Here is a 60,948-nt window from a genome sequence, read left to right on the forward strand (position 1 = left end):
TAGAGAATGCTTTTAAAAAATCCTTGAGAGTGCCAAATTGGCTCATAACACTGTTTGTTTAATACATTATTGTAAACTACTGTCAACTATTTTGTTGTTGTTCATATCCTGGAGTGTTATATCAGATCAGTCAGACCACTATTCTAGAAGCTTTTTTAAAAATGCTCACCAGATAACTACGGCAAAATCTCACAATCCTGGCAGCCATAGAAGGAAAAGAAGCAAAACCATTCAATTTATAATCTTAAATCTTTCAGAAAGTGTTTCCACATTCTGAATCATAATTTTTTATATGAGATTGACACTAATGAATCTTACTAACAAAAACATATAATATATGGTATGAAATATACTTATTTTAAATATGTGACATAAGGAAGTCCAAAGTATTCACCAGTGAAAGAAGCTGCCTGATATGACTTCAGTTTTTCAACCTGAATAGGTCCCAGATAGAATGTTCAGACAACCTGATGATCTCATGCATTTTGGACTACAACTCCCATAAACATTTGGAGGACAACCATAGCTTTCATATGACTTAAGGCTTCTAAATTAGTTCTTTGACCTCTATAGTATCTGAAACCTTACATTTTCTGAAAGGGAGGAATTATAAACACAATGGAATAGGACTGGACTTTGTCAAGTAGCAGTGTGACAATTTGGTCAGTGGTTAAGAGCCAAGCCCAAACAGTGGAAGACATATAATTTTATGGAATGAAGATGTTCACTGCAGAGTCAGATCAGCCATACAACATACCTATCCCAATTAAACTTTGTCATATATTAATCTTCGTCATATCTTTGTCATCAGTGGTGGGATTCAAATAATTTAACAACAGGTTCTCTGCTCTAATGATTTCTTCCAACAAACAGTTCACCAAACTGCTCAGAAAGTTAACAACCGGTTCTCCTGGACTGGTGCGAACTGGTTGAATCCCACCATTATTTGTCATATACTAATCTTAATTCACTTCATCATTATGTGCAATTAGAACCTCCAGAATGAGGGACTGTAAGTCAAGCTCCAGCTTGTTCCTTCACAATTTCATTTTTAAAAAATATTCTATTTTAGGATTGAGAAACGTTTAGTGTCTGTTGGGATCTGCTCTATTATACTCCATGGATTTTGCAAATATCTAAGTAGCTAGAGGACTGCTAACATATGCTGTTGTGGCAGAAGATTCTGAGGCTCACATTTCTCTGCTTTTTTATGAACAAAGCCTGTTCTAACATCTGGAGATTGTGGCAACCATGGCAAATACTGTAAAATATATATGTACACGTAATAGTAGGTTGCTAATTCTGTATTTCTCAATTAGGCTTGCATTGTATAACTCTTGAAGAATTGTTTTTTGTATAAATGCTTCAGAAGTTTTTTCAGTTTAGTGTAATATCAATTTTTTGTCTTGTTTGCATGCTAAAATTAAATCTTTGCTGCAGTAGCAATGCATACAAGTTACCAGCTTTTCAAGACAAAGGCTATTTCCTCCATTTATAGCTTATGTGGGTTTTTTTTTCCCCTTTATCCATCTTGGATTAATGGGGTAAACTTTAATTGATAGGTTAATCAACCAAAGCTTTAAAAGAATGTTCAGCAAGAACAGCCATTAATTCAAGAATCTTTGGCAATAAGCTTTGAACCGTGAGTACAAACTTGTTTTCTTTGAACTTTTTAAAGTTACAGTGTGCTACTGCACTGAAAATATTAAATATGGACTCTTGAAATAGGTGATTTTTGTTTAATTTATTGGGAAAAAATCCCTTGTCATTCTTCCCAATATAGATATATGAGAATCAGTGTGGTGTTTTTTCCCCCACAATAACAACTTATAAAGCAGACTACATGGCCTGGTTGTCCGGAATGAACTGAACCTACTGGTTCTGGTGAGGTGGAAAATTTCCCTGAGTCTGTTGGAGTGATCATCTCTGTGTTAGATATATGCCGTTCTGCGTTGGTTAAAGTTTTCGAGGTGAAGTCATGAGAAGGCTCCAAATGGTAGTAAATGCATCCTTGAGAGAGAGAGAGGGAGATTCTTCCAACCTTTTTTTAAAAAATATTTTATTCTAGAATAAAAGAAATGTAAGAAATGTGTTGTTCAATATCTGGGGAAAGATTTAAAAAACCCACTACCCAAAGGTTCCACTGTGGCTATCTACATTGGAAGCAGTCATATATCCAAATCTGTTGGATTGTGAAAATATTGTCAGGCATAAAAATTTACTATATGATACTGGAGAGCTTAAAAATAGGAACCAAATACAAATTCAAGGAAAGGAGATAGCATGGTTGCCCTTTGCACAAATGCAAACCCATTATAAAACAATTTGGCTTTAATATGACCCCACAAGAATTAGATAAAATATGGCTAGGAGAGGAAAAGAAAACAATTAGTAAAACATATAAATATCTTTTGGATTACAAATTAAAAGAAGAAATAGTCACAGAATCTATGATAATTTGGGCTAAAAACATGGGTCATAGTATTGAATTAGATAAGTGGGAACACATCTGGCAAACAAATTACAAATTAACCATGTCAGTCTCGTGTAAAGAAAACTTATATAAAATGGTTCATCGCTGGCACCTACCTCCTGCGAGACTGGCTAAGATGTTCCCCAACCTACCATCCAACTGTTGGAAATGTAACTATGCACAAGGAACATATTTTCACATGTGGTGGACTTGCCCATGTGCTCAGAAGTTTTGGAGGAATATTAGAAATTGGATTTTAAATATAACAAAACAAAATTTAAAACTTGAACCCGAAACCTTTCTGCTAAGTATGATAGATTTAAACATGGAGAAAAAATATCAATATTTAATTTTGCACATTATAACTGCGGCCAGAATAACCTACACACAAAACTGGAAACTGTCTTTCATTCCTTCAGAGGATATGGTAATTTAAAAAATACATGAATGTGCTGAGATGGATAGCCTAACCAAATTGTTAAAAAATAAACAAGATAGTGACTATTATGAAATATGGAACATTTGGTATGATTGGTTAAAAAAAAGGTAATATTTGATATTTGGATAAGTTATGGAAATGACAGAAGATGTGCATTTAATTATAAACTATATAGAGAAATTAAAACATTAAAAGAACGAAGGAATTATTGTAACAAGGTAGATCACGTCAATGATAAAGATAAAGGAAAAAAAATTAACCATTGCTCAATATACACTGTAAAATGTATATATATATATATATATATATATATATATATATATATATATATATATATATATATATATATATATATATATATATATATATATATATATCAGAGACACCCATCAAGATATCAGAGATATCAGAGACACCCATCAAGCAGAACACAGCAAACTCCGAGACCAATAAACACAGACCAAGACTCCCAACCAATCAGGATGAAGAAAAAACCATTCTGGCACAGCAATAGGCTGCCCCAAATTTAAATCTGAAACCACTGTAAAAGTCTGACCCACAGAGCGGACACAATACAGAAGCCTGATGATGGCAGATGAGATTCTGCTGAAGCGTTGCTACAACTTTAAAGAACTACAATGGCGTGGGAAAATACCGAACCAAGCCGAACACCATACATGTAAGTACCCATGAAAACTTAAGAAAACAAATATATATATATATATATATATATATATATATATATATATATATATATATATATATATATATATATATATATATATATATTCTTAAGTATTCGCGGGTACTCCTTGTAAATTTCAGCTTTGTTGGGTATTTTCACGTCATTATGGTTGCTTTAAGTTGTGCATTGCTTCAGCAGTCCCATCTGCCATCATCAGGCTTCTGTGTTGTCTCGTCTGTGAGTCAGACACAGTGGTTTCATTATTGGGAGCATGCTGTGCCAGAATGGTTTCTTCATCCTGATTGGTGGAGCCTGTGTTTGATCTCCGGAGTTGCTGTTCTGTTGTGTCTCTAATATATGATGCACAGGGGACTTCGTATATGCCTTGGTTTTCTAGGTCAATTTTGTCTTTGGGGTTTCTGAGGATGGCTGCTATTTTTCTGTCTGTTTTGAAGGCAGTCTTGATGTGGTGTCTGTATAGTATCTTACTAATTTTGTCTGTAGTGCCTCTTATGTAGGGCAGGACAGCTGTTCCATAGGTCTGTTCATCTTCTGGGTCTCTATTATGTTTCAGTGTGTTTTTGTGGATCAAGCTGGTGATTTTGCTTTTGTGGAAGCCGTTGGCTGTCAATATTTTAGTCAGGGTGCATAGTTCAGTCTTAATGTGTCTTGTCTGCCAGGCGTTTGGTTCTAGTAATTAGTGTTTTAGCCACGGAGTTTATCTGTGCTGGGTGGTGGTGGGATTGGGCGTTGAGGTAGCGGTTGGTGTGTGTTTTCTTCTGGTATATGGTGTGTCCTAGTGTGCCATCTGTTTTTTTGTAGATTAGTACATCTAGGAATGGTAGTTGTTTGTTTGTTTCTGTTTCCATGGTGAACTTGATTTTGGGGTGTGCGCTGTTTAGGTGTGTTAGGAAATTGTTTAGGTTTTCTTGTCCATGGGGCCAAATCACAAATGTGTCATCGATGTATCTTAACCATAGTTTGGGTTTGAGGATGGCATTGGCCAGGGCTCTGGATTCGAATTCTTCCATGAACAGGTTTGCAATGACAGGTGACAGTGGTGATCCCACGGGGGCTCCTTCTATTTGTTTGTGTCTTTGTCCTTTGTATATGAAATATGTGTTGGTTAAGCAGTGTTCTGTTAGTTCCATGAGGTGTTTAGCTGGTTGGTATTTATTTTTGATGATTTCAAGGGTCTCTTTTATCGGGACTTGAGTGAATAGTGAAACCACGTCAAAACTTACAAGCAGATCTTCTTGCTCCACGTGTAGATCTTTGATCATTTCCAAGAAGTGGTATGAGTTTTTACATGAGAAGCTGCTGTTTCAGCATGGGGCTGTAGCTCTTTTGCTAGGTGTTTAGCTAGGTTTTGTAGTGGTGCTCCTCTGGAGCTGACTATGGGTCTGAGAGGTATGCCTTCTTTGTGTATTTTTGGGAGGCCATATAGTTTGGGGCATCTGGAAGATTTCTCTCTGGGTATGATCATGTGTTGGATCTCTTTGCTTATGTGGCTGGTTATAATTTTCTTCTTGGTTAATTTTTCCAGATATGTGGTTGGGTCTGTGTTTATGGGTTTGTATGTGGAGTCTTGAAGTAGGTCTGTCAATTTTGTTTCATAGTCTTTTCTGTCCATTACTACAGTGGCATTCCTTTATCTGCTGGGAGGATGATTATGCTGCTGTCTCTTTTCAGGGTTTGTAGCGCTTTAATTTCATTTTGTTGTAAGTTGCTTTTTGGTGGTTTGCTTGACATAGGATGTTGGTAACTTGGTGTCTTATTTTATCAGCTTCATCTGTATTTAATTTAGTTAGGCTGGATTCTACTGCACATATGATGGATTCTGTGGGGTTTTTGGGGTGCTATAGCATAGTTGAATCCTTTGGTTAGGACTTCTGTTTCTGTTTTGGTGAGTTCTCTGTTGGAAACATTGTACACTAATTGTTTCAGGTGTTGTTGTGAGTTGTTGGGGTTTTCTTGTCATGTTCTAATTTCTTTAATTTTTCAAGAGCTTTGCCTGTTTGTAAGTGCTTGAAGATTCAGATCTCCAAGTTGTGAGTTGTTTTATCTTGTCCCAAAGTAGAGGATGGATTTTGCTGCTCAATTCCAGGTGTAGTGCTAGCAAATCTTTGTTTAACTGATCTAATTGGAATCTCTTCCTGTGGAGCTCATTCCTTAGTAGAGCCATTTCAGTTCTTTTCAGGATACGTTTGGTGGCTGCTGTGCTTTGATGAAATTTTAATTTGAAGCAGGTTGGTGTAGTATTGTTATCTCTGCAGCTGCCAGCCAATCAAGATACAAAAAGAGCAAAAAAAACAGACAGAAGATATTAGAGACACCAATCAAGCAGAACACAGCAAACTCCGAGACCAATAAACACAGACCAAGACTCCCAACCAATCAGGATGAAGAAAAAACCATTCTGGCACAGCAATAGGCTGCCCCAAATTTAAATCTGAAACCACTGTAAAAGTCTGACTCACAGACGGACACAATACAGAAGCCTGATGATGGCAGATGAGATTCTGCTGAAACGTTGCTACAACTTTAAAAGCACAACTATAATGATGTGGGAAAATACCGAACAAAGTATATATATATATATATATATATATATATATATATATATATATATATATATATATATATATATATATATATATATATGTGTGTGTGTGTGTGTGTGTGTGTGTGTGTGTGTTCTTAAGTTTTCAGGGTACTTACATGTATGGTATTCAGCTTTGTTGGGTATTTTCCCACGTCATTATAGTTGTGCTTTTAAAGTTGTAGCAACGTTTCGACAGAATCTCATCTGCCATCATCAGACAATACAGAAGCCTGATGATGGCAGATGAGATTCTGCCAAAACGTTGCTACAACTTTAAAAGCACAACTATAATGACGTGGGAAAATACCCGAACAAAGCTGAATACTATATATATATATTGATATATATATATATTGATTTGTCTGTTTTAAATGTATGTCAAATAAATGTTTTTTTCTAGATTCTTCCAACTTTTAAAGAGGCAATGGTCCATTCTCTCCTCAAGAAGTCACCGTTGTCTTCAACCAAACTGGGCAAGTCTCATCCAGTTTCCAACCATACCTTTAAAGAAAAATAATTGAGAAGAGGGCTGACCTGTAACTCCAAAGAGCCTTGGAGAAAGCAGATTATCTAAGCCCCTTTTAGTCTGGTTTCAGGCTAAGTCAGGATTGGTCATACTTGATGGCATACAGAATGGAGACAATGCAATCTCTTAGCTCTCCTTTATCTTTTAGTGTCTTTCAATATGGTAATCTTCTGGACTGGCTCAGGGAATTGGGAATGGGAGACAGTGGTCACTTTTCTGGGGTCAGTTTCAATTAGTATTAGAGTGAGTAATCTAATTCTTGATGGCTCAAAGCTGTACTGTCTTCCCATTTCTTGTTTAATGTCTATGTAAACCTTTGGAGGAGAACATCTAGCAGCATGGGGTGAAATGCAACTCCATGATGATACTCAGCTTCATGATGACATTCAATTATACATATCTCAAGGTTGACTCAGCCTTCCATCTTTCAGAGGAGGGTAAAATGAGGCCCCAGATTGTTGGGGAAAATATGCTGATTCTGTAAAACTGCTTAGAGAGGGCTGTAAAAACACCATGAAGCAGTATATAAGCCTAAGTGCTATTGGTATCTGATTCTGGTCAGCAAAGTGATGCAGTCAATGTTCTATTTCTAAGCCTAAAAGCTTTCGGTGCCTGGATGGAAACTAATTTACTTCCAAGTGACACCTCAGTTCACACAGTCCAGTACTGGTTTTAATTAACTACACACACACACACACGACTTATGATCTACATTTCAGACCCTGGTAAAACTGGTTAGAACCACATCTAAACAAATTGGCTGTGAATAAATATTAGGATATTGCAAACTGCTTTTATTCTCTGGTATTTTTTTCTTTTTACAAGGAAACATATCATCAGCACTAATACAGTACCAACATAATTATATATGGTTTGATTCCTGTGTGTTTGGCTTCGAAATAAAACTAAAAATTCCAGATATCAGAAAAACAGCTGACAAAATTCTCTTATCTTCTCTGTGGTCATCTGTTTTCTGTCTAGGGATGGTTTTGTTCTTGCTCTGAGAAGTTTCCCTCTGGGTCAGAGCGAGGATTTTATACCGAGTTTACAAAGCAATTCAAAATGTACAGTATATTTTTCCATGAGATTAATTGTAAAATCAGGCAAAGAGAGGAGTCTTCACTTTGCATATGTTGGCTTCTTCTAAAGTATTATATTTTCAGACTGATTTTCACTTAGTATAATAATACCACTGATATCACCTTGAAGTTGTGTTTTTTTTTTACTGTATGGTTTTTAAAAGAAAATCAGAGAGTAGTTTGATTTTGCTTGCATTATTCCAAATACTCCTATGCTACAATCTGATTTAATTTTGCAAAAGTTTATTTCCCCAAGAAAAGTATCTTCTAGTTGCTAATCTAGTAAAATTCATTGAAAAACCTTCACCACTATGTCAACTTCAGAGTAAACCCAATCTACCATTTTACCATTTTGACCAACCCATTTCACCATTTTAACCAATCTGATAGCATCAGGATTCTAGAGACAGCTGGAAGAGATCTGGTTTTTGCTGTCACGAGCAAATAAACAATTGATCTTGGTCACGATACCTTCTTCGTGCAAAACAAAGCTGCCACTCTTGTTTTTGCTTGTCTTCCTTGTTACTTCCTTGCTTTCCTCCCTCCACATTCTATGCTGCTGAAAAAAAAAGTTAACAATTGTGGAATGTAGGGTGTAAACAGCCAATGAAGAGAAAGTCCACTTTAAAGCAGACTGACAAACCACATGAGAAAAAGCATTTACACTGACATGTTTTTATTTTATATTATTTTATTATTTATTTTATTATTTATTTTTTATTCTATTCATTATTTTATTTGTTCAGTTTCTTTGGCCTGACTGATGTCATAGGTATCATAATGTGCAATTTGAAGATGATTGAGAAGTAGGTGAGCTGCAGGATGTGTTTCTCATATGAAGTTGAGAAAAAGTTGTTCCCATTATCCCAAGTGGTGTTTTAGCCCCTATTTGCTCTCATTCATTATTTAGACCCATTTCTCAATTTGTTTTTGGGAAAGACTTCTCAAACAATGTTATATAGCGTGTCAGCTCTAGTTATCAATGTCTTATTTGTTGGATCCATTTAGGGATTGATGGAAGGAAATGACATTGAGAAGGAGACTTCATATTTTCTCTCTCTATGCAATCTGTATATATGTGGATGGAGAAATAGAGGGATGGACAATGGATGAACAATGGACAGTGCATTGCAATACACGTGTTCCCATTTCTGATCCTGACATGTTGGCTGATATAAGACTGGCACCCTTTATTTTAATTTAGAAGGTAGCTTAATATAATAATCCAGACCCTTTACAATTGTATGTTTTTACGTAGCTGATTCTGGTTGTTTGAACTGTTGGGCTGGAAAAGAAGGGAGAGAAAAAGAGTCACCTTATAATGGAGATGGGAGCTGGGTGCCATAAAAATTTAATGAATAAATAAGAAAAAAAATCTTCTCCCACTGTTGCTCTTCTTTGACCATTTCATGTGGGTTTCTTGAGGGGTGGGATTCTGCCAATTCAGATCGGTTTGGGTGACCCCCCCCCAGCTCCAAAGATCAGCTGGAAGCAAATCATGTGGGCTCACCTGCACACCTGCCCCTGTGCTGTACTGACTTTTATCTTCCCAGCTGATCTGTCCAGAAGAGTGGATTGCCACTCCTCAGCTGTGTTATCCCCCAAAGTAACATGGCAGGTAAGGATTTTTGCATTGCTGTTCACATGTGATCACCGAACCAGTTGTTATACTGGCAGCGTCCCTCCCCTGGGTTTCTGGTTGTTCATTGCAAGAATAAGCTAGATACACCCAGCATAGCTTTTCTTACAGTACTAAAGAACCTAAGAAAGATACACCCAGCTAGATACACCCAGCATAGCTTTCCTTATAATACTAAAGAACCTAAGAAAGCAAGTCTTAATGCTGGGATTCAGATAGTCCAGTAGTGTAGCTGAAATAAGATGAGGCATTTTGTGCATCCCAATGTTGTAATGTGTTATTACAGCATATTGTTTGAAGCAGGAGCCATTTTGATAAATAATACAGTGATTGCCAAAGTAAGCTATGTGAACACAGTCATTATGTTTTAGAATCAGAATAGAGCTGGAAGGGAACTTGGAAGTCTTCTAGTCCAATCCTCTGCTCAAGCAGGAGACCCTATACAATTTGAGACAAGTGACTGTCCAGTCTCTTCTTAAAAACCTCCAGTGAAGCAGCTACAACTTCTGGAGGCAAGTTGTTCCACTGATTAATTATTCTCACTGTCAGGAAATTTCTCCTTAGTACTAGGTTGCTTCTCTCCTTGACTAGTTCCCATTTGTTGTTTCTTGTCTTTCCTTCTGGTACTTTGGAAAATAAGTTGACCTCCTCTTCTTTGTGGCAGCCCGTCAAATACTACAAGACTGTTATCATGTCACCCTGGTCCTTCTTTGCTCTAGACTGGCCATACTCAGTTACTGAAACCATTTTCCATATGTTTTAGTCTCCAGGCCTTTAGTCATCCTAGTTGCTCTTTTTTTTTTTTTTAGGAGCTGTTTAGGATCTAGTGTATTGTATGAATACATTGCATACAAAATACATCACATTACTAATGACCAAATATCTAAATGCATTCACAAGGAAACAGCTTTTAGATTGCACTACCTGAAGCTTAAGCCTATTATTGTATTGCAAACTTTTATTTACTATCCTTAACTTTAAGGACATTTTATGTATGGGTGTAATGAAGGCAACTCTATAAAAGTTGGAATTGGAAAGTGCAACCCTAATTAAACTATAACAGCACAACTCAGAATCCAATCTTTTCAAGTTAAATGAAACATACACTGCAGGAAATATGAACAAGATCACAGCCTCAAGGTATGCCAAATGAGAATATACTTGTGATAGTTCATAACAGCAGTAACAATAGAATCACTTTAATTTTATTAAGTAAATTGATCTTTTGTGGTGTAGAAAGTTAGCACCTACCCCTCTCCTAGAAGAATGAAATGTTTTGAGAAATATAAAAAGGCGGAGTGTTATATTTCCCAAAGGAAGAAATGGAGAAACATATTTTTAAAGCAACCCCCACTTTCTTAATAGCGGCAGCACATATTTTGTGCCCATTAGGAAAGATTAAGTCAGCCTATCTACAAAACAAAAGACCTTCAGCTCTAAAATGATGGGATTATCCTTCAGGGCAAAGCCATCTAGGCACAATAGGAATTAACTAACATCCTTTCAGAACACAAGTCCCTTCACTGCATCAGCCAAACTTCAACCAGGCTTACCTCAGTCAAACTCCTAGCATTTGTCCATGTCACCATGGGAGTCTGACAACAGCCAATAGAACACATGTTCTTGCACAGGAACAGGCAGTTCAAGTTCAAAAGGCAAGAGAAGGTATAAACCCCCCTCCATGTGGTCAGCTGCCCAAACCCATGTGGTTCTGGTTCATTAAACCATCTTTCTAATCAGCCTCCATGTTTCCAGTGTCTTTCTCCCAGTTTGGAACTGAACCAGGCGGATATTTTTTCAAACAGTGGGATAGGCAATCGTTGGACTGAATCCAAAGTAGGAAACAAGTAAACCTATTGCAGTCAATTAGATTTTAGAAATAATTTCAATGGGTCTAATCTAAGCATGGTAAAGTATGTCTACCCAGACTCAGATTTTTTTTAAAAAAAATTGGTTTTTTTTATTGTGTTATCTGTTTATGGACAGGCAGACAGAATTCTGATCTCTCATTTTTTTTCAACATTCCATTAGATAGAAAAATATGAAAACAACATTCCTTAAAATACCACTCAGAAGAACATTTTGCAATTTGCAGAAAATTCAAGGAACAAATAGATTCTTCAGAAATGTTATAATTTATAATGAATACATCAGCATTTCCTGAACAGCCACATTTTTTAGCTGAAAACATGATCTAGCCTTTGTCATTCAGGATACTAGAAAACAAATTACTGCAGTAAAATGTATCTTATCTTGTTGACAAACAGCACAATGAGACCAAAAATGTCACCTTAAAATGCTATGCAGTAAGATAAGACAATAGTGTAGATAATAAATTATGTTTTCCTCAGGAACTTCTTAAACTTTACAAATAGTAGCATTTACACAAATGTTTAATCAAAACAACAAACCAAGAAGCCATTTAATTCATTTATTTTGCAGGGGGATTTATCTATCTATGATGATAGAACACCTTAGATAATGAGGCAACAGACAACCCTTAGTTTATAAGGCCACATATATCCCTGAGAGCCATTTCTTGGTGTCTGTCCTGCCCCCTCAAAAAAGGCATAATATTGTCATCAATATGATTACAAATTATGAGTTATGTTTTTCTTCTTTAAACAAATAAAGGTAAATGTAGGTGAATTTGATCCACTGTGGGGAAAAATATATAATATTGTCATAGTATAGGAAAGTTCATTTCAAGAGAGGTAGGATATATTATTACAAAAATGTGGAACACTCTAAGAAGAAGAACATTATTGTTTTTGAGACAGAATGTTCATTAGCAGCCACACAAAACAGGACAGTGTTTGGCATTCCTCAGCTCTTGCCAAGGGACAAACCCCATTAGATGATCTGCTTTCAATTAGTGAGGCCTCTTAGCTATATATTATAGCTTGGCCATGAATATTCGTCTGAAATGGAAAATGGGAGCCTAGACTGAACCGGAATTAGGATTAGGGATCCAACCAAACAGCCAAACCAGAACTGGGCATGAAGAGATAGAGCCAAAAGAAAGTTAAGTTAAAACTTGTGTTTTGTTTTTTTAAGTGATGTTGTGTTTATATGTGGCTTTTTCAGCTCTGAAAATGGGCCACCTGAGCAGATTCTTCACTGTGAAACTGCAGTGCCACAACTGGCCACAGTGGTTTTTCACATTGTATTGAGTTCCCGAGACTTTTAACGGCGTGGAGAATGGTCCTCACTCTATGATAGACTGCTGTTCTTCTTCCTTACTTTTATTTCCTCTCTATCTGCCAGCAGGAAAAAAAGAAAGAAAGCAAAGAGAAGAGTGAGGCTATGAGAAGTATATTGATACACAGAGGAAAGCAACATTTAATACAGATAACAGGAGGGAAGGATTTTTAACAGCAAACAGTTTGGGGGGAAATTATCCATTCTCAGCAGGGATGGGATTAAAATAATTTAACAAGTGGTTTGCCCAGGGTCAGGTTGGCTATCGTGGGAGGTGTGGCCCATCTCCATCCTCCAGCTCCACCGCACATGCAGGATGAGCCTCCCACAACAGCTAATCTGACCCTGGGCAAACCACTTATTAAATTACCCCCTGCCCTGCTATCAAAGTGGATCCTGGGCACTGCATTGCAATGGAGAAACAGGGAATGGAGCAGCTAGCACAAGGGAAGGAGGAGGAGATGGGAGAAGAAAGAGGGAAAGCGGCCTTTTCCTTCCTTTGTGCCAGCCACTCCATTGCCCTTTTCTCCATTGCAGCACAATGCAGAGCCCAGGATCCATTTTGATAGAGTGGGCGGTTGCATGGGGTAATTTAACAACCAGTTCACCCAAACTAGTGCGAACTGGTTGAATCCCACCTCTGATTATCAGCTATAACAGTGTTCAGCTTATTTTTTTATGAATGTGTTGTGGTTAGTCGGCAGCAGGTGCGGATAGCTGAGGAGAGTGAGGACTCAGCTGGTGGGGGCCAGGACCATTAGGGAGTGGATTGCTGCCTTAAGAGATTGTGGACTGGCAGCAGCAATGAGGAGGTTCCTGAGGAGCCTGTGCCAAGTTCGCATGCGCGTAGGATTGCTTGCAGGAAAGAGCAGCTGCAACAGTACAGGCGACTCGGGAGTAAGGCTGCAAGGTAATGGCCCCTCCTTCAAGAAGATAAAAGCCAGCTGTGAAGCAAACGTTCTTTGCAGGTAGCAAAGACGTTTTGAAACTCAGCCTTGTGGACATTCCAGTATCTTAAGTTGGTATTTGAAGACTCTTGTGCTGTGAAATATTTCTTATCTGTGATTCTTGGCAGTCTCACACAGTTTTGGCGAGGTTTGTACTTATCAAAGTTAATCAGTTTGCAGCAGCCTTTTAACCGGGGATTCGTAAGACTAATTAAAAGGTTTCTGTTTTCTTTGTTTATAGTTTGTTTTATTGGAAAAGGGTTTGGGTCAGAATAAAATGTACAGGTAATCCTCAACTAACAACTACAGTCAGGACCATAATCTTGGCACTAAGCGATACAGTTGTTAAGCAAGTCATCACATGACCAGATCCAATTTTTTAAAAACCATTTCTACCAGGGTCATCAAGAGAATCACCATAGTCCATAAGTGAATCATGAGGTCCTTAAACAAATCACATAGTCATGAAGCAAAATTGGCTTTCCCCATTGACTTTGCTTGTTGGAAGTTGGCTGGGAAGGTTGTAAATCCCAATCACGTGACCACAAGTTACTGCCGCTATCATACATGCAAGTGAATTTCCAAGCACCCAAATTGCGATCATGTGACCACAGGAGTGATGCAATGGTTGTAACTTTGGAGGTGGTTTGCCAGTCACTTTTCTTAGCATCAATGTGACTCTGAACAGTTGTTCAATGAATGGTTGTAAATTGAAATTACCACCTGTAATTTCTAATTGTGATATCTGCCTGTCTATCTATCATGGATTATTTACCATAAGAACTTTCCACTGATGGAGTAGCATTCATCAGGAGAATGGGTTTTTCCCTCCCATGTACAATATTTCTCCACACTGAATTTTTGCAAGGTGAAAGCAGGAAAACAAAAACGATCTTTTTTTAAATACATGATTTTTATTGTTTTTCCACCAGTACAAATTGTAATTGCATTTTCACCAACATTTTGCATCGACATACAATATTATCTTATATTTTCTATCATCTGTTCATACATATCACCAATAATGGTTAGCTTTGCATATATTTGTTATTAATATCTAACTTTATCCATTTTACATATCTGCGTATCTATGTATCACTCTCTTAAGAATTCTCCTATGTAATCTTTGCTTTTCGATCCTTATCTCTATTTTCTAACCATTCATACCATCTATGCCAAATTGAGTAGTAATCAGATTCTTCTTTTTCCTTCATTTTTAGTGTTAAGTTTGAGGCATGGGTTTAATGAACGGAGACCAGACTGTAAACCGTGAACTTCAGCTCTTTATTCACAAACATAACAGAGACAAAAAAAACCCGGATAGCAGCCGCCCTTTTATAGAGTGAACTGCTATCCAGATGACCAATGGATGTTGTTATAGGGTTTGAACCTCGTCCAATGGGACTCGGCCCGCTAATAGCCAATCAGATTGCTCGGAATGAACCAATCATAACTTGCCATTATATGGGCCAATAGGAGGAGCAGGATTACGATCCTGCTTATGCAAATGAATCTTTATTAATTACATTTCTTTAGTTCGTGGCGACGGGTGTAATCGGTCGAGGTGGGAGCGAAGCTTTCGCCCCATTAAAAGTTCGGCTGGAGTCTTGTTGGTGACACTGTGGGGGTAATGTGTTGTAGTAAGAGTATTTTGTTCAATCTAGCCTCAATGTCCCCGGATCCATTTTTTGTAGTGTCTTTTTAATGAATTGGACCATCCATTCCGCCCTACCATTTGCCGCAGGGTGAGCCGGCGAGTTAAGGCATGGCGGATGCCCCAGTCCGCCAAGTATTGTTGAAGGTGAGAGCAGTGAACTGGGGTCCGTTGTTGGAAACTAGAACGTCCGGAAACCCGCAGGTGTGTTGCAAATAATCTATCTAGTTTTTAATAATGGAGTCAGTAGTTGTGCTTTTCATCTTGTGGATTTCGAGCCAGTTGGAGTAAGCATCCACGGTTAGGAGAAAAGTGTGTCCTTTAGTGGGTCCCGCAAAATCAATGTGGATGCGGGACCACGGGCCTCGAGGAGTTTCCCATTCGGTGGGAATTGCTCTCGGTGGGCGTTGCTGACTTCTTGGCAGTTTCTACATGTGGTTACCCAGGCTTCAATTTGTTTATCGATGCCTGGCCACCACGCGTAGCTGAGCGAGAGCCTTCATGCGGATGATGATGCCCGGATGTCCTTCGTGCAGGGTTTGCAACACGAGTCATTGTAGTCTCTGGTACGACGACTCTATCTCCCCATAGGATGCAGCCCTTCTGGGAAAATAGTTCCGTTTGCCGGTGTTTGAACGGTGCAAAAGTGGTGGGGGTTTCTTCGACTGGCCATCCGCGTTCGACCCAACTGAGAACTCTTGCGAGATAGAGTCTCGTTTTGTGTCGGCGGCGATATCCCTTGCCGTTAGTGGCGGCGAGTTGAGAGTTTCAATTTGCAGCGTAGTGAGGGTTGGAGCTGGGTCGCTGACGGTTTCCAGAAGTGGGGAGCGGCTCAAAGCGTCAGCGTGGGGAATGGCTTTCCCCGGGCGTGCTGCAGTACGTCGAGTTGTAGGCTGGTAGGAATTCTGACCAGCGAGTCATTCTAGGTGACAATATATGCGGCGTTGGTTTATCTCCTGCTAAAATGCCAGAAGTTATCGCTTCACGGCCAATATAATAGCAAGAGCCTCTTTGCCAAGTTGGCTATAGTTTCGTTCAGCCTTTGATAATGTGCGGGAAAAGTACGCGTAATGGGAGCCTCATTCCCGTTTGGTAACACGTGGCTCAAAATGGCTCCAACCCCAAACGGTGATGTGTCGGATGTAATATTTAATGGCAAAGTCTCGTTGTACTGCATTAGCACAGCGGCCGGAGGTTAATAAGTCTTTCACCTTTCTGAAAGAGCGCTCCTCTTTGTGACCCCAAACCCAAATAGCTTTCTTGTCGAGAAGTCGATGTAAGGTTCGAAGCTACTGTTGCCTTGTGAGGCAAGAAGATGTTGTAAAAATTAATGAGTCCCAAGAAGGCCTGGAGATCAGCCTTACTTTTAGGTCTTGGGGTGTTTTTAATTGCTTTGAGTTTGGTCTCGGTGGGGTGAATCCCTTGTTTATCGAGGAGATACCCAAGAAACTCCACCCACTCAGTACACAGTTGACACTTATTTTTTTCACCTTGAGGCCGGCGTCTTTGAATCTATGCAGAACTAGTCTGAGACGCCGTTCGAGAGCTCTTCTCTATTAGGGGCAGCAATTAAAACGTCATCAAAATACGGCACAACCCCTTTTATGCCTTGCAAAAGTCTCTCCATTAGATGCTGAAATATCCCTGGGGCTACACTCACTCCAAACTGGAGTCTGTTGCATTTAAAGGCACCTCGGTGTATAACGATAGTCTGTGCCTCTGCGGTTTCCGCATTAACGGGTAGTTGTTGATACGCTTGCGCTAAGTCCAACTTTGCGAAGATCTTCCGCCACCCAGGGAGTGGAGAAGATGTTGAACCACCGGCACCGGATAAGCGCTCTGTTGGAGTGCGTGGTTCAGGGTGGCGCGGTAGTCTCCACAAATTCTAATCGACCCATCTGGTTTGATGGGGGTTACGATTGGGGTTTCCCAACGGGCATGGTCAATAGGCTCCAACACCCCTTGGGCTATTAACTTATCAAGTTGCTCATCAATCTTGGGTTTAAGGCGAACGGCACCCGACGAGGTTTAAGGCGGATAGGGGCTACTTCTGGATTGAGGCTAAAGGATATAGGGGTCCCCTTGTACTTGCCTAAGTTGTCCAAACACGTCGTGGAATTCCTGGACGATGCTCTCTTCCCAATCGTCGCTTCTGGCCCGGTGAATGCCGGCCACCTCGATCCCAGAGTGGGCGAACCATTGTAGGCCTAGTAAACTGGGCTGGTCACCATCGACGATAGTTAATGGGAGTGACATGGCACGATTTTTAAAAAGATACTTGGACTTGACTCACTCCGACGACTGGGATCATGTTCCCTTGGTAATCTCCTGAGGATGATTTTCTGTGTCCTGAGGTCTTGACGACGGATGGCAGGGATCAGCTGTTTAAGGGTCTTCAGGAAACCATCGAGAGGGACGATCCAGAGTCGAACTTCCATCAGGCAAGGTTGGTTCTCGATGGCAACTTTCCTCGGATCTTTTGTTTGTCTAATGATGAAGCGTGGCCGATAATAATAGTCTGGTGTGCCTCTTCTCGTCTTGCTGGAAGAGCAGATGTTTTGCTGCTGTAGGCATGGTTGTTCCATTGGTTATTCAAATGATCCCGATTTGCAGGGAGGTTCCCTGTGGTTTGGCGGAGGTTGTTCTCCTTTCTGTTTGTGTTGGATCCCCTCTTACTTCTGCAGACCCGTGCGATGTGGCCTCTCTTCCCACAGGAACAGCAGATTGCGTCAAGGAATTTGCAACCGAATCGCTGGTGGTTTCCCCACAACCGCACATGGGCGCTGAAATTTTAGAGTTTGTTGATCTCGTTCGGCCCGAAGTCTGTTAACCTCTTCTTCATCACTCTCGGACTGGGACTCGAGGTCCTCATGGTGCGCTGTTGCTGAGTGTCTTTCTAGTTGAGGCAAGGCTTCACAGGTGAATTGACGGAGCGGTGCGTTGGTGCGGCGCATTTGAGAGGCTGACTTCTTGGTTGCCTCTGCTGTAGTAGCGTCTGCAATGGCATCTGCAAGACCGATGTCCCCTTTTGCCATGATCTTGCTCTGTACTGTGTGGTCATCTAATCCCAGAACTATGCGGTCTTGCATAGCTTCTTCTAGGTCTGAAAACCACAGAGGCCTCCCAGGTTTCTAAGGTCAGCAATGAAGTCTGCAATACTTTCACCCTTCCGCTGATCCCGTTGATAAAATTAGTGTCTCCGGACCAACGTTGGTACGGCGGGGGCATAGTGAGCCCGTAGGATCGATTCGAGGTTGTCCCAATCCATTGATTTCACCTCAGCCGGTTTCGCGAGCGTTTTCGCCATCTTAAAAACGGCCGGTCCACAATGGGTCAAGAACACCGCCCGCTTCTTTCCGGGTGTAGCGTCTTTCAAATTGTTGGTTTCTAGAAACATTTGAAACCGATCCATATACGACTCCCAGTCTTCCTTTTCCGGGTCAAAAGGAGCGGGTGGTATAGCGCCACCTGACATCCTGCCGATGTAGATGCACTCTCAGCCACGTGCTTCAGTGGGTGCTCTGTAGGGTTTAGTCAGCTCTTTTGTCTCCGCATCCCATCCTTGTCGCCAGTGTTAAGTTTGAGGCATGGGTTTAATGAACGGAGACCAGACTGTAAACCGTGAACTTCAGCTCTTTATTCACAAGCATAACAGAGACAAAAAAACCCCGGATAGCAGCCGCCCTTTTATAGAGTGAACTGCTATCCGGATGACCAATGGATGTTGTTATAGGGTTTGAACCTCGTCCAATGGGACTCGGCCCGCTAATAGCCAATCAGATTGCTTGGAATGAACCAATCATAACTTGCCATTATATGGGCCAATAGGAGGAGCAGGATTACGATCCTGCTATGCAAATGAATCTTTATTAATTACATTTCTTTAGTTCACAACATTTAGTGTAAGCATATCCATTTCTGCGCAGTCTGCTATTTTTTGTAAGACTAATTCTTCTGTTGGAACCTTAGACCCTTTCCACATTTGTGCATAAGATATTCTGGCTGCTGTTAGAATATGTAATATTATGTATTTTATCTTAATTATGTCAGTCGTCTAATTAGAGTTAATATGAATGTTTCCTGTGCATTTTATCATCTGCCTCTTCAATCACAATATAGATGGCAATTTGTTTTCAGTTTTTAAAGGGGTCCAGTATTTAAAGCTGCACCCAAGCTTTGTGTAAGCACAATACCAAGCAAATAGCCAGGGAATAGGAGCAGCACGCCTTGTGTGTGTGTGTGTGTGTTTTCCTATATTGTCATTTTAAATATTTTATCAGGACTAGGAACCTCAAAGGCTGAAAGTAGTTGAGGCCTTTCCAGTCTCTGACAAGGCCTGTCCTTATAGGACTTTGGAAGCAAAAATTAGGTCTATCTTTGGTAAACCTACCATTCTTTCTCTTTTAATTATTTGCATGGGTTCTCTTCATTCTATTTGCTCAGGAGGCAAATCTTTTTCCAATAAGGACATTTTTACAAATGAAAGGCTTCAGTAGCAATAATCCAAATTTTGTCTGGAGAAAATGTCAACATATGCCTGAACTGTTCCTTTTATCTCTTTTTCTTTGCAGGGTTTTTTTTTTTTTTTTTTTGGCTATTAAAAGCAAGAGTATAGTTGCACTATTCATGGCAAAAGCAGGATGAAGTAATGAATTATTTGGTTTATGATCTGTGAATCCAGTGAAGTTTCTTTCTTCTCTGGCCTCTAAATGATGAAGAAATAGTTTCATGTAATGGTATTATCCATTGGAATCCCTATCAATATAAGCTATCAGATGAACTTGAAGGGAGGGAGGGAAAAAAGATCATTATTATTTAATTTGTAATTTCAAAGTGCATGACTGCAATTGATCCTTTTTTTCCCAATTTGCTAATATTTACAGTTAATTTCACTTTCAAACTAGCATAGTTTCTCTCCTAGTTCAGAAAAAGCACTGATATAAAATCAAGCCACATCTTTTTCGGATGCTTTGGTTTTTCTTAATATGTTCCAGGAACAATTTCTGCAATTATATTTTCAATTGCAAAAAGCTAAAAGTTGGCATATCAATGAGTATAATAGGGATTCTGCTCAAATTAACATATTTAATTCTTGTGTCAGATCTCTTGCCCTTTCCTCCAGCTGAAAAATCAACTTACGTTTGAACATAACATCATTTTATTGTGAGTTTTCTTTGGGAACAGCGTGGTGGCTTGTTGAGAGTTCAGTCCTAGGAAGTGGCAGACATTTATCTCCTAGAATACAAAGAAAAAATATCTGCTGTGAACTCCACAGGGTGTCAGGAAGGGCAGCCAGACAGTAAATGCTCAGCTCCATCTAGTCATCCAGACTCTACCCCAAATTAAGGTATTGCTGGATCATAAAAAGGGGGAATTATTGTACGTTTTCTTCCAGGAAAGTGTATTCCTAGATTTCTTCCTTCAGAACCAGCCTGTCATATGAATTAAATTTATAATGAATTATTCTGCCCAGTAAAAAGCTATGGAAAAGATGAAACTTCCGGTTTGCTAGCCTTCGGCGGCGGCAGGGATTTGCCACTGTGCGATCCCTGCTGCGTTCACCGCCAAGGTTCCCCCGATCCATTTGGATCTGGGGGATACAGCTGCCCTGTAGAGGCAGCGGAAGATAGGGGGATCCGGCAAGGGGTTTGGGGGTGCCGCAAACCCCCTCCCCAGCCAGCTAAACTCCCTTTTCCCGAGGCGGAGGAACGGCGGTCAGCAATGGCCGCCACAAAGAAAGCTGCAGCCGGGTAAGCAAGTGCAGGAGGGAGAAAGCTGAAAGAAAAGTGAAAGTTGCTTCTAACTGGGACAAGACGGGAGAAAGTGACTTGGAACCTTGAAAGCTGTTAAGTATCTATTGTTCTTCGAGAGTTACAAGCTGCAAATACCTTAAAGGGAAAAGTTTTTTTCTTTGTTCGACTCTCCTTCCTAAAGTGACAGCGGGAAAAAAAGTCTTTTTGGCTGTGATTGGGAAGGGAGAGTGAAAAAAATCTGAGCAAAATTTGAAAATAAGGAGAAGATTGCCTAGAATTGCAAAGAATTTAAAAACTTCCAAAAATATATTTGAAAAGGATTTGTGATTACTTTAACCCCAGAAAGAGAAAGTCAAGAAGAAGAAGGTATCTAAAAGAAACAGTCTATTTGGATTGTTTGGTGATTTTGGAACCTTTGGAAATTATTTCTGATTAAATCATCTGGGTGGTTGTTTGGAAAAACTTTTTCTCTACACAATGGCATCATCTATGGATGAATTGGAACTTATATATCAAAAATTTGAAAGAGAAAAACAAAGAGGGGAAGATGGACTTGGCACTATTTTCCAATACTTAGAAATGGCAGTTTATATTTATGTGAAGCAGAATGAGGATAATGGGGACAAAGAAGAAGAAGAAGCCATCTTTGATGAGAAAAGGACTTTGATTGGAGAAAGGAAAAAGCGGAGGTCTTTAAGATCTGGAAAAACAGCCCAAAAAGAGAAGAATAAGGTGAAAAAGGGACATTATGTTAAGAAACAACAGAAAGGGGGAAAGCAGAATAAAAGGGAGGTGGGGAGACAAGGGGTTAAAGAGGACAAGGAGAAGAAGAAGCAAGGGAGAAAGGAAGGGATGAGAAGCCTTAATGGTGGGGAGCAAGATATTAAGAAGCAAAAGTTTTTCAGAGATAATGGATAAGTCTTATTGTTAATGGGATTCTAGAAAGGTACATAAGATTGCATTTTTATATCTGTATTTAGAAGTAATTATAGAAAATTAGAAATAATATGTAGTTTAAAATGTGATAAAATATTTAACATAAACAAGTGAAATTTTTGTTAAGAAAAAGGGAGTACTGTAATGAAATATGATTCAAGATTGTGATGTGTGGGGGGGGTAATAATCGTGGAAAGCATAAGTGTTCCCACAAAGGCATGATATTCAATTGAAATGGATAAAATGTTTAAGATATAAATGATTGTTAATATTAATAATTAGAAGATGGTATATTAGCAAACCCTTTGTGAAATGAGATTTGAAGTAGAAGAATGAAATATTGAGCTATAATATGTGATATGGGGAGTGGAATAATTTTGAAAAATAGGGCTCTCATAAAAGCATGTGATTTAATTGAAAAGTAATGAGTTAAACATCTAAGATATGAATGAATATCAATATTAATGAATAGATTTGTATTATTTTTGATAATATAGTATAATTTTAGAATGTACCAGACAGAATCCCAATGTATGTTATGTATTTTATATTAAGTACTATAAATATAGGGGGAAAAGATAAAGGCATCATACTCCATATAGTGTATAGGAGAAGTACTTCTTTTTTTTTTAAAGAAGAAAAATAAATGATTGGCTGGAATAGAACAGACAAAGAATAATAAATATTACGATATGAATTGAGAGGAGATAAAAAAAAATTGAGAAAATTTAAAGGAGAGGAGAAGTTATATAGAAAATTGAAAATGTTAAGAAGATATGAAATGGTATGTAAAATGAATATGAAATTGAATTTGTGTCTGTACCAAGAGTTTTAACCCGGGATTAAGCAACTTTCAGAAAAGAGATTTTTTATATTTTTATGTTTTGTGTTTATGTGTATTTATGTATTGTTTGTCTTGAAAAATAAAACTTGTTTTTTTTTAAAAGAAAAAAAAGCTATGGAAAAGATGATGCATGAAGCTTTTACATCTGCTAACAACCTAGAATACCTTGTGGTGGTTCAGATTTTGCTCAATTATTATTCTCAGCATCCATTGCCCATTGTCACCAAGGTGCTGATGGTTATGTCCCATTGACAACAGATTGCCTATTCTCTTCCTAGTTGCTTGTTTATTTCAAAAGAATACATAGAAACAACAAAAATTCCTTTGGAATATAGCGATTCAAAGTAGGAATTACATTTATCAGTGGGCTTGCAATAAAACAAATAAAATTTGAGGCATAGGGGAGTCCACTTTTCATTCGGATTGCAGAGCATAGGGATCCGAAATTTAATCTTTTTTTGTTCACAAATATAGTTCCAAAGACAATTCATCTCCAATCTGTGATGGCATTTAGCATTAAAAAAGCACCCTTCCAGTAAGATTCAAGAAGAGCTCTTTTTTTTTAAAAAAAAGATTCAATTGTCATACCTGGAGCTTTCATATTGAATTGGGACAAGGGAAAGTAGAATTGTGTATGACTGCCTTGTGCACTGTGATCCTGGGGAATGCCAGAGGGATTCAGACTGAGCTATCTTTTAAAAAATAATTACATTTTAGTTAAGCAAGATTTGCTTTATCTCTCATTTCTTTTGCTTTGCCTGCAGAATTCAACTTTAGAATGTATGGAATATAGCAGTCCTGTTGATCCAGTCATCAGAAACTCCCCAATCCTAATCAGAAATGCTTTTCCTATATAATGTCTAGATATGAAGGGAAAGCTGTAAGGATAGGATGATGGTGCTGATATTTGAAGTCATTTGGGGCTTCAGAATTCTACTTGTAACAGCTGTATTCCATAGAGAAGCACCAAGAAATTTTATTATGGCAAATAAAAGATTGGTGTCAAAGTTCATTGCCTTACAAATTAATCCACATATGAGTTATGGTGGAATTTCTTCATTAAGGGGAATTTGTGTTGTGATTTTATAGAAAGGAATGCTGCATGTCAAGGTCAGTGGACCTAATTAGAAGAGTTTAGAAAACCAAATGAAGGGGAGGATAATGGGAGGAAAGGACAGGAGGAACTGTTGATTTTGCTGGCTCGGGGAGGATGAATTATAGGATGATGAAGATGCCTTCTTTTTGAAAAAGTATTGAGGAATTCAGAAGAAAGATGTTGTGGTTCGCTGGCAACTGGTGCAAACAGCAGTGGAATCAGACAGTGGGGAAGAACGGGGACCAGTCAGGGAGTCTGAAGAGGACTTGGATGAGGGTCATGCATCTGATGCAGAGATGGGGCCAGGACCATCTGGGAGTTGTGTGCTGACTCCGGAGCCTTCAGAGTCTGGCAGCAGCGAGGCAGAGGATCCAGGGGAGCCTGTTTCCAGGGCGCGTGTGTGCAGAGCTGCTAGAAGGCAAGAGAAGCTGAAACAAAAGGGGTGACTCGGGAGTAAGGCTGGGAGGTGATTGGCCCTCCCATAAGGGATAAAAGTCAGGCCAAGGTGATGAAACCTTTGCCAGAAGCAAAGTAGTTCGATTAGTTCCAAGTCATCCTTGAAGCTCTTTGTACTTAAGTTGGTTTTTCCTGTACTTCGGTTGGTTTCTTTACTAGTTAACTGGATACTTCTGTTTTGGCAGCACTTCACAGAACTGAAAGGTGTGTGCTTATCTTGGGGGACTGTTTGAGCTTAATTCCGGCTGGGAATGAAAACAATTCCCAGCATTGTAATAAAATAGCTGTTAGGGTTTTGGGATTAACCCCTAGCAGAGTATTGCAGCAGTAGTCAAGCCAGGCAGCCAAAGGAGAGCGGAAGGGCCCCAGAGTATACACACTGAACACAAACACTGTTTGTAGTTTAAATAGTTTTTAATCCAGTTAGAGTTTAAGCATTGTCATTCAGTCCATTAAGTCATTCACAGTATTTCCATCCAGTAAGACTCACTAGTATAGTCCAAGTTAAGAGTCCTTGCAATACCTTTATCAGCCGATAAAGATATCTTCTCCTCCTCCGGTTTCACTCTCCAGAGAAACAAACGCTGGATATTCAGTAGAATTACGCAGTAATCAGCAAACAGTAGCAAACAATAACAGTTCAGTCACAGGCACTCACAGTCAGTAATCACAGTTAGTCACAGCAGCACACAGTTACAGCAACAGACAGTAAGCTTTCCAGCTTCTAATGCTTCCTTATATAGTAACTTCTAACCGCACCCTTAATCGGCTAATTGCCTGCTGCATTGTGTTAAAGTGATAAGCACTTAAACCATGATATCTAAGTTTTATATATTTATTCACCCAAACCATATTTGGTATCAATGTTATACCTAACATACTCCCCTTTTGGGTGAAATAAATATATAATACCTTACAATCTAACCCCATAATTTTCACAACTCTCCTGGTGCTTACTGGCACCTTGGGCTTTAGTAAAATTATCAGCTAAATTGTCCTCCCACATACAGTACTCTAGCTGAATCATCTTACTTCTTACAGATTGTCTCACGTTTAGGTATCTTAGATCTGTATGCTTGCTCCTTGTTTTTACTCCAATATTTGTGCCATTTGAATTGCTGCCTGATTATCTTCATGTATAATTATAGGATAATCTACAGTTATACCTATATCAATTAACATTTGTTTATACATTATTAATTCTGTACATAACAATGATAAACAGGAGAATTCTGCCTCCATAGTAGACAAACTTATATGCTGTTGTCTTATTGACTTCCAGCCTATTAATGTCTTACCCAGCATTATGGCTGTTCCTGAAGTCGACTTTCTAGTGTCTCTTTCTGATGCAAAGCTAGCATCTGCATATGCACTTAGAATTAATTCACCCTTTGGTTCTAAATACAATGAATAATTCATTGTCTTTTTAAGATATCTTAATATCCTCTTAGCTGCAATCCAGTGTCTTTCACACGGTGCAGAATTGAATCTAGCCAACTGATTCACGCAGTACGATATATCTGGTCTAGACCAATTACTAATATAACTCAAACTACCTATTAAAGATTGATAAATCACCTTATCAAACTCAGGGCTTTGTTCATCAGTGTTGCTAAACTCCTGACTCATTGGAGTCTTAGCTGGCTTACAAAGCTCCATCTTATAATCTTTTAGCAATTTGCTTATCTTATCTTCCTGAGATATCTTAAAACCTTTCCGTGTTTTCTTTATATTCAAACCGAGATACTTCTTTATCTCCCCTAATTGCTTGATCTTTATTCTCTTTCCTAATGATGCTATTATTTTATTTGCTTCATCATTAGTTTCAGTTATCAAAGCAATATCATCTGTGAATAGTAATAATAATGATATTTTCCCATTTGTCTCCCTCTTAAACAGACATGGATCGGCTAAACCAGCTTTAAAACCTATATTGTCTAGTTCCTTTACAATATACTGGTTCCATTCATAGCCTGATTGTTTAAGACCATAGAGACTTTTCTTTAACAACCAACAATCATTATTATCCTTATTTTCACTTTTAATACCAACAGGTTTTTTCATATAAATAATATGTTTTAATGGGCGTGCAAGTAAGCAGTTTCCACATCTAGATGGTTAACTATATAATTTTTACTAGCTGCCCACACTAAAGCTGCCCTCAAGGTTGCTGCCTTAAGACTAGGTGCAAACACCTCATCATAGTCATTAGCATTCTGCCTAAAACCTTGGGCTACTAACCTTGCCTTATGGATTAAATTACCATCTTTATCTATTTTTACCTTAAATATCCATTTGCAGCCAATGGATTTCTTTCCTGCAGGTAATTTGGCATTTTCATACACCTTCATATCACTTAATGAATTCAGTTCCTTATTCATTGCTGCATACCATTTTTCTTTTTCCTTATTAGGATACTTTTTAATTTCTTCAACAGAATTAGGAACTTGATTAATCTGGCACACTGTGTTAGCCTGGTACCTATCAGGCGGTCTAGATACACGTGTAGTTCTTCTGGGAATTACAGGGCTTACAGGAGGACTTTGTTGAACTACTACCTGTTCATCTTCCTCATCCTGTTCAGCTATTGAATCTGTTTCTTCCTTTATGGGCACTATTTCATCCTGTATTTGTCTCTTTACTTTATTTTTAAAGTTACAGGGATAACTAATGGGATTTCTATAGGATTCAATAATTACATCTTTATTGGCATCCTGTTCTAATTTCTCCCATCCTTCATGTTCTAGAAATTGGGCACTAGCACTACATAACACTTTAGATGTGCCTTTCTCCCAAAATCTATATGCCCTATGGTTTGCCTGATAACCAACGAAGAAAAATCTTTTAGCTCTATGTTGCCCTTTTTTCTGAGTTGTGCAGGAATATGCACCCATGCTGGTGCACCAAATGTGTGCAGGTAACTTAGATCAGGTTTCCTGCCATGCCATCTGGTGAATGGAATTTCACCTGTTGTTGTATTAACAACGTTGTTCAATATGTTATTAGCACACATTGTAGCCTCCCCACAAAGAATCAGGTAACCCAGAATCATTTAACATTGTTCTAACCATTGCCTGTAGTGTTTGGCCTCTTCTTTCAATAAAAGCATTATGTTCTGGCCTGTATGGAGCAGACTTCTTATGCTCTATTCCAGCTACCTTAAGTCTGTTCAGGAATTTGTTATTAATAAATTCCGCACCATTATCTGTCACCAGGGTTATCAGTTGTCGCTTAGACTTTCTTTCAGCAAACCTAAGCCAATTGAAAAATGTTGATATGTTTCAGTTTTGCTTTTCATTAAATAGCAAAACCCATATCTCGAATAATGGTCCATAATGCTCAGTATATATCTAGCACCCCCATACTGGGTTTCTTTGGACCTATTATGTCTGCAAATACCACTTCTAAAGGTTCTTTTGTTTTGAAACCATTTAGCCTATTTGCAAGCAATACCTTGCTCTTATCTTCACAGCAAACATTACAACGCAAATATTTATCACAAGGTTTTAACCTTATTCCTTCAGATAACTCAACTGTACGTTTTAGCATTTTAAAATTTACATGCCCAAACGCCTATGCAATAAATGGATACATTCATCATGAGGCTTTATATTATTAAATACAGTTTGAGCCTCCCCTTTCTTACTATTATCTAAGACATATAATGTTCCATTTAAAGCTGCAGTTACCCTTTTGTTATCTTTTTCAATTATGCAATTATTATCTTTAAAAGTAATTACATAACCTAATTTATCTAATACCCTTACTGAAAGCAAATTAAACTTTAGTTGCGGTACATACAACATTTTTATATCCTGGTTTATGTACGGACAATGTGCAAAACCTTGACCTTTCGCTTTCAGGTTCCAGCCGTTAGCAAGGGATATATGTTGAGAACTTGTAGACATTTTATAAATTTTGTCTTATCTCTTGTGATGCAGTGGGATGCGCCACTGTCAACCACCCATAAATTATTCTTCACATCAGAGTTGCTAAGCGTGGCTAGTTCAAATGCTTTCTTTGGCTTTTTACATTCTGGCTTTTTCTCTTTTGCAGAACCTTGCCAAATGTCCTCTGTCTCCACAATTAAAACACTTTTTAATTGTGTATGCCGTCGAAGATAAATTCTCTTCTTCCAGGTGCTTTACTTTTGCTTAGCTGGTTTCTTACAGGCTTTGAAGATAATTTCTCTTCTTTCTTATCTTCTCTCAGCTCGTCACGCTCACGCCTTCTTCTGGCTTCTTCTAGTAGCCTGCCTGTAATCTCGGTTAATGAGAGGCTTTCTTTTGGCAATACTTCAACGAAGTCACATAGTCATCATAGCTTTGATCTAATGAAGATAATATTATGTAGACTTGTTGCAGTTCATTAAATATAAGCTCTTTTTCTTGCAAATCTTGAAAAATGCTCTTCATACAGTTTAAATGAACTAACATATCTCCATTCCTCTGAAGATGCGTTGAAAAAGCTTCCGTGTAAGATTTATATGTGCTCCTACACTGTCCCGAACATAAATCTTCCTGAGGTTCTCCCAGCAGTTTGCAGCATTTTCTTCTCCACGAATATGGACAAGCTGCTGATCACAGAGAGTCAGTCCTATGATGCATAAAGCCTGCTCATTCTTCAGTTTAAAGTCTTGTAACTTTTCTTTATCATCATCATCAGCAGGATCCCATCTACTCACATCTGGTGGGTTTGCTATAATGTCCCACAAACCTTCTCTCGTGAGAAGTAAACTACATTTCATTGACCATGAAACATAGTTTGTTCCATCCAGCCTGGATATCATGGACAGTTGTGACAAATTTACTTGTGCCATTACTCTTCAGATATTTTGACTATTTTAAACTAATTAAAAACAATTTGTTTTACAGTAATGTGCAACTCACACCAACTCTCTCTGCTATATCCTGGTTAGTTAGACTATGCTGCTGGGCCCATAACCAATGTTAGGGTTTTGGGATTAACCCCTAGCAGAGTATTGCAGCAGTAGTCAAGCCAGGCAGCCAAAGGAGAGCGGAAGGGCCCCAGAGTATACACACACTGAACACAAACACTGTTTGTAGTTTAAATAGTTTTTAATCCAGTTAGAGTTTAAGCATTGTCATTCAGTCCATTAAGTCATTCACAGTATTTCCATCCAGTAAGACTCACTAGTATAGTCCAAGTTAAGAGTCCTTGCAATACCTTTATCAGCCGATAAAGATATCTTCTCCTCCTCCGGTTTCACTCTCCAGAGAAACAAACGCTGGATATTCAGTAGAATTACGCAGTAATCAGCAAACAGTAGCAAACAATAACAGTTCAGTCACAGGCACTCACAGTCAGTAATCACAGTTAGTCACAGCAGCACACAGTTACAGTAACAGACAGTAAGCTTTCCAGCTTCTAATGCTTCCTTATATTGTAACTTCTAACGCGCCCTTAATCGGCTAATTGCCTGCTGCATTGTGCTTAAAGTGATAAGCACTTAAACCATGATATCTAAGTTTTATATATTTATTCACCCAAACCATATTTGGTATCAATGTTATACCTAACAATAGCTTTTGTTTTTAAAACAAGTTTGTGAATAATTACAGTTTATGAAACCTGGGTCAGAATAAAAGGGAGTTTGAGATGCTCAAAAAAATAGGCAATCTTGATTAGCAAAGAAACCATATTTTATTCAATATGATTGATTCTCAGTTACTAAGATATAACATACTGAATACTCCTTTATGCACGCATGATTGCCTAGTTTTGTAGAACATGGTGTCAGGAGCAAAGCACTGATGTAGTACTATCAACCCATTCAATCCATTCAGTTCGGATTGTTTTGAGGGCCAGATGAGAAGAGGAGAAAGTCCCTATGTAGCAGCTCCCTAGATTTATAAATCCATGGCAGGACATGGTAGCTTCTTCTCAACCGTGTGAAAGAAACATAGTACTTTAGAGAAGAACTGGCAATGTAGATAAGTGAAAGGAGGAACCAAATAGAAATGCTGGAGCCAAGAACTAAGACTAAGCAAATGTAGTGAAATAAATTTGATTTCAACATCAAGATGAGAACAATGCCTCATTGTTGTGCAAAGCACTGTGCAAAGCACTGTGGAATCTTTGGAGTTCTCCAGAATAATTCATCAAGCAGGATTGTAAATAAAGACAAAGGAAGAGGGAAAGTAAGAGGGAAAATTATCTGCTCTTCAAACCAGTCTACATTTAACTATAGAACATACCATGAGAGAAGACTTCAAATATTCAGTTATGTCCTGAGATCATTTTAAGACTATTTCCAGATGATGAATCACTCTTCATTCAATTGACAGGATACCATCCATTTGTAAACTTCTCACCCAGTGTTTAAATCAAAGTATTTCTAAAGTTTTTGTTTTCAAAATAGACTTAAATTATGTTACAGTAACTGAGTAACCATGTTACAGTAACTGAACTGCTGGTACAGTTCAACAGAGGTATTATTGAGCCCGTCATTTATACTTGTAAAACTGTCTGGTTTGGTACAGCAACCAACTAGGACAGGTAAAGACGTCAATCGAGAGTTAGGACTAAAGAAAAAACAATTGCAACCAGCCTGCCTTTGATTGAGAATCTGTATACTGCATGGGTCAGAAAATACCTTCAGACCCCTCACATCCTGGACATAAACTGTTTCAACTTCTCCTTTAACACGCCAATATAAGGCATTACATGCCAAAACAGCCAGACACAGGGACAATTTCTTACTTCATGCCACCACTCTGCTGAACACCAAATTCCCACAGTACTGACTTATGTCTAAGGATATTTACCATGTAGTATGGTTGTATTAGTATTCTCCTTCTTATCATTTCTACTCACTTCTTTTATTGGTATCTTATGATTATATTACTCTGTTATTTTGCATATACACTGAGAGCTAATGCATTGTAGACAGATTCTTTGTGTGTCTACTCATACTAGGCCAAATAAAGAATTCTGTTCCGTTCCGTTCCATTCCAACCTTATAGCTTATACTATAATGCTAATGGCACAAATAATGGCAGTTTCTCTAAGCTTTTCTTTTTCAATGCCTGCTCCAGAGCACTGTAGTTCTACCCTGGAAGTGTAGCATTATTGTGTGCTGATTTTGTCACACAACCCTCTGAATCGGGCACAGACTATTATCTTCACAAAGCATGGATGTTGCCATTTCTGTGCTCTCTAATCCCTCTTGACACAATGGAATGTTCTCTCCATCACGCCTTTTCTGTTCTCCAGAACATGGCATCAATTTTATTCTTGGTTGATATGATTTAAGTTCTTTTGGGTTTTCCTCTTCCTTCTGATTTTCCTTAAAAGCATCAAGGGCACTGTGTTGTCTATTTATGGAAAAGACACAGTGGTCCTGGTCCAAAGAACTGATCACAACTCCCCTTTCTGAGGAAATCTGGCTTAACAAGGCAGGAAAGCAGGAAATTCTTTGCATCGCTGACCTTGTTCTCATGGATTTAGCAGCAGTTTGGAGCAAGAGGCTACTATCGGCTTCATTCTGGAAGAGAGAGGTTTTGTGAGACTCCATTAGCAGCACTGACTTTTATTTGTCGAATAACTTTATTACATTTTACAAATAAAAACAACAGCACAAATTAATAATCAAGATAAGTGATAAAGAGAATAGATCTGACTTTTATTCAGCAGTCAGAGCCAGGATTGGCTGGCCATCCTGAGATCCTTCCTTAAGATTCAGAAGGGTGAGTATCAGCTTCAAACATCTCCATATCCCCAGGCAAGGATATTGCTGTCTCTTAGCCAGATAAAAATGTCACAAATCACAAAGGCATGGGTGAGCTTTACAGAGTGCAAGATCTCACTAGCAATATCTAAACAAAATCTGCAACAGAGCGACCCTTTCCAGTTATATAACTAAAATGATGTCAGAGTAATGTTATCATGATTAAATACCCCATGGAGGATATGTGTGGAAATTGTAACTCTCAAGGTTGAAGGATGAGCTTCTCGGCAAAACCTTGTTTACTGCATGCATGAAATAGGTAGTGAATGTGCATATGCATGTCAGTGTTTTTACTGTAGTTTTTCCAAATAACTTTTAGCATTCTGTTTTGGTTACAATGTTGGGATCTTAGGCAATTAGTCTCCTCATAAAGGTATTGCATTGTATTGATCAGGGTATTGTTTTGTGCTTGCTGGATTGTTTGCCTGGTATTAATACCTGCCTGTCTGAATCTTAACTACTGAGGAAAATGTGTTCTTTTTGTTTCCTTTTTAGCTTTTTATTATCCCTTTTGAATGGTGTGTAAATATGGTTTCTTTCTATGTGCCTATTGATCGCTGATTTGTCTGAATGCCAAGCTTACAGGAATTCCAGCATTTTTTGGATTTAGCTTGGTCTAGAATGGCCACAATTTCCCAGCTGAAATTAAGTTTGAGTCTGTCTATGTCTTGTGAGGTGTTTTCTTCATGTCTTCTGACTGCTAGTTAGTGTTCATGGATGCACTCTGGTAGCCTTCTGCTTGTCTGTCCAACAAAGGGGCTGCTACAGTCCTTTAACTGTATGTTATACATGATTTGTATTTATTCTTTAACTACTGGTTCTTTTGATTAACGTAGGGTATTTTGGAGGACATTGCTTTGTGTGCTACAGTGATGCTATGTGGTTGTAATAATCTGTTGGTCATTTCTGAGATGCTTTTGATGCAGGGCACTATGATCCTTTTCATAGTTATGTTGGTTGTTCTTCAGTGGGTTGAATGGTCAAGCATTTTTTTGATAAATTCTCTTCTTCTGGAATTTTCAGCTGCATCTGAATCCCAGAAGCAACTGACAATCTTTGTTTCAGACACAGAGGAACATTCCAGACTTTTGGATATCATACAGGTCATTGGCCTGCCTTTAGTATAATATTTATTTCAAGCAGCTGTATGCAGGGAGCTGCAACTCTACCCTAGTTGAACAGAACTATTGGTAAATAAAGGGATTCCACCACAACTCATCTATTTTTCCATACAACTTTGGGTTCTTTGGAAATATATGAATCGTTTTAAAAAGAAATGAAAAAAAAAATAGACTTTTGACTGCAATACCACTATGAAGCACTAGTGGGACTCTTCTTCCCCATGTCTATTTTCTTAGTGTTTTAGCCAATCTGCCCAATAAGGGACTCTCAGTAACTATTAAACTGTCTTAACTATTAAATATGTTTTTGATGAATGCTATGCCAAGATGTATGGATGATAGCCTGAAGCGAACCTGAAATGAACTCAGTACAAGCTAGGTATCAACGTTCCAACTAACAAACTCCAACACAACGAACTCAGAGAAAAGCATCTTCTCAAAGTTACATTTTATTAGAGTTGTCATATTGGCACATCTGGGAAAACCCGAATCTGAGAGTTCCAGGTTTTTCCTTGGTAATTGAACTTTCAAAACCCCATCCCCCTGCACCCATCAGTCCATCACATGGTCCAATTATCATCCGTCCCAACTGGAGACCCTCCTCGAACCACTCCTCTTCCAGGTGCAGGATGACATGTCCTTGACTGAGAATAAGAATGTTGTTTTGACTAACTACCTCCACTCTATGAAATTCCCCCCTCCCAATTTCCCAGGCACTGGAATGTGGCAGCATGGAAGCTTCTGAGGCTAATATGGCTTCCAAAGCTGACCCTAGGTCCAAATTTATAAATGTCTGAAGTTGATTCACACTGAGATGAAGCTTATTGAACTGTAGGCTGAAGTTACCTTCTAAAAATCCATAGATTCATTCCCATGACTAATCAGGACATAGTATCTCAAATTTAAATTCATTGAAAATACTACCTCCAGATATGTCAGATTCCATGAACATCACCCAGTCATATAGAAAGTTATGGAAGTTGTAGCCCAATACATTTGAAGGTACACAGGTTAGGGAAGACCATTGCAGTTCTTTAAAAAACTATAATTGGTCATATGAATCCAGTGATTCCTCAAGCTGATGTGGCTACTGTGAATCTAGTCAACAGGGAGAGATTATGCAGGTCTTAATATTGTTGGATATACAAGTCAAATATGATAGGAGAAATTCTAGTAACTCCTTGAATTTTTTAAGAAGACTAGCACAAAATCCAGCTACAATAAGGCCAAGACATGGTAGCTGTCTCCCAATTACTAACCAGAAAAAGTTTGTGTTAATGGCTTCCATGCTGAATATCAGCAGCTATATGGGGGTATATGGGGGTCATTACAACTTTAGAAGGAGCCTATTTAAAACTAGATAACTATTATAAGAGTCTTGTTTTTAAATTTGGCATACTGTAATTCAGCAGCCCCCAACATTTTTGGCACCAGGGACCGGTTCCATGGATATATATATATGTGTGTGTGTGTGACTTTTCAACATTTCAAAAATAAAAAAAAAATGAAAGCCAATTCCCCCCAAGTATATTAGCTTTTCCAAATCAATTGAGGGCTGTAGTTTTGTTTCTGTAACTTGGTCAAATCACAGTGTGGCTCCTAATTTTCAAACATCTGGGAAAGAGTTCAGAAACAAAGAAGGAAACGCCAAGCCTCCGTCTTTGCTGGTTGCTATAAAATGTCTAAAGAGACAATTCTTAGGGGAATGTTAGAAATCCCAGTTTCCAGATAATTGTCAACTTTGATTTAGGATGTCCATTTTACCAGTGTTTTTATTTATTTATTTTTCAACTACATTGCCATTTCAATATTAGGGCAATTTAGAGGAATTTACATATTACATAATATATTTCCAAAGAGCAGTAAATTCCTGTTTATTTATCTTTAAGACCATAAATCCATGAGTCCAAGCAATCATGAATTAAAATAGTAGACAATGAAAATGTGCTTGTACCATTATTGTTTTCATAACAGTTACTTGTGAATGAAAGCCTATACTAAATCCTCTTTAAAGAAAACAGTTGACAACTTATTTAAAGAGATACAAGCTGAAATTCAAGCAGCAAATGATTGTGAAACAAAAATGACATTTTACCATGATTGCCATATAATATAAACTGGTTCTTTCTAATAAAAGAATGATAAAACATACTTCTAAATGGAAGTGAGGATGACATTAATGTTTTGCCGCTGAATTCAGAAACACTTAGAAGTACTACACTTCAGTGATGGAGATCTTACTTTGCACGACAAGATGAAAGGCATAAAAAGTTTTTCTTCTTCTTTCAAAAGCTATGGATCAGGGCCATCAACAAAACTGACTGGAAAGAGATTTGGAACAAAATAAAGCAATGCTTTGCATAGTACAAAACAATATAATGTCCAAAATGGATTGGATTCAATGGATTGGTTTAGACTGTTGCCTCTGGGTTGGAGGTGGCTTGCCTTCAAATTCCAAGCCAATGAGTATTTTAAAAGGATGCGTCTGTATATTGCTTAGGGGGATTTGGTTGGCCAGCATGAAAACTAAAATGGTAGACCTGATCCAACAAGATCCTGCACAGCTGCTCCATTTATATAGATGTGTACTAGATACTGTACTGGACAGACAAATTGTCAGACTTGATATAAGTCAACTTCCTATCTGATTTTATGAAACATGTTAAACTCTATGGTACTAGTCACTGTGCTTTGCAATACATGGTTTTTGAGTTAGCATCTTGTGTTAATTCAGGACATAATAGCCCATTTTTTAAAAAACTCATGGCTTTATGTGTTATGTGAACCCAGCCAAGTGGGGCTTATTCAATAAACCATAATTAAGTAAGCCATAGCTTAAGTGTGTTGTACAAGTCCTGTCCCTGTGACAAAGGGTTTCAAACAAGAAAACTAACAGACTACAAATTTGATTAGATTCAGCAGAAAAACATAGTTATGCTTTCTGAATATGAAATGGTATATTTTGCACTATTAACATGGGACTTTCCAATTACTCACTCAAAATATTATATTTTGACTGGAAATATGGAAGGATGCATACATGTTTCTTCTGTGATATTTTTAGTATCACAACTCCATATTTCCAACATTTTGTTTACTTACATACCAATGATCACCACAGTGTAATTGCCTGCCAGGGTTGTATATTGAGCAGAGTAGCTGAGCAACTGCTGAATTGACAGACTGAAGGTTCATTCACATCTTTCTTGGAAAAGTTACTTTGCTTCTTTACATGGCATTGTCCACACCCTTCCAGCTACGTGCAGAGAATGTGCTGTCAGTTTCTGGATGACAGGAATGAAAGGCAGCACTCATTTTTTTTTTCCTTCACAAAGTATCCAGTGTTAGGTGTTAAACCTCTGGAAACAAGTGGAACGAGGTTGAGAAGGATGTGTAATATCTTTCCATCATTCAAAGTTTAGGGTGGAATTAAAACACCGCCCTAAATTTGCTACCTTGTTTACTCTGTCGGTATAGGCTATACTTGAATGTTTTGAGAAGCGAACATCTCAAAGGAAAAAGTTGTGTTGGTTTTGCTTCCCTCTTCTTTAACAATGAAAATCATATTTTAACTTTTAGATACTAAACGTTCTTCAGAGTTTGGCAGGTATCCATTAGTCCAAGAAAATTGACTGAATTTGATTTCCCTTCTTTGCAATTGTAGTCCTGCTGCATCATTAATTCTGAAGTTTTAAAATTGCAAAGAAAGCTTGATGTAGAACCAGCTGTATCAGGCAGAGTGGGAGATAAAATAATATGAAGGTATTACTCATTTAAACATAAAGATGAAGGTGATCTTGGATTGTGTTTGACTCTTGGCAACTACATGAACTCAACCAGGCAGCTATCCTGGCAACAGTAACAGGGATGGGATTCTACCAGTTCAGACCAGTTCTATAGAACCGGTTGTTACGATTCTGCACATTTTGAAGAACTGGCAAATCATGCCCCTGGCTGGACCCACCCCTCTCCATCCATCCCTCCCCTCCTTGTCCAGTCAGTCCTTATCACGCATGTGTCACATCGCACGCATGCCCGACATCGCTGACTGTATTCTCCCCCATCCAGTCACTCGTTAAGATATTTCTTTTTTTCTTTTCCTCCCAATGATCAGCTGTTCTGACGATCAGCTGTGCTGGGATCCCCCTCGCTTCCCTGAGGCCCAGGAGGCAAAAAGGGGCACATGGAGGGGGTATACTGCATCGTCCCCCCCCCCACGCTCCATTTTTTTTGCCTTTTTGAGCCTCAGAGAAGCTTCCTTGGTGCAAAAACTCCCCCCTGCCAAGGAGGCTTCCCTGAGGCCCAGGAGACCCAAAAACAGAGTGCAGGAGGGGGGGGAATGCAAAAAAAGCCACGCCCACCTAACCAAGCCCACAGAACTGGTTGTTAAAAAAAATTTGAATCTCACCCCTGAACAGTACTGAGATGTGGCTTACTCAGGTCTTCTAGAATGTCTCTCAATTTTCCAGTTCATCCTACAACTAAGTGTTTCCTTGTGGTCTCCCATCTAAGTAATAAACTATACCTACTCTGCCTTAGAGCCCAGGCAAGCCCAGCCCAGATACTGCTATTGGCTGAAACATTTATGATTCAGTTGTCATCATCCTTGTTGTGGTTAAACCCTTAGCAATATTCCTCTGTGGTATGGAATTAGGTTTAAGAAATTAGGCACTTCTACCAAAAACAAGGCAGATCACATTTTCAAGGAAAGAGTCCAAGTGTTGTGTTGTGAAGCACTCTACTTAGAGACAGAACTAATAAAGATTAAAACAAGAGGATATTTAACTCTGGATTCAAACCAGTGGTGGGCTGCAACCGATTTAACAACCAGTTTGCTAAGCGTGCACTTCACAGAATTAGGTTTAAGAAATTAGTCCCTCAATACAAACCTTCTTTTCATAATAATAACAAGTTCCTATGTCACTGGATGACCTTTTTTTTGTAAATTATCTTCATCCAAAGAAAGATTATGAAATCTCACATCAGAATTTTGTTTAGCAGCTTTCAAGGAGGCTTAAAAATCATGGAAAGGTATAAAGTACTGAGCTTCCTTTTTATTATTATATTTAATCATAGTTTACATTGATTTTATGATATGTTATTCAACTCCTGTCTTTTACACTGTATTATTACTAGAGAGGATGACATGAAATTAGTTTTAAGGAATGATTTGAGACTAACAGTTTATTGCTTACTTGATTGAGGTTGTCTATTGGAACAATATTCACAAATAACACTACCTTTTTCATTATTCCTTACAACAACAAATCTGTAGACTGGGTTGAGACTTTTGGCTCAAAATTTTCAGCTGAACCACCAAGGCTAAGGATAGTCTTGAACTTGAATATCCAATCAATCAGAATAGAACTGGAAGGGACTTTGGAGGTCTTCTAGTCAACCCCCTGCTCAAGCAGGAGACCTTATACCATTTCAAATAGGTCCACTCTTTTCTTAAAAACCTCCAGTGATGAAGCCCTTATAACTTCTGAAGACAAACTGTTCCACTGGTTAATTGCCCTCACTGTTGTAAAGTTTTTCCTTAATTCCAGGTTGCTTTTCTCCTTGATTAGTTTCCATCCATTGTCTCTTGTCTTGACTTCTGGTGCTTTGGAAAATAAGTTGACCCCCTTTTTCTGTGGTAGCCCCTCAAATACTGGAATACTGCTATCATGTCACTTTCCTTGTTCTTTATTTATTTACAGAATATATTGGCCATCCATCTTACCACAGGGTAACTCTTCATTTCTTTAATCACCCCACACCACTGCTTTCTGCACTTTTCTTTGATTTTGAATGGAAAAAAAACAAGCCTTACTGAACATAATGGGAAAGAATTAACCATATTTTTAAATGTGTGTTAGACAAGAAATAACTGAGGCTTACAAATATATAACCACCTCATTGCCATTCTTTGGATTACATGTAGTAAGAAAACTAACACAATCTTGGTTTAGTTTTCAACCCACAGGTAAAGATTATATTAGAATGTCCCTGTCTATGTCAAGTATTTTCTTCTTCATATCAACCATCCAACTTTGACCTGCTTGGCAAAGTTGTTCCATGTTATTGTGCTCAGTAAAAACAAATTGGTCCTGTAAGCATGCAGCATTCTTTCAATGAACACACTCCAGCCCTGGGTTTGGCATACCAGAACTGTCAATGCCTTGTTCAAGGAGCACAGGCTTGGTAATGATCACTAAGAAATATGTGCATAGGAGCTAGTGGCCTTGAAGATTTAATAGTGTTCTTTTATACAGCTACTTTTGTCTGTTGACACAAGGGAAATTTCCAGCTGGCTCAACTACTGAATGGAACTGAACTATTAAAAAAAAAAGAAACCCAAAACAAAAATGTAATGATATACCCCTACAGCTGCCAGAGAGCTTGCATGCGTCACGAGTCACTCCAGATGCGGATATAAAATAGAGCCCTTCTGTGCAAATGAATTCCTTGACTCTAATGAAAATTAGTCTAGAGTGAGGTGCTGCTACTTCACCCCATTATACTCATCCCATTTTCCAAAAGGAGCAGAGAGGAGAGAGATTAGCCAGCTGTGTCCTGGCATACAAGAAACCAGATACTGTAGAAGCAGAAAAATCTCTGCTTTGGGAAATTTGCAATGCACTGGAAGATGCTGTTCCTGTTTTTGCTGTATTATAATGCTCATGGCACTGTGCCCCCCAGGTGGAATCGAGGTAAGAGTTATAAATATAAACACATTATTGCTTAAAAGCAGGCATGTGGTGCTGATATTTTATCAAACAAGCTTCTTTTTTCCAAATCGCATCCACCCCCTTTTCTAGATTCTTTTCTTCTTGTTTATTCGCCATTTGATCATACATTTCTCCTTTATGTTCTGCAAGCAAATTTATAAATAAATAAGACAGCAATGATCTTTCTCCCCTTAATTGCTATGAAAGTTGGGGATTAAGTTATTGGGTGTGTACTGCAATTTTATATAGATGTTTTGATGGAAATTCAGGGTTGGTTCACCCAAACAGAAGCTGTTGGCTCTGAAAGTTAATCCAGTCCTTGCTGAGCTTAAACAGATTGAACAGCTCTCTGTTTAAGATGGGTTGTTTTTAAACACATTGCATTGAAATAGGATTAGATGGTTAGATTAGATTAGATTAGATTAGATTAGATTAGATTAGATTAGATTAGATTAGATTAGATTAGATTGAGCTATCTTGGACTAAAGGAAACCTTAGTTAGCATGGAAACTAACTACTGTAGATTATTTGGGGCCAGTCAGTCTCTCTCAGGCTAAGAAGAATGCATTGGTAACCCTTTTTGGAAATACTGCCCAGAAAACTGCATGAACTTGGTTTTCTCCAGGAGACAAGTCTGACTTAAATTTGTATGCATACTAGGCCCACAGATTTTCAAACAGAGTCCTTTCTTGATGTTAGCTTCAACAAGGTTGCTATGTTAAGTTCTTTAAAATCTCTGGCATACTGGATACATATAGACATAGAATAGAATAGAATAGAATAGAATAGAATAGAATAGAATAGAATAGAATAGAATAGAATAGAATAGAATAGAATAGAATAGAATAGAAACAGAGTTGGAAGGGATCTTGGAGGTCTTCTAGTCCAACCCCCTGCTTAGGCAGGAAACCCTATACCATTTCAGTCAAATAGTTGTCCAATCTCTTCTTAAAAACTTCCAGTGTTGGAGCATTCACAACTTTTGGAGGCAAGTTATTCCACTGATTAATTGTTCTGTCAGGTGAATTGTTCTAACTGTTCTAGGTTGCAACCTAGATTTAGTTCTAGGTTGCAACCTAGATTTAGTTCTAGGTCGCTTCTCTCCTTGATTAGTTTCCACCCATTGCTTCTTGTTTTGCCCTCAGGTTCTTTGGAGAATAGCTTGAGATACCATGCATCTAGAAACTCCCTAAACTATGCCTGCTTCTTTCCTAATCATGCACCCTCCTCAGCTCAACTCAAACATTTACCTTCTTTATCTTGCTGGATCTGTCAACTATAAAGATACTCGAGGGAACTTAGAATGTCTAGATGTTTTTGTTTTCACTGCGGTTGATGCTGATTCCATCCAACAGAATAGTTAATATGGAAATTACTGCACAACAGAGAAAAGCTCTCATATTTTCTTGAACCCAAATGGTGCTCAAATTCTTAGCTTCTTCCCTGAGATGACATACAGCGGAGCAGGTGGTGTCAGAGACATCAAAGTCTACCCTAGAAGATAATATCAGTGGTCATGTTCCAGGAACTCTTTCTCCCATCTTCTCTGTGCCTTTGTGCACAAACTTAGAAGAGCCAATGGTGCCAATATATCTTACAAGATAATAGTATATTCTTATCCTATAGCTTTGTTTGTCAAACTTGGAGATCTTAAGATGCATGGACTTCATTCTGGGAATTGAGATCCATGCATATTAAAGGTTACCGTGCTTGACAAACACTGCTCTATAATGATTTATATTTCCCAGAAAAGTGATCTCATAGGGCAGAGGAATTGGCTGGGCAGGAAAAAAAACAGGCAAAATTAAAGGTGAACTACCCTTCTTACTGTCAGAACCCTTCTAGAATGATATAGTATAACATAATGGTTGCCTTGTCCAGCAGCATTTTCCTGGACTCCAGTTTAGAGTCTAAAATCACAAGATGACCTTTCCTTTTACTCCAGATCAATTGCTCAGAACTAATAGATGAATTAGGACAATTGGATAAACCTGCCCATAGATTAAGATCTATTTAAAAACTTATTTTTTGGATTGTACCAGTTAAATTCAAGGTATTGGTACTATAATGTTTCGATTAACCAAACCTTGGCTGGTGTGCATATATTATGATGTTATGCACGTGGTTATTGTGTTTGACAAAAAGCTATGAGGTTACAAATAACTGGGGAGATGACAGACAGACCTTTGTTTCGGTAGTCCAGAATTATATTTCATGTCTCTGTGCTGGTGCTTTTTCAGGCTCAAAGGTGGGTAGCAGGAAAGAGAGAAAGAGGCTAAAGACGTGAAGCATAAATTTGTTAGCCAAATAAAATTAACACAGTGATTTGGTCATGTGTTCTTTACTATGTTTGTAGCCGAGAACCTGATCACTTGCTTGTATAATGTACAGAAGAAAAAAACCCTGCTTTCTTATGTGCTTAGACAATCGTATTTCTTATACTAAAATTTCTGTAGCACTGGTCCATTGGACTTGATGGTTACATCATGTCTTCAAAATCCCTTCCTTCTAACCCTTTAATTCTATAAACTTATGGCAAGGCATATGTGTTATTTACTTTTATTGAGATATATATACATAGTCAGTAATGAGTCAGTAATACACACACACACACACACACACACACACACACACGTTACTGACTCAAGGCCTGTAAAACTAATAGTTTTCTAACAATTTTCACTGGTTATGCTTTTTTATGTGTTTTCCTCTAATGTACAGCCTTTAGGCAATATCTTTCAACACTCGGTCTGCAATTTTTAAATATAGTGCTGGATTACAAAACACAAGTTCACAACCCAAAAGATAACTGCACTTTGATCTGCTCATTAGTTGAGGATGTGTGAATTTGTGAATTTTGTCAGTTGCATAAAAATATAGACCTAATAAAATATACCAGATTAGGTAACATTTGATGCAGTTTCTTTCTTAGATCGGAAAAACTGGAACTTGTGGAAATGTACATTTCCATCTTCAATAGAGGAGTAATTTAGGTCATTGATTGAGAATCATAATAGTTCCATGTTCATGATCTTCTTTGGAGAGATTGAATTAGGCATTTTTTTAAATTTCTGATGAGTCTCAACTGCATGATAAAATCAAACCATCTGTCTTGCAATGTTAATTATGTGGTATTGAAAAGGGTAGTCCCTGCTGATTATTCATAGGAAAATCTACTTCATACATTGGGGATGTTGATGAGTTTGAGGTTCCTTTGGTTAAACCAACCCTCCCAGATTTGAATAAGGTCCTGACATAATCTCACCTCTTTCTGTTACCCTGGCTCTGTGTTTGCTATTGCAAAACTTCCTACAATGAAGATAGAAAACATTTCTTAGCAGACTGTTTGAGACCCATTCTAAATCCACAGCATTTTCAAGCGAATGTTGGCATATGGTAAAATGTATATTTGTTCATGCTTTATATAAGCCACTTTTGCTTGACTTGAAACTCTGAAGACAATCTATTCAGGGAATTTCAGAATTAAAGGAGATTTGGGAGACATCTGGTCCAAGGCATCAGATGTCATATCGCTCAGATATGAACTTTTTGTTCAGTTTTAGCTAAATGCAATGTATGAAGCAAGCCAGGGCTTCTGATTTAGTATAACTTCATCCATGTGGGCAACATTCACATCACCTAACTTCAGTAATCAGAATTTTCCACCCAATAAGACAAGTTTAATGAAGGTTGGTTAGCATTACTTATGAAACCAGCCAGTTGAGATTTGTTTTTCCAAGCCACACCCACAGAACCGGTAGTAAAAAAATTTGAATTCCGCCATCTCCAACCCATTTTTATACCAACCATATGTGAAGTCAGTCAGTCCTTACGAGAATATTGATTTAATGGTATTATTTCCTGAACTGGTCAAATACTTCAGACTGTAGAAACATGATTATAAGGGCTGTTGAACAACTCCTTAAGTATTTGCCTTAGAGATTACAGTCATGTTTCTCTCAGACTTTTCCTTCTAAGGCTAAACATATGAAAATCCTTCAAGTTTTAAGTCTTGTTAAAATCTGGTCATCTTAATTGGCCTCTTTCCTTTTTAGGTATATTATAAGAAGCCACATTTTTTCAGTGCTAAATATCAGATGGAGCATTTGTAACAGACATTTTAAAGTGAATTGGGTGAATCAATAATTTAAATTAAGGACAGATGTAAATAATGATCAGCATAAATCATTCTTTGTGGAATGACAAATGACAGAGACATTTTTTTGTAAAAAAAAAAAACCTGATCATTTGAATACAGCAAAATCATTAAATCCGAAGATTGAATATAAATGCAGAATGAATCCAAAATATTCTACAACTCACTCACTCTCTCTTGCTCTCTCTCTCTCACACACACACACATACACACACACGCATACACTCAGTAATTTAGCTTCCTTCCATGCTAGTGTTGGCAACAGAAAATAACTAACAAAATAATAGAGTTGGAAGGGACCTTGGAGGTCTTCTAGTCCAACTCCCTGCCTAGGCAGGAACCCTACACCACTTCAGACAAATGGTTGTCTAATCTCTTCTTAAAAACTTCCAGTGTTGGAGCATTCACAACTGAGGCAAGTTGTTCCACTGATTAATTGTTCTAATGAATTAATCAGTGGAACAACTGATTCTAACTAATTAATCAGTGGAACAACTAACTAATGTTCTAATTATTCTTCATAGTTCTAGGTTGCTTCTCTTCTTGATTAGTTTCCATCCATTGCTTCTTGTCCTGCCTTCAGGTGCTTTGGAGAATAAGTTGACCCCCTCTTCTCTATGGCAGTCCCTTAGATATTGGAACACTGCTGTCATGGCACCCCTAGTCCTTCTTTTCATTAAACTAGACAGACCCAATTCCAGCAACCGTTATTGATGTGTTTTAGCCTCCACTTCTCTAACCATCTTTGTTGCTCTTCTCTGTACTCTTTCTAGAGTCTCAACATCCTTTTTTACATCACATGGCAGCCATATATCAGGAAATGGGTAAAAATGGGTAAATGGGTAAAATTCTTTCTGGATAAACATTATAATTGAAAAAATAGTATATTTCATATTTGCTTCAAAAGGTTTTTATTATTATTCTAAAAGAAAAGTAAAAGAATACAGTTCGGGGAATGACAATTGGGGAAATAATATTGGATTGAGTAGGAGATTAAACAAAGGTACTAGAATTTCATAAAGCATCGTGGCTCGAACTATTGCTGTTGGTTCAGCCATATTTAATGGAGTTGACTTCTTATTTGTCAAGGGATATCATAAGTGTTTTTAATTCCTTATATTCCCTATCAAGTATGACCTCTCTGAACTCTTGACCATCATTCTCCAGATGTAAGTCTTGGGACCTTATTCCGTTATCCTTCTGCCTTCTTAGGCCATCTAAATATTAAGTTACCTTTTCACCTATCCTCATGGTATCTTATGAGCTATGCATGGATTTTGGTATCCAGTAGAGGAAAGAACAGCAAGTTTAATCTCTCAAGATACTATAGTTTAGCACCTTCATATGCAATTGATTGCTAAACAATTCAGGAGGCAGTAAAGTCCACCATGAAGTTATTGGGTTTCTTGATGCTATGTTGATAATAACCAGTTTTAAATAATGTTAGAATTATATTAAAACAAATATGAGGGGGGCTTATCCATAGCTATTAGTCATCATGACTGCAGGGAGCTTTAATCTTGATGGATAATTAATACCACTAAAATCTTGCTGTTTAGCACAATATGATAAATTGGGATAATACTATTCTTACTTTTTGTTCATGGGATGCCTGAAATAATGGTCTGTTTCAGTAAATAGAAAGTTGGATTTCTTTTATTCTTCTGGGGTATTATCAGAACTTCCTTCATCACCATTTTCTGGGTAGCTTTTCAGAATTGATTACTGGTAAATGTCAGGATTCCAGCAGTTACTCCAATTAAATCAGTTTATAGTTGACAGTAAAGTTCCTTGGAAAAGGGGGACAAAAAACACTGCATCCACAAGGCTAGGAAGTACATTTTACTTTCTGAACCAAGTTTTACAGTAGCAATCACTGCATTGGAATGACAACTTGGATGCTTTGCACTCAGCGCTCAGATGCAGAAAAAACACTTGAGAATTAAGAGTGACAAAACATGGCAAGTTTTATGTGAGCTTTGGCATCAAACAAGAATTTCAAGGATGTCTAAGCAGAACTAATACACTTACTCCAGTTGTATTTATCTTGTATTTAGTCCTACTGAGGTCTCCTTGAAATCACTGGGAAATGTTGATAAATTTCAATAATTGATATTAATGGAAATTCATTGTGATTTACAGCTGCATGCATTGAAAAATATAATATAGCATAACCTTACAGAAGATTGATGGCGATTGGGTCACACTGTTGGCTTGTCTAAGCCTATAAGATTCTTTTCAATAAATCTGAAATTAGGGAATCATGGAATCCTAGGGCTGGAAAGGGACATTGGAGGTCTTCTAGTCCAACCTCCTGCCCAAGGCAGGAGTCCTTATACTCGTCATTTTATGACCAGCCTTATGTGTCAGCATTCCAAGTAAAAACCTCCATGAATAAAGACTCCAAGGCTAGCATTTTCTCAAAGTTCCATTTTATTAGAGATATCATATTGGCACATCTGGGAAAACCCAAATCTGAGAGTTCTGGATTTTCCCCCTCCCAAAAGAAAGTCAAAAATCCATCCTCTGCATCCACAAATCCATCACATGGTCCAATCATATTTTCACCCCAACTAGAGACTACCCCCAGTCACTCCCTCCAGCTACAGGGCAATCGTCCTTGACCCAGAGAAAGAAGTGTTGTTGTGTCTAATCTTCCATCGCTCCTTGCAATCCCCCCTCCCGCTTTCCCAGGCACTAAATGTCGCAGCCTCGAAGCTCCAAAGGAAAAAATGATGACATTATGTCCTTGTCTTATAACCAGACTTTTGCAAAAAGCTAACGAAGTCTTGTCAGTCATGTGTCCAATTTATTTAACAACTGTTGCAATTATGATGGGCAGGCTCTATTATAGTCATAAATTGGGGATTACCTGCATTTGAAGGGGCTTTATAAATTCTAGATATTTTTTCTGGTATGGCATTTGATAAATTTGATAAATCTTATTTTTAATGTCAAGATGTAAATTTCAGCCCAATTAACCCCATATTTTTCCACTGATCCATATGGGTATTGCAGCCGAAATTCTTAGCCCACTTTATCATAACCTCTTTGACCTGTTCTTCCCCCCTTCCAAATTTTATTATGAAAAATTGCAGACCCACTTCCCCTCATCCAAGCGGGAGATTAAGCATATTTTACAGAAGCTCATCAACCTATATCTATATCAAGGGGTGCCCAACCTTGGCAACTCCCAGAGTCAAGGATCTCAATTCCCAGAGGAGCCTCTGAACAGAGACCTGAAGTCTACAATTACAGATACAGTTGCTTGTCCAAGACAGGAGTAAGAAAATGAGTCAGAATCACAACATCAGATAGTCAAATCTGAGCTTCAGGGAAAGTCTGTAGAGATTCTCAGTCATCCAGGTTATCGTTGTCCCAAAGGTGCTTTTTCAGGAGGTAACTGGACTCCGTTCTTTCTTTGAAGATGTTTTGCTTCTCATCCAAGAAGCTGGATGACTGAGAATCTCTACAGACTTTTAGTTATACAATTTGAGATGAACACCCTTTGAATGGTATGGGAGTAGGAGTGGATTTCCAGAAAAAAATTGAAGACTATAGGACTAGGAGCACTACTCAGGTGACCCTGAGGACACAGATAAACTTCCAAGAGTTTCAATGACCCTCTAAAAGCATGCAAATAACCAGCTGTCTGCAAGGAATATAAATATTTCCGTTCCCCAGTATCCTGTCAGAGCTGAAAAAGCTTCTTGGATGAGAAGTGAAACATCTTCAAAAGAAAAAACAAGAAAGTCCAATTGCCTCCTGAAAAAACACTTTTGGGACAAGCTTCAGGAAAGCATTATTACTGAGATACATGTTTAATGTTAGAAACTATAAAATTATGAAGAAGCTGAATTCTTATAAACATTCTTCAGCAGATTACTTTAGTTTACTTTACTTTACTTTATTGTCATTGCACCTCGTACAACGAAATCAAACACCATCTTCAGTGCACATCATGACCATGAGAATAAACACAAACACACATCCTTCACACTCCACACATTGAACCGAAACCCCCAACACTGCACCAACACTGCACTGTACAGTAGAATTCAAAAGATGGGAGAGAAGCTGTACTTACAACACTGATAGCCTGTGCTTCTTCACTTTATTGAATTCATCTTTCCTTATATGGGGAGAAATAGGGTTGATTCTACTTGAATCAGACTAAACTGGACTTTTTGTCTGCCAACAATTCTCCTTCTAAAAACTCAAAACGGAAGAGAAGATTGGGTGGAACAAGAGGTCAGAGAAAAAAACTTTTGCCCTACTGTTTACAGTTTAATGTCTCTGAAGAGGTTAGTTGCCCCGCTTCGCTTTCTTTTTCATAAGAAGACCGTCTGGAAAATGGGACACTCTTTATTTCCATAATGGTGGGAGCAAAATGCCATGTAATTTTGATAATTTCCACCTGCTCTAATTAAATTTCTTGCAGCACATCTACATATTTCTTATATATCCAAGTTGAGTTGGCTATTTTAAAGGTTTGGAAAGTTCTGATTTCAAATTATTTCTTCAAATTGCAGCAATGCTTAGATTTGAGAGTATGAAACAGAGGTGGTATTCAGCAGGTTCTGACCAGTTCTGGAGAACTGGTAGTGGAATTTTTGAGTAGTTCAGAGAACTGGCAAATACCACCTCTGACTGGAGATTTTACAGTATCCTTCCCCTGCCACGCCCACCAAGCCACACCTACAGAACCGGTAGTAACAAAATTTGAATCCCACCACTGGTATGAACCACTCTCTCACTTCTCTCCTCTTTTTTTCTTCTGTTCTTTTTCTTTTCTTTTTAACTATTCTGTTTTCTAGTCCCTTAAATTGCAAAACCTGTGATAATTTCTGTAATTACCAACAGGACATCTTAAATCATCTATTTATATCCATTTTTGTTGTTGTTTTTGTTAGTTGCAAAGTCATGTCTGACCCATCATGCCCCCATGGACAATGTTCCTCCAGGTCTTCCTGTCCTCTACCATTTTTGGAGTCCATTTAAGCTCATGCCTACTGCTTCAGTGACTCCATCCAGCCACCTCATTCTCTCTTGCCCCTTCTTCTTTTGCCCTCAAGGAGTCCTTCCTTCTCATTAGGTGCCAAAGTATTTGAGTTTCATCTTCAGCATCTGGCCTTCTAAAGAGCAGTCAGGGTTGATCTCCCCTAGGACTGACCAGTTTGATTGCCTTGCGGTCCAAGGGACTCACAGGAGTCTTCTCCAGCACCATAATTCAAAGATCTCAATTCTTTGGCGCTCAGCCTTTCTTAGGGTCCAACTTTCACAGCCATACATTGCAACTGGGAAAACCATAGCCTTGACTAAACACACTTTTGTTGGCAGTGTGATGTCTCTGCTTTTTAGTATGCTGTCTAGATTTGTCATAGCTTTCCTCCCCAGGAGCAAGCGTCTTTTAATTTCTTGGCTGTAGTATCTATCTGCAGTGATCTTGGAGTCCAGGAAAATAAAATCTGTCACTACCTCCATTTCTTCCCCATCTATTTGCCAGGAATTGAGAGGGCTGGATGCCATGATCTTAGTTTTCTTAATGTTGAGTTTCAAGCCAATTTTTGCACTCTCCTTCTTCACCCGCATCAAGAGGCTCTTTATATCTATTTACTTAGTCCAAATCCTTCTTTATTTATGTATTATTATATAAGCATACTGTTCCCCATTTATAAGACTTTTAAAAAGCTGCTTGTTTTGATCTGGAATCTTTTGGGATATGCAGCTTGAAATCTGAAGGAAAGACACACATACACATTCACATACACACAGACAAATGCACACACACACACACACACACATGTGCACACACAGCACAGTGCTGAAAATGTAGGCTCTATTTCTGTGTTTCCTGGCAATTTTCCAGTATAAATATGAATAGAGCTCCACCTAGTCTATGTATAAACTGACTGAGTACTATAAAAAAAACCCCAACTATCATTAGCTTTACCTGTCTTATTACTTTAAAACATGTCATCATTATTAGTCTTTCCATTGCAGGCAAAAACACCCCCAATTGCAAACATCAGGACTCTCAAGGGGTCCTCAGAACCCCCCTCTGAAACCTAATGGTACAATTGTCTACTTAAAAAAGGTATAAAAGACTTTCAGAGTGGAGAACCCTCTTAAGACAAGCATAGACATGTTAAAACAAATACATTTTTAGGGTCCTGCTCATCCACACATTGGCTCTCAGCTGTCCAAAAAAGTTAAATATGGCTTTTAGCCAAGAAATGATGATTTACTTATAGTCTAACTGGGTCTCCTTGGCTCGTAGATCCTAATGCTATCATGGAAATAAAGCATGCACAGTGTCCAAAATCATTTTAAAATATTTACCTACCTTAGTTAACGAATAGAATAGAATAGAATAGAATAGAATAGAATAGAATAGAATAGAATAGAATAGAATGGAGTTGGAAGGGACCTTGGAGGTCTTCTAGTCCAACCCCCTGCCTAGGCAGGAAACCGTACACAACTTCAGACAAATGGTTATCCAACATCTTTTTAAAAACTTCCAGTGTTGGAGCATCCACAACTTCTGGAGGCAAGTTGTTTCACTGATTAATTGTTCTAATGGTCAGGAAATTTCTCCTTAGTTCTAGGTTGCTTCTCTCCTTGATTAGTTTCCATCCTTATTGCTTCTTGTCCTGTCCTCTGGTGCTTTGGAGAATAGCTTGACTCCCTCTTCTTTGTGGCAGCCCCTCAGATATTGGAAGACTGCTATCATGTCTCCTCTAGTCCTTCTTTTCATTAGTCTAGACATACCCAGTTCCTGCAACCATTCTTCATATGTTTTAGCCTCCAGTCCCCTAATCATCTTTCTTGCTCTTCTCTGCACTCTTTCTAGAGTCTCAACATCTTTTTTACATCATGGCGACCAAAACTGAGGCTCTAAGTCGCTTCTATCCATCAACAAGGGTTAAAAACATTGCAATGAAATATACCTCACTATAATATCACAAACACTTCAAAAAAAGATGGAGTGAAAGGAAAAACAGTTGTGCTTCATTCATCCCTTCCCCCCCCCTTCATGGTTGTTTCTTTTTCCATCTGCTGCTCCCTCTCCCCCCCCCTTTTTTTTTGTTTGTTTCTGTTACTTTTTTCCTAAGGATTAGGTTAAGGTTATATGTTTCAACTGCAACTGAAATGAAGTTAGGTTAGAGTTAGAGTCTGATTCAATGAAACTCCTGCTAAAATTACTGTCACTCTGGGAATGGCTTGTAAGCTGGCCAGAGTCTCGATGAGCAAGGAGTCGACTATATAAAATGTCTAAATAAATAAATAGAATTAGGGCATACTTTCCCGATTAGGAGCAATCAGTTTCAGTTTTTTTTTTTTGTTCTGGTTGACTTTTGGTTACGGAGTTTGGTGAATTCAACCATTCAATTACATATTTATTTTTTAATTACACTTTAATTTATTAATTTATTATTCTTTATTTATTATAAACAATTAATTAATTATAAATAAATAAATAAATAAGTTATTATTTATTTATTTATTTATTTATTTATTTATTACACTTTAACCTTAGACTGTCTAGTATTGACCTCACCCCCTTCCTAAGAGGCCTGTAGGGGGCGTGCACAAGTGCACCAATCATGCCTACCGTCCCTGTCCTATTTTTTTTACTTTTCTTATAAGTATCTATCTCATGTATTAAAAACTATATTTATTTTTATACCTGTATCTATCTTGTAAGTGATTGACAAATCAAATAAAATGTAAAATGTAAATGTAAAATATTCGACTACTGAATTATTTTTCTTTTGAAAAATAGTTGAGAAACCAAATGCTGTTTTAACCAATAGAATGGCAAGCAATGGGAAAAAGGCATTATTTCTCCATAATTTTGTAACAAAACTTACAAAATAATTAGAATATTGCAGGAGTACAGCATAAAACATCAAGGAGTAGTATTATTGTTCATTTGCCACAGCATATGTTTTATCTTTAGGAAGACTGACATTGTGTCTCTGTCTTTTCAAAAAAAAAAATTTTTTTTAAAAAAAGATCTATATGAAGGGGTCAGGAGCCCGAATAAATTTTGCCTGAGATTCTGGAAAAGCCACAATTCAAAATGGTCAAAGCAGAACTGGATCCTGTCTATCATGGCTCCTCAGGACCCTCCATTGATCCAATGAGCAAGGAATGCAAATCAAAATTTTGGAACTCATTCTATGTGAAATATCAGCCTTATAATAGATTGGGAATCTTCTCTTTCCAAGCAACCATAATGACAGTACATAAAATAAATCAAATGCATCATTAAAATGAATTAGCACACGTTGAGATTAAATGATTATTTCATATAAACTTTTCCAGTGGAAAAAAAAGAAGATTGCAAATGCCATGAATACAGTCACATATTCTTCTTTGATATACAATAACACTTCATGTTGCTGTGTGGGAGAGAACTACATCAGAAAAAAAGTTTGTGCATGGATTTATAAATACTTGGTCAAGTATTGGTTACACATTTCTTCCCATTTCAGGGTTTTATTTCTGGCTTGTGGTTGTTTTGAAAAGTAAAATGTGAACCAAAATAAAGCAGGCAAAGACAGCCAAAAATGCTTTTGCATGGGGAATAAAATTCAGGGCAGAGATAGATATATCAGAGTCCCGCATGACTTAAAACAGAATAGCAAAATCTTCCGAAGACTGGTTTTGAATAACTCTGAAATATAAAGAAGTGTGAGTAAATTTTGAGACTCAGTGGGGCCTAAAGTACTGGAAGTAGCCCAAGGACACAATGGCTATATTTTTTACAATGCATTTAGCCAAGCTTTGGGATGACAGTTCTTGATTAAGCCATGTGAGCTCAATATACAAATGCAACATTATAAATCATGGTTTGTAAACTATATTGGTAGGTTTACATAGCACACTAACCAAAATAAAAAAAGGAAGTATATTTTAATATGCATAATTTAGCAGGTTAGGCTGAAAACAAAGAGTCAAAGCTAGATTCACACAAAATGTAACACTGTAATGTGAGTTGTCTGTTTTAGCTTGGCCTGTTGTATACACCCTGTCCCAGATATTTTCCTTTCAGTCTATATACATCATGGAGTTGTTGGATTTAAAGCCAAAGGTTATTGTTTAAAAGCCAACTTTAGAAAGACAAAACTGTGATACTGGCTTGGCTTGGCTTGGCTTGGCTTTAGTTCAAAGTAACAGCAGAAGTGGTGTAAACCTACTGAGGAGAAAGAGGACATCAACTCTCTTTCTGACATCATTTTTTTAAATCTAAACCATCCCCTTTAGCCTTGTTGATGCTAACTTGGGACTTATACAGGAACAACACTGGACTTTAACCACAAGAAAGGTGATTTAGCTTGAAGGCAAGTTAGAAGGGAAAAACTATTCTCTGTGAGTGTCAGTAGAGCCATCCACTTTAAACCGAGCAGAAGCAGGCAGCAGGCAGGAAATCTTGCTAACCAAGAGTCAAAATTTTCCCACATTTCTATTAAGACATTATGTTTACTAGACCAGTTGAAGGTTACAAAAAGCATGCAGACTTTTGAATTTCCGAGCACTCTTTATCTTACTTAAGAAAGAATTTCAGAAAACTTCCAACTTTGCATAACTGTTCTAGTTAAAGTGGTAGGGGAGTGTATGTTCTGTGCCCAGCACAAGAAAAAGATCTCACCACTGCATTCCCTTTCAAGGCAGTGAAGAATTATGTCAAATGGTAAAGACTAACACATAAATCCCGAAGCAGAGAAGGTCTTTGTCAGATGTCTACAGAAGTGGAAGCCAAAATGGTTGCTAGGCTCAGCCATAGAGTTGCATGAAAAGATGCTTGAAAAATTATTAATCTGATCACTGTCATCTTGATTGCTGCCAACAATGGTTTAATAAGTAAACATTGTAACTGCTGGGTGATGGAAGTTTTAATTGCCAAGCAATTATCACTTGGTGATTTCAGTGTGTCTCGTGTGTTGATTTGCAATGTAGAAAGTTGTCACAGGTCAGCAGGAACATAGGCAAAGATGAAAGGGGTGTTGGAAGGTATATAGGAAGGGGAGTGTTGAAGACTGGGTCACAAATCTATGTTTCTTGTTACACTTACACATACACATGTTACAGGGGTGGGATTCTACCAGTCGCACCTATTCGCTAGAACCAGTTGTTAACATTTTAAGCAGTTCAGAGACCTGGTTATTAGAAGACATTACTGGCCTAATCCTGTAAGGAAGGCAGGATGGAAACATTCTGGTGTTGCTTACAGAAACTGCCTCTCCGTTGACCCTTATTACATTCTTGGCAGGATTAGACTTCCTGTCTCTGGAACTTCTCTGGAGTTTTTTTCCCCCTCCTTTGCTGGTACTTTGCTTGTGTAGAGTGACCATTCAAAGTTACAATGGCACTGAAAAAAGTGACTTATGACTTTTTTCACACTTACGACTGTTGCAGCATCCCCACAGTCATGAGACGCCAGGTGAGGAGATGCATGCCTCGATGTGAGTGATATTGAGTTGGCCACACATAGCCAATAATATGACCACCAAGCCATGTCCACTCAGTCACATGGCCACCAAGCCACGTCCACCAATTAACCCACGCCCACAGAACTGGTTGTTAAAAAAATTGAATCCCACCCCTGACATGTTACCTTGAATACTTTGCTTGAAAGCAGAGGTGTACAATCCCTGGCCCATTGGGTCTGTGGTCCATTGGGACCAGGCTACACAAGTGGTGAGTGCACAAAGCTCCATATGTGCTAGTGCTGTATTAAGCTGCACACATGAAACCATCCCCTTCCCCGGCTGCTGCAATTGCTACCAGTCCATGGAGCTGCAAAGGTTGTGGGACCACTGCTTTAAAGTACAAGGACAGGAATAGCCAATCGATGCATTTCAAATCCACTAAATTACAGCTTTGCAAATAGCTGAACTTTTTTTTTCAATGCCCAAGCCTGTGAAATGTTGCACATTTCTGGGCTGGAAAAAGATTGAATTATGTTGTAGGGAGCTAGGTGCCCTGCCTGAGCTTTATTTCATTCATTCATTCATTCATAAAATGTATATGACCAACCAACTCACAAAGACTCTAGGTGCTTACAGAAATAAAACCCCAAATACAAATCCATTATTCACCCTCCTGGTAAGAACAATCAGACAAACCACTTCAGGTGTTCCATATCACCCTGGGGTCCCCAGACTCATTGGTAAAACCATGTCTTTAGGGTTTATCAAAGAGTATCAAATTTATGTGGAGATGATGTTCCACAGGGAGGGAGGGAGCACAGAGAAGGACCTTCTTCTTGCTCTCATTAAATAGATCTCCATAATGGAGGGGACCTGAAATATATCCTGCCTCCGCACTTTGGTGTGTCAGGCAGATGTAACTGGGAAAAGACAGTTCATCAAATAACCTAGCCCCAAACCACATAGGCCTTTAAAAGGCGACAACCAGTATCCTGAATTAAACTCACTCAGAATCGCCTCGAACCGTATATAAATGTAATAAATAAATAAACAAGCCCAGAAGCAAACTGGCAACTAATGCAGATTCCACAAAAGCTTAATTCAGGATACCAAGAAGAATCTAAAGAAATTAAACTTATTGGAAGGACAAAGTCTTTTTGAGTTAAATTGAAAAATACAATGCTATCAGACTATTAGCATATCTGTTTAGAAACCTATTTAAGAACATTGTTCTTGACAACTTTTGCTCAGTTGAGGAATGTTCTACTTCAGACAGCTTGAAGATATCAAAACTTGGGAAGGATAAAGATAATTACAAAAGTTGAGTGATTGGATACTGAAATTTCTGATGACCTCCTGATCTGTACCCACTATCCATTTTGTCCCCTCTGAAAACTCTCTTCCCTGAAGGTGAGATGACCCTTTCTAAAACAGCTAAGAGTGAAGTGAGAAAGGAGTTGGATAACATTATGTTATCTAGTAAGAAGATACTGCTATAGTAGATGACTTCCCACTCTAGGTCTTTCTCTAGGCCACAGTGAAGATTTAAACCAGTAAACAAGCTCTTGTGTGAGAAACAATGTGTCAGATTATAATTGGCTCATTACAGGAAGGATCAGCATTATTTTTATTATATATTTTACTTGTTGAAACCAGTGAAAAGTTGTTACAACTCTGCACAATTCAAAGAAAATTCTAAAGTATTTTGAATAGAGATGCAAGCACTGCTATTCATTATGTTAGCAATATCTTTTTTTTTTTGTCTTTAGTGAGAATAATTAAACCATCACATTTCAAATATAACTTCCTTATAATGAAGCAGGGGTTCTTTTTTAAGACATATATGGAAGTCTCAATAAAGGATAGATGTGCTTTAAGGAATAGCAGAAAGTTTGCATATTCACATGAAATCCAATGCATTTCTTCCAATCATGTTTATGCAAGCACACCCCTAAAACACTTTGTCTATAATATAATACAGTGAATCTACTGTAAGAAGTACTGTAATTTGTGGATCTTATCCAAGGCTGTATCAAATCAATGAATGGCTTCAGATTCATGACCACCTCCAGTTATACATGGAATATCCTGTTCTCATCTGAAGAACATCATCAGAACTTTCCACAGCCATACCAAGCAGTTGATAGCAAAACCAGTATAATATAAAGTTTAGAAGTGAAGGTGTTGTGTTGCTGCAATTAAGCCGTTATCAGAAGCAAACTCCCACTGTGATGATCTATATTGCCCTACATTACCCTAGACATATCCAATATCACTTGAAGACATCAAAGAAATCAAGGCAGTTGTCCAAAGAATTATTTCCTTATACTCAATATATAGAACTAGACTGCATCCATGCTTCTACTATACTAGTCCATAATAGAAATTTGTCTAATCTCCTTTGAAAGCCAACTAAACTGATGGACAACTCCACTCCTTGGAGCGATAGATTCTACAGGTTGATTATATGCTATATATAGATATATTTCCTCTTATCTGTTTAAGTCTTCTGTTCAGATTCAACGGATTGCTTTTAGTTCTAAGTGATAAGGGAGATGGTGTCAGCCAGTACAAGAATGAAACTGCAGGAAACTGGAAAAATTGTTTTAAGAAACAGGCAGACTGTAGCTTGAACTACGGTTAAGCAGAACCTGGGTGCTGGTTTTTAAAACACAAGAAAATAAATACATGTTTATTTATTTATTTATGGTATGGCACATCATACACGGACCAGCAATATATATTAACATTTCACCTAGGTTAATTAATCAACTGCCTCCATTAACAGCTTCTTGCCAATTCTCTCTCCTCTCTTCCTCAGCTACGTTTTTCCCATCTGCTCACCGTGTGAAGAGGTCCTCAGCAGTTCTTCTCAACCCAGTGCTTCAGAAATCTCAGGAAGATGTGGATCTTCTATTTGAGGTTTAGTATGAACCAGAGTATAGTTCCGAATTCAGCCCTTTTGGGGAAAGGACTCTAGCAATGGGTCAAAAAGATGACACAACTTCATGGCAGCTAAAAATCATGAGAAAAATCACAGATACTGTAACCTTGTGAAGTCATTGTGCAGGTTTCTGATGTCATTCCAAAACGGTTTCAGAGATATGATATTTTTGGACTCATCTGAAGCAAAATCTTCACACCCCTCTTTATCCTGATTCCAGTGTTGTATTTAAAAAATAAATACATTAGATATACTGTATGCTTTAGCCTTCAGTTATATTATTAAGGGGGCTTATAAAAATCAATTAATAATTATAAAAAAATCTTCATTCTCCATTCCAGTTATGGTAAACAAAGCAAAAAAGTAACACAATTTATTTGTTAAGTATAATTTTTTCTATTTTATTTATTCATTTCATTGGTTAGATCATACCTATAATGCACATGCAATATACAGAATAAATGAACTATTCTTAATCGAATGCAATTTGAACAATACAGAAATGATTTTAACAAAATACCATAGCATACATTAGTGAACAGTAAATGTAACAATGATATCTCAAGGGTGATCAGAGGTTCAGGAAAATCTGCTGGTATAGATGAACCTGAAAGTAACTTAGAACAGGAAGAGAAAGAGCCAGCTTTTCCTACATTGTATTCTGATTCTGTAAGCTTTTAGGAATGCCACATAGTTACCTAAGAAGTTGAGACCCTCCCTTTAAAAAGTGAAATATTCAGTCTGGAATGTTTGGCAAAGACAAAGAATCCATTGCCAGAGTAGTTAGTATAGATAGAACTGATTCAACAGAAAGCAGCATTCTAAATAGACTCCAACTCTATGGATTCTAATGGATGGTCTATCTATGAGATCTAGTTTTTTATGTACATATATTTTCTTCATTGGAGAAAGCACTGAATCTGATGATTCCCCAAGGCTTTTCCAAAGTGATTCCATTGATTATTCAAGGGATTGCAGTCCTATCAATTAAAGTAGCATTTATTCAATTATTTTCATACAATCTGAAACTTCATGGAAAGGACAATGAGTGTAGAGCTGGCAATCCTTGCTCTATGTTAATCCAGACATAATTTTAGCACCTCATGTATTGATTTATAAGAACTTAACCAGAACCAGTTTAAAACTTCTGTCCCCCATGCTTTCATCCCAGTTTCTTCTAGGTGAGCTGAAAATTGATGATGACCTAAAAATCACAATCAAAGATGAGGAACTCGCTTCAACCAGGAAGGCGATAACGTTTGACACCATATGTAATGATGTTATCCCCAAAAGTATTACAGAAATACGCAGATTAAGCTCCAGGCTGTCAGGTTTCCCTGGCATGTTAAAGAAAGAAGATTTTGAAAGGACGGTATTGACGATGGTCTACACAGCATACAGGACAGCTCAGTCCCAAGGACATCAGAAAGACACCTGGGCAGAAACCTTTGTAAACCTTTACAAACTTGTGATGCATGACTTGAAGTTGCTATACAGCCAGGCTCCAACTTCTCAGAGAACATGATGCACCAGAAACAATATCAACAATATATCTGCTGCTTCATTTTGATAAGTAATAAAAGAAACAAACTGCAGGCTTGGAGATATTTCTTAATCTCTAGCTCCTCCTAGAGAGAATCCGTTGTAAAATCTTCTATAAACGTTTTCCAAATCACCTAGCCTTTTCTTTTTATGTGTAATCAGTGGACTGCAAATCGTCTCTTGTTGTGTATTTTTTATTTTATTCCCATCAATGTCTTTCCCATGTCTGTATAGATTATAGCTGACACAAACTTTACTCCAGCCTTTAAATACAACAGTTAAGCTATGCTCATTCTTGATGGATAAGTGGGACTCATAAAACTTGCATTTTTTTTCCTGTTCTCTTTTAAAAGGTGAGGGGAAAATGCTGATCTCAGTCCTTTTGGAAAGTCCATCTTATTATTATCTCCCTCCCCACAAAATACATTCTTTCTCCCCTCTTCTGTCAAGAAGCATTAGTTAAGAGATGAAGCAATGTGTTCATTTAAGGGAAAGGATAAGGCTATCCTTCTCTCTCTCTCCCTCCCTCTCCCTGTTTCCTTTATTCTTTTTCTTCTCTTATAGCTGATATATTAGTAGCAGCAGAACAAAGTTTAAGCAAAAATTATAAAAATGATTCTTCCAAAGTTTGCTGCCACAGCATTCGGAAAGGTTTACTGTATAACCATATTCCGATTAAGCTATTATTATCTCAGGTTTCTTTAAAAAAGAATGTCTGTTTTCACATTTCTTCAAAAACAATAAGATGCTGGGTGTTTTTTCTCTGGGGGCTTGCAATACAGAATACACTGAAGAAAAAAATGTAGTATAAAATTGCAAAGTAGATTACTGCTACTTCCAGAGGAGGATAGCTGTTTAGATACAAACAATTTCCAACTTCCTACTGGCTTCCCCATTGAATTTCCTTGTGGAAATCTGGAAGATATCAGATATCTCCCCTCCCTTTCTGGCAGGTAGTGCTGGTGCTGGATAAGGAAGGGAGTGAGTGATTGTGAGACTGGCTATAAACAGTCATCGGACATTGAACAAAACTGCAGCAGCAGCCATTAGTACTAAGGTAACCATAATCGCCCCAAATTTCATTCCCTCAGGAGTCATGGGTTCTGGAAATACCTTGGTTCAAAAATTGGTGCCAGTTTTGTTCAGTTAAAGGTCATGACAATGAAAATTTTAGCAGTATATAGATACATCGGTGATAAAAAGCCTTGATAAGAGCTTGCCGGATTGATCCCAGCTTTGCAGAAAGGTTCTCCTCATTTAAAATTAAATCAGTAAGGCCTTACTTCCAACTAAGTTACATAAAGGTTTCCAACCTCAATTAAACTATGTTAGTTCTTGATTTAATTTTCTCTGCAATCTTAAATGAGAAATCAGAATGAGAATCATTCCAGACTGATAATCTGATCAATTCAACTATTTACATTTAGAGTAATCCGTTCAGAAGATAAGAACGTAATTACTTTTACAATGAAAAAAAACAAACCATCCTGAGTTGTACTTCACCATGATTAGAAACCAGATATTATTAAAAGAAGAATAAAAAACCCATCTTTACAACTGGGACTTTTCTAAACAATTTTTAAAAGCTAATCCTACCATTAGGCAGGTGCTGAGGGAGGGAATGCCAATAAAGACAAAGCAGTTTGTATCTTGCACTTTTTAGTAACCTTTATCTCTGATGTGCCATATGAACACCATCCAGTTATCGATGTTGACTTAAGATTGAATTCCTAGTCATGTGGAAGCCAAACAATAAAATAACTTAGGACAGCCCTGGTTTTCCACAAATTATGGAGAGTCAGCTTTTATTTTCTTTAAAAAAATTATTTGGAAGTCCAAGAGCTAATATTTATAAATATTTCCAAAACAATGCACCAAGCTGAGCCAGGATCTTAGTATGGTGTCAAGCCTAGCAGTGACGCTATGTGGGCTCAGACATCTGCAAAACAA

At 38.0% G+C, this 60,948-nt stretch overlaps 1 protein-coding gene across 1 annotated transcript; it reads left to right on the top strand.

Annotated features, from left to right (window-relative positions):
- The first annotated feature begins 39,308 nt into the window (after positions 1-39,308).
- On the top strand, positions 39,309-59,131 carry FAM180A (family with sequence similarity 180 member A). Its single transcript, XM_026693465.2, has 3 exons — positions 39,309-39,899; positions 57,334-57,434; positions 58,628-59,131. The coding sequence occupies exons 1-3, from the start codon at positions 39,824-39,826 to the stop codon at positions 58,979-58,981; spliced, it is 531 nt and encodes a 176-aa protein (XP_026549250.2). The 5' UTR covers positions 39,309-39,823; the 3' UTR covers positions 58,982-59,131.
- Positions 59,132-60,948: the final 1,817 nt, after the last annotated feature.

This window comes from Notechis scutatus, chromosome 6, assembly GCF_049901735.1.
Source record: "Notechis scutatus isolate UNSWTSFEM ecotype Mainland chromosome 6, rNotScu1.2, whole genome shotgun sequence".
In the NCBI taxonomy this organism is placed as follows: Eukaryota; Metazoa; Chordata; class Lepidosauria; order Squamata; family Elapidae; genus Notechis; species Notechis scutatus.

Excerpts from the sequence above, each read along its gene's own strand:
- FAM180A (XM_026693465.2), top strand. The coding sequence starts at position 39,824 with ATGCACTGGAAGATGCTGTTCCTGTTTTTGCTGTATTATAATGCTCAT. Across the intron at positions 39,900-57,333 it reads GCCCCCCAGGTGGAATCGAG|CTACGTTTTTCCCATCTGCT; the intron begins GTAAGAGTTATA and ends TCTCTTCCTCAG. Across the intron at positions 57,435-58,627 it reads ATGTGGATCTTCTATTTGAG|TTTCTTCTAGGTGAGCTGAA; the intron begins GTTTAGTATGAA and ends CTTTCATCCCAG.